General features: G+C 35.3%; 4 protein-coding genes across 6 annotated transcripts; 2 read left to right on the forward strand and 2 right to left on the reverse strand.

Moving 5' to 3' along the window:
• Positions 1-13742: 13742 nt before the first annotated feature.
• On the forward strand, positions 13743-16805 carry LOC131605085 (E2F transcription factor-like E2FE). 3 transcript variants are annotated; one of them, XM_058877493.1, is made up of 11 exons: positions 13743-14097; positions 14183-14250; positions 14328-14380; positions 14474-14551; positions 14632-14688; positions 14774-14945; positions 15419-15483; positions 15589-15661; positions 15758-15819; positions 15932-16267; positions 16448-16805. In XM_058877493.1, exons 1-11 carry the CDS (start codon positions 14015-14017, stop codon positions 16451-16453), a joined length of 1053 nt encoding a protein of 350 aa, XP_058733476.1. In that variant the 5' UTR covers positions 13743-14014; the 3' UTR covers positions 16454-16805. The 3 variants fall into 3 exon arrangements, with proteins under 3 accessions (XP_058733476.1, XP_058733473.1, XP_058733467.1); XM_058877490.1 differs by having other exon boundaries at positions 13744-14097; positions 15932-16330; XM_058877484.1 differs by having other exon boundaries at positions 13744-14097; positions 15932-16322.
• Positions 16806-21649: 4844 nt separating this feature from the next.
• On the forward strand, positions 21650-22138 carry LOC131623151 (uncharacterized). Its single transcript, XM_058894192.1, has one exon. The coding sequence runs from the start codon at positions 21650-21652 to the stop codon at positions 22136-22138; it is 489 nt and encodes a 162-aa protein (XP_058750175.1).
• A 16573-nt stretch (positions 22139-38711) lies between these two features.
• Positions 38712-43398, reverse strand: LOC131635908 (aminoaldehyde dehydrogenase 2, peroxisomal). The gene is made up of 14 exons (XM_058906548.1): positions 43126-43398; positions 42820-43043; positions 42571-42719; positions 41777-41869; positions 41579-41702; positions 41380-41445; positions 41135-41201; positions 40940-41016; positions 40634-40747; positions 40193-40270; positions 39950-40101; positions 39795-39855; positions 39602-39708; positions 38712-39018 (listed from the first exon to the last, which is right to left on the reverse strand). Exons 1-14 carry the CDS (start codon positions 43232-43234, stop codon positions 38928-38930), a joined length of 1512 nt encoding a protein of 503 aa, XP_058762531.1. The 5' UTR covers positions 43235-43398; the 3' UTR covers positions 38712-38927.
• A 26555-nt stretch (positions 43399-69953) lies between these two features.
• LOC131605100 (uncharacterized) lies at positions 69954-70593 on the reverse strand. The gene has a single exon (XM_058877497.1). The coding sequence runs from the start codon at positions 70425-70427 to the stop codon at positions 70179-70181; it is 249 nt and encodes an 82-aa protein (XP_058733480.1). The 5' UTR covers positions 70428-70593; the 3' UTR covers positions 69954-70178.
• Positions 70594-72089: the final 1496 nt, after the last annotated feature.

Here is a 72089-nt window from a genome sequence, read left to right on the forward strand (position 1 = left end):
TTGCCTAGGGGTTGGAAAGTCCCAAAATTCACCAAATTTGCTGGTGAGACTGGCGAGTCGACAGTCGAACATATTGCCAGGTTCCAGACAGAAGCTGGAGAAATAGCAAACAATGAAAATCTAAAGATGAAATATTTTCCAAGTTCTTTAACAAAAAATGTGTTTACTTGGTTCACGACCTTATCTCCATAATCTTTGTTCTCATGGAACCAATTAGAACGATTGTTACATGAACAATTTTATATGGGACAGTCGAAGATTAGTTTGAAAGACTTAGTTGGAGTTAGGTGAAAGGGTACAGAACCCGTCGATGATTATCTAAACCGTTTTAGGTTACTAAAAGCTAGATGTTTCACACAAATTCCTGAACATGAGTTAGTCGAAATGGCTGCAGGTGGGTTAGATTATTCAATAAGGAAGAAATTAGACACCCAACATTTGAGAGATATGGCACAACTGGCAGATAGAGTACGCCAGGTCGAAAGGCTAAAAGCTGAAAAAGCCAGAGTTAGTAAATACCATAAGAAAGAAAAAATAGCTTATGTTACTACAAATGAGTTCGACTCTAATAGTGATAGTGAATACGAAGAGGGAGAAGTCAACGTGGCTGAATTGAAGCCAAGACCACCATATATCTGTAAATTACTCAAACCCTCAAAAGATAAAAATCCGGTCGAAAGTAAGAATGAAAAATTTTCTAGTAAAACGTATTCATTTGATATAACAAAATGTGATGAAATATTTGATTTGTTGGTTGCTGATGGGCAAATCATAGTACCCCCAGGACTTAAAAATCCTCCTCTCGAACAAAAGAAAAAAAGGGGATTTTGTAAATTTCATAATTTCTTGGGTCATAAAACTTCTCAATGTGTCCTTTTCAGGGATTTGGTGCAGAAGGCTTTGAAAGAAGGAAGGCTACAGTTTGGAGAAAAGCCAAAGTCATCAATGCAAGTTGATACTGATCCTTTGCAAGTCGAAGAGGCTCGCTATATTGAGCTTGCTGATGTGATGATGGTCGAGACTACTGATGGTTTCGTTAGAAAGCAAAACGGTGCTACTGATGGCAAAGTTTTGAACATGGTCTATCCTGAACCAAAAGAAAGCCTTCTGAAATTTCTTGAGAGATGCCACAATAACAACTCTCAAGTTGGATTGTGTCCAAGGTGTGATGTTGTTTTCAATGTTGATGCTGCAAACAAAGTGAGGTTCGACCCTCGTCGAGGCAAGAATCGTCAATTCATGTATACATAAGAAAACAGTGGTCGAAGGGCTGGAGAATACAGGAAGATGTTTGAAAAACCAAGGACTTTCCGTCCCAAGACGGATGATCCTGAAGACAAATGGGTGAAACCCATTAACTTCAGAGGTAAACGTCCAGAATGGCAGATCCAAGGTGCTGGAACAAATGCTGAAGGCTCTTAGACTGATAGTGGATCTAAAAGAAAAGATTACATATCTCCAAACTACAAAGTAAAAAACCCCATGACTCGAACGCAGTGGAGGCGTTACCAAAGAAGCCATAAGAATAGACAGGAAGGTTCGAAAATGGTGCAGGCAGGATTTTCTCACTATCAGCCAAAACCTTTTCACAGGAAGTTGACTGAGGAGCAGGCTAAAATAGCAAATGAGAGACTAGCTGCAGGAATGATCCTGGGAAAGAAACTCATCAAAGAATTAGTTGATGATGATGCTCCGGCTCTCAATACAGGAAAAGAGCCTGAATATTCTCCACTGTCGGACGAAGAGGTCGACGACAACTTTGACATAGAGTCAGACGAGTTGTTGATTGACTGTGGAATTGTCTCTGTACTTCCAGCAGAGTTCGACAGAGTATCTGAGGTATCTGAGAACGAAGATGATTTTCTCCCTGACGAGAATGTGGAAGAAACGCCTGTCTGTTACTATGTAATGGGGAAAGGAGTGGTAGAAGAACAAAAAGCTGTGTTTGAGAGGCCAGGTCGAGGAATGATGTATCATTTGAAACCTTTATTCATAAGGGCGAAAGTGGATGGTGTTCAAATAAACAAAGTGTTTTTCGATGGTGGGGCTGCTGTAAACTTAATGCCTTATTCTTCGCTTCAGAAAGTGGGTAAGTCCGACAAAGATTTAAGGCCCCATAATATGGTGCTGTCTAATTATGAGGGCAAGACAAGTGGAATACTTGGAGTGATTCAAGTAAAATTGGTTGTTGGTTCGACTGTCAGGTCAACCATTTTTATGGTGATTGCATCTCAGGCAAATTTTAAACTGCTGTTGGGTCGAGAATGGATCCATGGCATAGGGACAGTTCCTTCGACCTTACATCAGCGTGTGGCCATTTGGAGACCAGATGGTATAGTGGAGAATATTGAAGCTGGCCAGAGTTATTACAAAACTGAAAGTGGTCGTAGACACTTCGACCAGCATCTGGCAAATGTAGCTCCTTGCTACAAAGCAGAAGAGGTGTATTCTTCTGATGAAAGTGTGTCTAAGTATCTGAACTTAGACCCAAATTATGGTTTCATTTGGAATAAGGAAGATCCCAATGAGCCATTGAATCAAGAAAGTCCTCCAGAGCAGAGGACAACAGTCAAAGATGATGACCACTGAGTCAGAATACCTGGCTCGAATAACGGCTTATTTGGCCGAAAACAAAGAAAGAACGGCTTTAGAAGCCGAATTAGAGAAAAATATGGCTATTGAGGCCATGATGGTAAAAAATGAAGACAATCCTGAAGTCGATCACCAAGTCGAACGACCTAATGGGATATATGATGACGAACCTTTAGGTTTCGAAATGGATCCACTAGGATCAGTAAAAAGAATGCAGGCTCAAGATCCTCTTGAGGAAATTGATTTGGGTGATGGGATCATTAAAAGGCCTACATATGTGAGCACGAAGCTTGCAAGTTGTTTAAAAACCAAGTTGATTCAACTCCTAAAAGAATACAAAGATTGTTTTGCTTGGGATTATCATGAAATGCCTGGTTTGGGTCGACATGTGGTGGATCATCGACTACCATTAAACCCAGGTAAGAAGCCTATCAAGCAGCTTCCTAGAAGATTTGCGCCAGAGGTTATGGAAAAAATCAAAGTAGAAATTGAAAGATTGCTGAGAAGCAAGTTTATTCGAACTGCGAGGTATGTCGAATGGTTGGCTAATATAGTGCCTGTAATAAAGAAAAATGGCAGCCTTCGTATATGCATAGATTTCAGAGATTTAAATAAGTCTACCCCAAAGATGAATATCCCATGCCAGTGGCTGAAATGTTAGTCGACTCCGCAGCCGGTTTTGAATATCTCAGTCTATTAGATGGATATTCGGGTTATAACCAAATTTTTATAGCTGACGAAGATGTACCTAAGACGGCGTTTCGATGCCCAGGTGCTTTAGGAACTTATGAATGGGTAGTAATGCCCTTTGGTTTAAAAAATGCTGGAGCTACATACCAACGAGCCATGAATTCCATGTTTCATGATTTTATTGACAAGTTTATGCAGGTTTATATCGATGATATTGTAATAAAATCTAACTCTGAAAATGGTCACTTAGACCATCTTCGACAGTCTTTTGAACGAATGAGAAAATATGGACTCAAAATGAATCCTTTAAAATGTGCTTTTGGTGTACATGCAGGGGATTTCCTGGGCTTCGTGGTTCACAAGAAAGGTATTAAAATAAACCAAAACAAGACGAAAGCAATCTTGGAGCTGAAGGCGCCAGAAACAAAGAAACAACTCCAGTCATTGTTGGGGAAGATTAATTTCTTGAGAAGATTTATCTCAAATCTAAGTGGCAAAACGAAGATATTTTCACCACTTGTGAAGCTCAAGAATCAAGATCAATTCAAATGGGAGCAAGAACATCAACAGGCATTCGACCAAATAAAAGCTTATTTAACTAAGCCTCCTATTTTGTTACCCCCCAATAGGACAAAATGTATGAAATTGTACATAGCTGCATCAGGCTCGACAATTGGAAGTATGTTAGCCCAAGAAGATGATAATGGCGTCGAAAGAGCTATATATTATCTAAGTCGAACCTTAGTAGATGCTGAAACTAGGTATAATGATATTGAAAAATTATGTTTATGCTTGTACTTCTCATGTAATAAACTTAAGCAATATATAAAGCCTGTTGATGTGTATGTGTCCTCTCATTTTGATGTTATTAAACATATGTTGTCTAAACCAATTTTGCATAGTCGAATTGGTAAATGGGCCTTAGCGTTAACTGAATTTTCTTTAACACATGTTCCTTTAAAAGCTATGAAAGGCCAAGTTGTGGCTGATTTTATAGTCGAACATGGGTTAGTCGAGTTCTCTGTAAATCTCGTCGAACAAACTAATTGGAAGTTGTTTTTTGACGGTTCTAGTCACAAAAATGGACCAGGCATTGGAGTCTTGATTATTTCTCCTAAAGGACTTCCAACAAAGTTCCATTATAAAATGAAAGAAGTATGCTCTAATAATGAGGTCGAATACGAAGCCTTGATAACTGGTTTGAAGGCCCTAATAGACCTAGGGGCAACACGAGTTGAAATTCGAGGTGATTCTGAGCTGGTAATTCGACAAATCAAGAAAGAGTATAAATGCATAAAAGAAAATCTAATAATGTATTATGCAATTGTGATACGCTTGTTAGAAAAATTCGAACATGTTGAGATCTTGCATGTACCAAGATCTAATAATTACATTGCTAATGAATTTGCACAGATTGCTTCTGGGTATAGAGTTTCTAAAAACAAGTTAGAAGATATGGTCGAGATCAAAAATAAAGAAACCCATGAAGTGTTAGACAAGTTAGGTCAATTGTCAACGTCAAAATTCGAGGGGGTAGGTGATAAAGTTGAAAGTTAAGATTTGTATGCCTTGGAAATTTTTGCCATCGACAATATGACTGATGCTGATTGGAGAAACCCATTGGTCCAGTACTTAAATAATCCAGTTGGAGGAACTGATCGAAAGATCAAATACAGAGCTCTAAACTATGTGATATTAGGAAATGATTTATACAAGAAAACAGCTGAAGGTGTATTGTTGAAATGCTTAAGTGAAGCTGAAGCATATTTGGCAGTGTCAGAGGTTCATAGTGGTGTTTGTGGAGCTCATCAGTCAGGCCATAAGATGAAATGGTTGTTGTTTAGACAAGGTTTATATTGGCCGACAATGCTAAAAGACTGTATTGAATATGCAAGAGGATTCCAAGAGTGCCAGAAATTTTCAGGCATTCAACATGTTCCAGCCAGTGAATTGCATGCCATTGTCAAACCTTGGCCTTTTAGAGGATGGGCTTTGGATTTAATAGGAGAAATCAAACCTGCATCTTCTAAACAACAAAGATTCATTTTAGTGGGAATAGATTATTTTACTAAATGGATAGAAGCAATTCCATTAGTTAATGCTGATCAAGAAGCAGTGATTAGTTTCATACAAAAACACATTATTTATAGATATGGGATTCCAGAAACTATTACTACTGATCAAGGATCAGTGTTTGTTGGTAGAAAGATGCAAGCTTTTGCAGCAGAGACAGGATTTAAATTGCTAACATCCACCCCATATTACGCTCAGGCTAATGGTCAGGTCGAAGCTGCTAATAAAGTGATTATAAATTTGATAAAAAAGCATGTGGGAAAAAAGCCAAGAAATTGGCATCAAACGCTCGACCAAATCCTTTGGGCCTGTCGGACGTCACCAAAGGAAGCAATAAATACTACCCCCTTTTGTTTGACTTTTGGGCATGATGCTGTATTGCCTGCAGAAATTCATCTACAGTCAACAAGAATTCAACGACAAAACAGTCTTTCGTCTGACGAATACTGGAGTATGATGTTAGGTGAACTAGTAGAATTAGACGAAGAACGACTAATAGCGTTGGATAGGTTAATAAGACAAAAGGAAAAAGTGGCGAAGACTTACAACAAGAAAGTCAAAGAGAAAACATTCATGGTAGGTAATTATGTATGGAAAGTTATTCTACCCATGGATCAAAGGAATAAGTTATTGGGTAAATGGTCTCCAAGTTGGGAAGGACCGTTTAAAATTTTGCAAGTGTTTTCAAACAATGCATATGAAATTGAAGAACTAAATTCAGATGGTCGAATCTTGAGGATAAATGGCAAATATTTGAAAAAATATAAACCTATACTTCAAGAAATTCACATAAGAGAATAAAAACTAAGAGATTATATTAAAATGGCTAAAAATTTGGCCAATCATTACAAAAGGTTCTTATAGAGCACGTTGGCGGTCATTACAAAATTATAGCCAGTCAGTCGAAAATGAAATTACAAAGCAGGGAAATTGTTCCTAAAATAGGCTAACTTGGTTGACTCAAAATCAATCTTAGAGTCAAGTCGAGACAGGTTTTGCTTAAGCTGTCGAATGTTACTTTCCAACTTGAGTGCATTTTCACCATGACCAAGTCCTTTCAAGACTTCTTGGTTAATAATTTCAAGCGAAGGGACCTCTTCAGTTTGAGCCAAACTGATTTTCTCTTGTTCAAGATTTTGAATCTTCTTGTTGAGGTCATCAATTTGAGCCTTGTAATCAGCGATCTTGTTGTCGATCTTTCCCTTCTTATCAGAAAACTTTAAAGTTTTCTCCTGAAATTCTTCAACCTTTTTAGTCGAAGCTGCACTGGCATCCCATTCCCTCTCCATTTCACGCTCTTTGTTCTTTGCCTGACGAGTAATGTTCTTCTTCGTCATAAGGTCCCTCCAGAGCTGGTCGAAGTACGCCTCAAAATCAAAGAAGAATTGAACAACAATTGGTGGAAGAGAAGCTTTGATCAGTAAATCTAAGATCTTACGAATTTCTCCACCAAGATGTTCAGAACTCTCAAGAACAGCGAGAAACTCAGGTTCGTTCAGATGGGCTTTCAGCTGGCATATAGCTTCGATAAGAGAAGCATCAATCTCAGCATCAGGATTGGTCGATTGAGCAGGAATCTCAAAAGAACTTGGTCGCAGCTTCTGAAGTCGAAAGAGAGCCTCCAAAGGATTAGTCTTCTTCAAGTCCAGAATTTCTTCCTGACTAAGAGAACTGTTGGAGTTAGTATCATCAGCAATAGAATGTTGCCTTGACTGAGAAGCTGTATTGGGTTCTGGTCGAGGAACATCTTCAATATTTTTTGTGGCAGGTGTTTGTTCGACGATGGGTTTGTCCTGAAGATCTGTTCGACTTCGACCTAGAGTGTTAGCCGAATCAGTATTGCTTCCAAAAGCGTCAGTCCTTTGAGGGCTAAAAGGGTTGGAGTCAAGAGTAGCTTCAGCAATTTTTTCAGCAACCTCGACAACTTTCTCCTGAGTGTGGTCGACAGTCGGTGCATTATATTCAAAAAAGTGTTAGAAAACATAGATATTGAAAGAGATATACTGGAGGAGAATGTTAAGTTACCTCAGGAAGAATTTGAGACGAAGAGATTGTCGGAGCTGTTTGAGGCTTGACAACCACTTTGGGAATGTTCTTTACAACCTTTCGTCTCTTTGGTGGAGTCGGAAGCGGGGGTCGTGAAAAAATCTCACTTTCTTGATTCGGTGGAGACGTAGTTTCTTCTGATTCAGTAGGAACTACCAACTAAAAAAATGCAACAATTAACGAAGGTTAAGGTGGACTTGATAAAACTACAGGTCAAATTAAGTACCTTTCTAACAGTTTTGTTTTTCTTGGTGGTGGTGCTGTTCGACGTACTTGGGCGCTTTCGACCCGACTTGGGAGCAGGAGCTTCGATTTGATTCGTAAGATCAGGTCCTGAAAGATCTAAAATTGATATTAGAATATTGCTATCAGTAGTAAAAGAAAACGAAAGCAGGTATAAATACTTACTTATGGTAAGTTGGTCCTCCAACTTGTCGAACGCAGTATTTAGTTTCTTGATGAAAGAATCTCCATCAAAAAGCTGGTGATATTCAGACCACCATTCACTGAATTCTTTGGTGGTGAAGTAGGAGTTCTGGAAGGTAAACGTTGGGTGTTCCAGAGATTGTTTGTTGTGAAAATTTAGACAGTCGAGATGTTGACGAGCTGTGAACGGTCGACCGGAGTAGCAAATGTCATTGTCATGAGAATATAGGCTTCTGGGTAGCATCTGGCTCAAACCAAATTGTCGAGAGACCAAATTTGGTTGATAACTTACAAACCCATAGCATTTGCCTATTGACTCAATGCGATGAGAGAGAAGCGTTGGGGTCAGAAAAGCAGCCCAAATAGCATTTAGTTGAGCTCGAAGGGTTGGAGTATTCCCAGGGAAAACAGCCTTAAACCAAGTCGGCCCAAAACATTTGTTGGAGAAAGAAGCCATGGAAGCAATGAATGTTTTGCATTCAGAAAATAACTTCACATACTTAATAAGGTTGGGTCTGTTGGATTCGTCTTGGGGGGTTTGGAAAGCAAGTTTGACACCTTCGACTCTCCTATCACACATGACCTCAAGAATAGATCGAGAGACAGTATAGCCAACCTGTGACTCGAAAGTGGCATTCAACCAGTGTTGCAAGAGCCAATAAGGTCCTGATAGAGAGAGTTGTTTTGGAGTTTCGTGCAGGCGTTTGATCCTTAGAGATGCTATGCCTAAAGTATGGTAAAGATAAGCAAGAAGAAGCTTACCTAAAGAGACCCTTCGACCTTCATGAATCTGAATAGCCAAAGGTATGTAAGCTTTAGCAATCTGAACTGATCCTGGACAAAACAGATAGTATGAGAGCCAGTAGGTGAGGAAGGCAACATGCTCTTCGTTAGAGACTTCTTCTGTCGACTTGTCATAATGATCTTGCATATACTTGGTAATGGTAGCGTTGGTGAAGTTGAAACTCATTTCTGTGGGAAGAGTTGGGTCGAAGATCTCACCCAATGGCGAAAGTCCTGTGATGGCAGCCACGTCGAAGAGAGTGGGAGTCATCATTCCATAAGGAAGGTGGAAGGTGTTAGTCGAACCTTCCCAGAAGAAGATCGAAGCAAGTAGCATTGGAGGACAAACCCTATGACCAGTTCTGGATAATTGTATGGCGTCGAAGATGCCCAATTCCTCCCATCTTTGTTGCTTTTTGGCTTGAACTTTGTTAAGCCAAGCCAAGTACTCTTTGTTGCTAGGAGCTGGAGTCGAACGAAACACCCTAAGCTAAGGGTCCATAAACTTCAAGTTGAGGGGACGTGGTTTGTCGAAAGCTACAGACATGGTGGTTTGGAAACAAGGAAAGAAACCAGTGGTTTGCTCTGGGTGGTAACGATGATCTGGTAATGGCCCTGAGAAAGCCATTAATTTATCAGTAATCTGAAAAGGGATTAACATCTGGTTTTGCCAAATAATGGCTTTGGCTTCAGTGAGGTTGGGTTGAGGAATAAAATCCAATCCTTGTTCTTCTTCTTCACGAGACATAATAAACCCTAAAGGGTTCACACCCGTAGCGTAAACGGTGGTGTTGGTGGTTGTAGCTGCCATTGTTGTGTATGAAAGGAGAAGAAGAAAATGGGTAAAGGTTAGAGAAGAAGAGTTGGTTCTTTCTGAAACATTTGAGAAGAGAAGTAAACGAGAAGAAAGAAAGAAAAAGGAGAAGAGAGCTGCAAATATATATATATAAGCTGATAGTGACGTCATCAGAAATCGTGCAAAAAGAAGTTGTGAAATCAAAGGTCATGTCAAAGAAACGCTTTGGAAACTGGTTTCAGAAAGTGGGGAGTAGTTATAGCCCACTACCTAAGAATTAGGTAATAATTAGTACCTAGGGATGTGCAAAGTAATCATGGCGTCAGAAGAGAACAAAAGTCGAAACCCAAGAAAGAACTGAAACGCCAGTTTTCTCTTTCCTAAAGTCAGTCGAAAGAAGTCGCTTGAGGGGCAATTTGTTACCCTAAGATTTCGACTTATTAAATAATGGTGAATAATCTCTAAAACAGGTGAGATTATTAAAGAATCTAAAGAGAAAAGTCTGACTAAAAGGTCTTGTTTAGTCAGAGCTGACGTTCGACTATCTACAAACCATCATTGACCAAGGTTCGACTAGAATTAGTCAATATGCATGTTCGACTAGAACAAACAGAAAAAACTTAGACGTTTTGTTTAAGTATAGCACTGAGGTCGGAAGGTATCAGAAGTTAAGAGGCAGTTTCAAGCAGTTTTCTGGCAGTTTTCACATGACGCGTGGAGGTCTCACAGTTGAAGATCTTGCATGTCGAAGACACGTGTTGACTGATAATCAGTCGACCGTTAGTAGTAGTTATTTTATTTTTACTATTTAAGCAAGTTTCCTAGGAACAGTTTAGGGTCCGCATTTTCTACAAAAACACAAGTAAACTCAAATCTCTGTGCAATAATGAGTGACGAGTGCAACTTTGGAATGTACGTATGCGTACCAGTTTAATTAATGCAATCATTTTACATTATATTTCATTTTCAGTGCACATTTACTGCTGTTTATTGCTTTTAATTCTTCTAAAGCCTTTAATTTCAGTGTTTACTTTTACTTTAAAGTTACTGCTGCATTTAATATAAACCAGATACACATAACAAACAAATTAAAGCAATTAGTCCTGGAGTATTCTAGTTGATTCCGCAAAAGTAACCTTTAAAAAGGAAACTAGCGTTTGTTTACCATTTTTCTGGGTAAACAGACCCATAATATTTAACCATTCAACATTAAAATCAAACCAGACTCTAACAAGATCACAATCTTAGAAGAAAAATAAAATGTATCATGTTACTTTTGATGGATTAAATATTTTAAGGTTCATTATGATGTGAATATGATGATATGATACCCATACTCGAGGGCCTCGTATCCGATAAAAAATGTCAAAATTCTTTAAATATTATTTTGTAGAATGCAAAACTATTATTATTATTATTATTATTATTATTATTATTATTATTATTATTAGTTATCAGTCATTTTGAGGGCTTGATAGAAATCCCATTCGATAGGGCCAACGCCTCGCCTGAGGGACTTATAGTCTCATTAGCCACACCATATATAATTTTTCCTGAGGGACTTAGATTTCCCAAGCTAATTAAACTCTCGCCTGGAGGACTTAGAGTTTTTTCGAGCGGGATCAAACATATAAATCTCGTCCAAGAGACGCGGCAAAAGTCTAGCCTAAAAGAATTATTCACAAGTCTTGTTTGAGGGATCGATAGAAGTCTTGCCCGAGAGGTCTAACACTCCGCTTGAGGTACTTATAATCTCATAAACAATGCTACCTATAACTTCGCATGAGACTTAGATTTCCCATACTAATTAAACTTTCACATGATGCGATTAGTGTTTCCTCAGGCGGGATCAGACATAGAAATCTCGCCAGAGAGGTGTGACTCAAGTCTAGCCCAAAAGACTCAGGGTCTGTTTGATTTGTTAAAAGAATGAGGTACTGGACATTACAATTTTTTGTACTTTGTTTGATGCAGAAATTAAACATGGTACTGGATAAAACATATGACAAGAGATTGGACAAAACCATGAATTGTCGTCCTTCGTTAAACCATGTGACAACTTTTTGTCTTAATCACAGATTATAAAAAAAATAAATCAAAATACCATTTTTTTAGTTTCTCTTTTTCATGATTTAATATTAAAATTCATAAATATTATATTAATATTTTATATACCAGTAAAGAATATTATAATAAAAATTATATTATTATTATCCAGTTCATCGACATATCAAATAAAGTAGATAAAAAAAATATTTATTTACCACTTTTCTTTTGTTCTTGTTATTTAATATTTTGATTCATGAATATCAATATTTTACACATCAATAAAATATTATAGTAAAAATGATATTATTATGTCTCGTAGCATAATCATATTAAATAAAATAGAGTAAAAAAAACGACCTCTTCATATTTTTTCTCCTTATTATTTAATATTATAAATCATAAATATTAATATTCTATATATCAAAAAATAATAGGACAATAAAAATTATATTATATTGTCATGTGCGTAAACATATGAAGCAAAATGAAAAAAAAATGTCGAGTGCATTAACAATCAAACATAAAACAATAAAAAATCATCTTGTACTATTTTGTAATTTATAGTACTGTCTTGTCTAGTACTTCTTATTTAGCAAATCAAACGCATCCTTAGTTACAGTCTTGTCTGAGGGCTTGATAGAAGTTTCGTCCGAGAGGTCCAACACCTCACCTGAGGAACTTATAGTCTCATTAACCAGACTACATATAATTTTTCCTGCGAGACTTAAATTTCCCAAGCTAATTAAACTCTTGCTTGAGGGACTTAGAGTTTCCTCGGGTATGATCAACCATAGAAATCTCGTCCAAGAGGCGTGATTGAAGTCTATCATAAAAGATTTAGTTGCAAGTCTTGTCAGAGGGTTTGATAGAAGTCACGCCAAAGAGGTCCAATGCCTCACATTAGGTACTTATAATCTCATTAGCCAGACCACATGTAACTTTGCTAAGGGACTTAGATTTCCCAGTCTAATTAAACTCTCTCGTGAGAGACTTCGAGTTTCCTCCTGCGGGATTAGACATAGAAATCGCTCCCAAGAGGCTTGAGTGAAGTCTAGCCTATGAGAATTAGTCACAAGTCTTGTGTGAAAGCTTAATAGAAGTCCAACTTGAGAGGTCTCACGTCTCCTCAGAGGGACTTATAGTCTCGTCATGTAGGCTACACGTAACTTCACATGAGGGACTTAAATTTCTCAAGCTAATCAAACTCTCGCCCAAGGGACTTAGAGTTTCCTTGACTAAGAACCAAGCAATGTAATTCACCTTACAAAATCTCGATCCTAATAAGCATATCACATCACACATATCATCAAACTTAGGGCCTCATAATGCTCCATCGTAAAACAATCTAAAAACACTTCATCACCTATCAAGGGCCTCGTGCTTGAGGGGTTATGTAGTTATATGTTTTAAATGACCTTGCTAGGACGATGACCATAAGCCATCCCCGAGAAATGCGACAATCATATGTTGTTCTCAGGAAGGTACCGCCTCAACCCTAATGTTTCTCTACCGGCTAGTTATGAGAAACGCGACGGTACCTTCCTGAGGACGATGTATGATTGTCGTCTTTCTTGGAGTTAGCAACTGACCCATACCCCCTTAAAAATAGAGATTCAACAATCCACCGTTAGAGGTTGACCTTTCTAAAAAAAAAGTGCTAGGTCTAAAATCCTTCATTTCCATTTATATTTTATTATAAATTTTAAAATTTTTTTTCGTGTTTAATAAATCAATTTAGTTTATAATACATGATTAAAGACAAATACAAATTAAAGGTGACGTCACACAAAATGAGGTGGTGTAAACATATTAATATTAATTTTTGTTGTCTTTTTGTACTATAAACTAAGGTACTTTCAGATTTCAACAACCTCAAACATTGAATGCAGTTTTTTCTTCATTGACCATTAGAAAAAAAAAACAAATTTTGTTGAGCATTCATGTATCTAAATTAAAAGTAATTTAATTTTATATTATTTTTTATTTTAATTTGTTAAATCAAAAGTCAAATTTATATATAAAATATGAACAAAAAATATATACCTACCTTTTTTTACTTATTTATTTTTGGATAGATACTAAACCCTTTTTTTAAAATAAATAAAAATAAAAAAAATAAAATTGATTTTAGTAAATATTATACTACTCCTCCACGTAAACCCGACTAACCCTAACTGACAATGAAGATAAATTTGAAAGCTTGCGTAGGCTGCGGCTGGCGCGTGGTGATAATAATGATACGTAAAACAGTAAATTAAAAATAACAAATTCCCGCTTAACCCAAAACTTTTCAATTAAAAAAAAAAAAAACCCTCCCTCCTTCCCTCCCTCCAAGACGCAATCCCAAAAACCCTTCCGAAACCAATTTTTGGATCCAATAAAACGCTCGCTTCATCCAATTTTCAAATTTCTACCCCGCCACACTATCCCTCTTTCCCCTATTCTTAAATCTTAACGGCTTTGTCGTCTTCTCTCAACAACAACTCTTCATCGTTCTCTCTCTCTCCTCAATTCATCCCTCTCTCTCTCTTCCCTCCAAATTTTTGAATTTCCAGATCCATGGCTTCTTCCTCAGATCCTCCTTCCTCCAGACACCACACCTACGACCGTAAACAAAAATCCCTCGGCCTCTTATGCACCAAGTAATTATCATTCTCACTCTTTCTCTCACTCATTCAATTCTTTTATTTTGTTAGTTTTTATATCGATTCAATTTCCCGATTGCAGTTTCTTGAGCTTGTACAATCGAGACAACGTTCATTTAGTCGGTCTCGACGACGCTGCCGCCAGATTAGGTCATAATCACTGTTCATTTCTTTTTTATTTTATTAATTTTAAATTAAAACTGAATCTAATAGTTCTTAATTTTCAGGTGTTGAGAGAAGACGGATCTATGATATTGTCAATGTTCTGGAGAGCATTGGGGTTTGTTTTCTTGGTTCTTTTTAACGTTGATGTTTTATGTTATTTCATGTTTTAATGTTTGTTTTTAATTTTATTTTTAATTTTTTTTGTTAGGTTCTTGCAAGAAAGGCCAAGAACCAATACACGTGGAAAGGGTTTGGGGCGATTCCTGTTGCTTTGCAGGAGCTCAAGGTAATTTCAATTTGATTTATGATTTAAATTTTGGGATTCGTTTTTTTTTTTTAATTTTAAATTTTGTTATGGGTTTGTAGGAAGAGGGTTTATGGAAGAATTTCAATTCACAAGAAGGTGGCAACGAGGATGTAAAGGTGAGTTCTTTTTTTAATAATTTTTTTGGGAACAATTTGTAAATGTTTTGAAGGTTTATTGGTGTTAATTAATTTTGTGATATAGATATCGGATGAAGATGATGAGGAAGAATCATATTCCCAACCCAATGGAAGTCAGAGTGAATCATTATCATTATCCCAAACCAATGGAAGTCAAACCAATGGAAGTCAGACCAATGGAAGTCAGAGTGACAGTCTCAACCCTAGTTCTTGTTTTCCCAGAGCTCTGAAAAATGGTATGTTTATTTCAAACATGTTTTAAGATTTATGAACCTGTTGTGTTTTTATTATTGTCGTTGTTCTGCTATGTATGATATTGTTTTGTCTTTGATGTTAACATCTTGAATTGATTCTTAACTTTAATAACAAATGTGTTTATTAACATCCTGAATTGATTCTTGAAACTGTAATGTTAACAAAAGTGTTTGTAAATGTCTCCAAGTTAACTCATCAAGAGTTGTTGTGCAAGCACAGATTGAGAGGCCTCCAATCTTAATCTAAGCACACATTAATATTCTATGAGTTATGAGTTTGTTAAAATGTTTTTCAAAAATATTATTATTTTCAAACGATAATTGTTTATAGATTTTTTTGCTTCATATTATTAGCCTGGATTAGTCAAGAACTGTGTTTTTAAAGCCTCAGCACACTGAAAATGAATGTACCTGCTGCAATTTGTTGCTCACTTTTCTACTCTGATGTTTTGTAGATAGAAGAGAAAAATCTTTGGCGCTGCTTACTCAGAATTTTGTCAAGCTTTTTGTCTGCTCCAATGTGAGAATTGTCAAGTTTCATGTTCATTTGATGTTGATTTGTCTTTATTATCCATGCAATATGTTAAACATGTTTATTAACAATAATAATCACTCTACTTTATAGCTGGAAATGATATCCCTTGATGATGCAGCGAGATTGTTGCTTGGAGATGCATACAATTCATCAACAATGCGAAGTATGTAAATAGAATGATTTAATTTGTTTGTTTTCTGTTAACAAAAGAATCAGTGTTGTACCTTTCACTAACACTCCCATTTGACTGTCCTTTCAGCAAAAGTTAGACGCCTTTATGATATTGCAAATGTCCTAACCTCCATGAATCTGATCGAGAAGGTGATATATATTCCTCGCTTTTTTCATTTTATATTTGTTCGTTCATTTGTTTATTGATCATTGCTACCGTACAAAGCTTTTACGCTAACTGTTATTTTACAAATTGATGCAGACACATACCACTGATACACGAAAACCAGCATTCAGGTGGCTAGGCTTGAAAGGGAAAACTTGGAACGAGGCATCGCTTTACAACTCACATCAAAACGAGTCTAAAAAACGAGCATTTGGAAATGATGTCACAAACATTAGCTTCACGAGGAACAGATCAGATTTGTTCATGGGTGGAGACTTCAGCCAGAGCTTTAAGAAGCAAAAGACAATGGAAAATGACAGCGGGCTTGGTCAGGAAGATAAAAAGCAGACTTCAGCAAACTATCAATTCGGTCCTTTTGCTCCGGCCTTCGTGTCCAAATCCGGAACTTCTGAGAACACTAAAGCGAAGCAGGTGCATGATTGGGAGAGTCTAGCAACTGAACATTCCCCTCAGTATCAAAATCAAGGCAATTAAGTACTTTAATCTTTTGCAAAACTATTAAAAATGATAATTTTCTTTTGAAACTTGTAATCTTAAAACAGTGGCTTGATTATTAAACTGATGTGTTGTTATGATTTGTTATGGATGCAGCTTTGAAAGAACTTTACTCCCACTATATGGAAGCATGGAAATCTTGGTACTCTGAAGTTGCTGGGAAGAGGTCAACACAAGTTTTGTAACTTATATATCCAACAAAATCAAATAAAATAGCTTTTCCAAAAGAGATTATCCATTGTAAGATGCATTCTAGATGTACCAACTTAGAGCTACAATTTAAGTTTTTTTTCTTCTTCCATGGCCTGATATCAGATTAGGCTATATTTGGAAATTCTATTACACCTGTTTAGTGTTTACCATAGAGTTTCAAACCCTTATGTTGTCTTCAGCTGTTAATTCAAGAAAGTCTTGAATAATTTATTTACAAGGAACTAGGTGGTTCTTTATTTCATTTTTCTCTCTTCAAATTGGTCATTTAATTCTATACACTAGATCATAATTGTATGGATCTAACATGTTCTTGGATGAATCTGATATTTAAATATTTTAGTGTTTGACATGTAAAAATTTCATAACCTGATTCAGTACTTAAAGAATCACATTAAAATTGGTTTGCAAAATCTGGCATTAAAAAAATTGTATCTTTAGTGGTCCATTTGATCCAATTTGATCTACATAAAATTCAAGGACCATCTTGCATTGTATAAATAAATTTAGTGACCAAAGTCATATTTGAAAACCATATTCAAGCGAGTTTGGTTTTAAATGAACAAATAAATTTCATCTTAATATAAATTGATGATTTTGTAATCGTATTACTAGAATTTCGTATTAATGATTTGATTCATGATTATCATTCAAACTTTTGATAAGCACACTGTATCCTTAGTGCATTTAATGGTGCAAGATGATAGTTATTGGAGCCAACTTTGGACTTAATCTAGCAATGTGAGTGTAATAGATGTGAAGTAGTTGCCATTACTAGAATTAAATATATGGGAGTTGTTGATGTATAATTCAATCTCTAATCACAATACTTACTTATATTTTGTATAATAGTAATAAATAAAATATTGTTACTTATAAATAAGTACAGTAACTTACAAAAATAAAAAACTAGAATATTTAAAAATTTCAACAAAATTGAATGGAATACAATTTTTTTTTTATGCACCGCGGTTCGGAGGTCATTTCTGGCATCAAATGATTTCAGTCTCCTCCTGATCTTAGTTGCGAGGATCGAACCGTGATCCTCCCTACTAAGTTCAATACCAATCACCACTGAACCAACTAACGATTGGTTAAATAGTAAAAGATTTAATGCTGTAATAACAATTGATATTAAAAAAATAAGTTCATTTACTTTTCTTTTCGTAAAAAAATTTTAAAATTTTAAAATTTTCAAAGAAATTGATTTGAATATTATTATTTTATGCAACATTAAATGTTGTAGCAATCTTTTAAAAAGAAAATTAAATTTCAAATTGACATGTCATCTCAAACATTCAAATAAAAATACAACATTGACGGAGTAAACCGTGATGGGGTGTGAAATTGTGCCACCACTCTTGATTTTTTTTCCATTCAACTTGACTAAACCTTCGATTCTGAAGCCTATCCTACAATTTTTTTCATCTCACCATCTAGTTCCTTAACAATCAATTAATTTGGTTTGTTCGTTCATGAGCTGATGAAACTGAAATTTTTGTTAGAAAAAAAGACTTTTGATCACTTCTCAAATCAAGCCAAAAAGTTTGAGTTTTTTCTTTTCACTATTTTTTTCATTCTTTGAGTTTTTGGAACTCCTTCTTCATTTTCTACTTGTTGAACTTTTCGAGTATTTATGAAATTCCCTTTGAGAATTAGTAGTCTTTCAAGAAAATTTATTTTTACTGAAAAATTATTACGAGTGGTTCTATGCCCATATTTGAGGGGGGGGGGGGGGAGGGGTTATTCTAGAACTGTTTGTGTTTTGTTTCTGTTTTGTTCAGGAATTAGAAGTAGATGCAGTTGATGGACTAATAATCTTGAACCAGTGGTGCTGATCTCAGATACGGTGGCATGGGATGAACCTGCAAGGTTAACACTCTAACGTCCAAGTTAGTTCAAGGTTCAAGATGAGTGTAATGAAAAGTAGAGATCAAAGAATGTATCTATCTTTATGTGTGAACTGATTTTTATACCTTGGGTTAAATGTAGTGGATTTGAGTTGACGTGAGCCTCGTCCATTTAGGCCTTTGGCTAACGCACAATAGTTTCCCCCAAGGCTTTTCCATGCATTGAGGAAGCCGATGAAACCTTTAGTGATTTCGGCCGATCTCCACAGATGCTATCTAGAAATAAAACATTTTAGGTCAATTGAAAAGTAATGAGGGACAAAAGCATTAAATGCTTTCTTATCACCAAAGCGTTTTACTATCTGCTCCTAGCACATCATCCTAGTTATGAAGGTCAGAGAATGATTCCCCTACTTAGGGTACTTCAGTATCTCCGATTCTTCTTGCTCCTTGATGGAATGATGTATTCATAACCCTTGGATTTTTGCCTTGTCTTTGATCTAGATTGTTGATTCTCGATTGCTTCCTTTATAAAAACGAGTTTTACCTTCAGAGTTCCTTTTCAAATATCTCTTATCTCTGGGCCTTTGTGAACGACTCTCTTGCTCCAGCTTTGAATCTTTCTTCGTGCTCCTCTTCCCTTTTACAAGTACATTAATGCCTCTTGTAACACCCCATACTACTTTCTGAATAACCGACTGACCCCACAAACTAACATGAGTCTTTTCAGCATGCTTTATCCTCACTCACACGTTTTTTGGGAAAATTCCCAAAAGGTCACCCATCCAAATACTAGTGAAAGTCAAGCACAGTTAACTATTGAGTTCTTATTTGTCAAACTACCAAAAAAACACTTAACTATGGAGTTCTTATTTGTCAGGCTACCGCAAAGAAGATTCATCTTGTTGGTATAGGTAGTACCAATCAATCCTTATAAGTCTTCCTCAACCATGCAGTCCCATACCTGCACAACCTCAAGATCCTTCTCATTCCGATATGAATTTGGGGACTACTCCTCGCCCTATTTGGCCTTATGAGTGTCTCATTATCATGCCTCGTACACCAATAACCACTCCCCATCATCGTTGCTCTCGGGTGTTACATGCCCATCAACTTCCACTTAGTTTGTCAGCGAACCACATCTTACTGGGAGAGATCTGCTCTGATACCATTTGTAACGCCCCAATCTTCTTTCAGGATTACCGACTAACCCCACAAACCAACACAAGTCTTTTCAGCATGCTTTGTCCTCACTCACACGCTTTATAGGAAATTTCCCAAACCATGCATACCCGTACATGCACAACCTCAGGATCCCTCTCATTCTAATGTGAATTCGGTGGCCACTCCTCGCCCTCTTTGGCCTTGGGAGTGTCTCATTGTCATGCCTCGTGCATCGACAACCACCCCTATCCGTCATTAGCCTTGGGTGTTACACATCACCATTCGTGGGAACAAGTTTGCTCTATTCAGTATTTCGGGGCAAACCCTTTTCTTCAGAGGCCTGTTGTTTCTAACCTATTTGATTTGTTTGTACTATAGATAATATTTTTGATTATTCTGATGGCAACGATAGTCGTAGAGGATTATTCCTAAGTAGCCTCAGAATATTTGGGAATGGAGAAGACAACTAGCCAAGGAAAGGAGAATAAGATGAGAAGCTGCTACTTCTTCAACACCTCACACTTTTGAAGAAGACATGGCAGGAGTGGATCCACCACCACCTCCTAAAGGTCCTTGCACTAATAGTTCAAGACGGAATGCTCAATTTTCTAGAATTGCTAACAATGCAAGACATTCCAAGATGAAGACATGCATACTTCAACTTTTGTATCCAAGTCCTTTTACTGGTCTTGATCATGAAGATCCTTACAATCATCTTACAAAGTTCTATGAGATTGCTGGTGCAATTGGAGCTCCCGAAGTGAAGGAAGAGTAAGTGTTCAAAAGATTTTTTCCTCATTCTTTGATTGGGAAGGCTAAGGATTGGTACCTTGACCAACCTACTCAAACAATGACGGATTGGAATGATTTATAGGAGAAGTTTCTTGAGAGATTTTTTTCCACAATCAAGGTTCATGGAAGCCAAGACGATTATATCAGTATTCTCACAAGGTGCAAATGAGTCTCTAAATATAGCCTGGGAGAGGTACAAATCAATGCTTAGGAAGTGTCCGAGTCACGGTTTCAATGAGATCACTCATACACATCTTTCACAATGATCTTCAACCTCAATCAAAACTCTTGTTGGATGCTACTGCGGGTGGTTCTTTGATGGGAAAGACTGCAGAGGAGGAAATTTAAATTATCGAGAAGACGACGCAGAATGATCACAAAGTTCAACATAATAGAGGGTATTCACAAAAGAAACCAGGACTTATTGAATTGGGACCAATGGTGCAATCTTAGCTCAAAATAATTTGCTTTTTCAATAAGTGGAAGAACTCACCAAGCAAATGGCTAGACTTCTTCAAAAATTAAAATAATTGCAAGAAATTCCGAATAAAACAAGCAAGTTGCCTCATGTGAGTTGTATAATGGAGAGCATCCTACCGGATATTGTCCACCTGTAAATGAAGAAGTAAATTACATGAGCAACCAAAATCAAGGAGGGTACCAACAAAGACAAGATCCTTATCAAAATCAAGGAGGATACCAACAAAGAGGAAAAAATCAATAATATGGCCAAGGGTGGAGACATGAGAATGCTAATAGACAAAATCCTTACCAAAACTCACCTCCTCAAGAAAAACCCTCTAAGTTAGAAGAAACTTTGACTAAATTCATGCAAGCATCAATGGCTAATCAAAAGAGCAATGACGCGGAAATAAGGAATTTGAAGACTCAAGTTGGTCAACTAGCCAAGCAATTGGCCGATCAATAAAGCGTACCATCATTTTTGACAAATACTCAAGCTAATTCTAAGGTGCACTGCAAAGCAATTTTGACTAAGAGTGGTAGAGTAGTTAAAAATGGGGTCGATAATGAGGTTGACAATGAGGAAGTTAGTATAGGAAAGGAGAAGGAGGTAGAAACAGAAGTAGAACCAAAGAAAAATGAGGGAATTATAGTTGAAAATGACAAAATTGAAAAAGAAGGGTTAAAGAAAGAAAAAAGTGAGGAAAAGAAAAAGAAAATAAAAGAAGGGAAAAAGAAAGTGGTCAGTCCTCCAGTTCAAAATTTACCATATCCTCATGCTCCTACAAGGAAAGACAATGAAAGGCATTATTCTCGTTTCATGGATATATTTCGTCAATTGCAAATCAATATTTCATTTTCCAAAGCTTTGGAGCAAATGCCTAAATGTGCGAAGTTCATGAATGACATCCTCACAAAGAAGAAAAGATATACGGATCAAGAAACCATCATCCTTGACGCAAATTGTAGTGCAATCATTCAACAGACTTTACCACAGAAAGAAAGTGATCCGGTAAGAGTTACTTTGCTAGTTACAATTGGTGATGTTCATGTTGGGAAAGGTTTGGTGTATTTGGGTTCTAGCATAAATTTGATTCCTTTATCCATGGTGAAAAGATTGGGAATTCTTGACATGAAAGCAACAAAAATGACATTGCAATTGGCCGACAAGTCTACAACCCATTCTCATGGAGTTGCAGAATATTTTATTGTAAAAGTGGATAAATTCTTGTTTCCGGTTGACTTTGTTGTTATTGACATGGAGGAAGATATTGATACCCCATTGATCCTTGTAAGACCTTTTATGTAGACCGCAAGGATGATGATTGACATTGATGATGGTCTAATGAAATTGAGGTTTAAAGACAAAGAGGTTTCTTTTAATCTATTTGAAGCAATGGAAAATTCAAATGATAAATGTGATTGCTTTAGAGTGGATGCAACCAATCAAGCAATTTGGGATGTTAAAAGTCAAGTTCATCTTTCAACACCTCTTGAGAAAACTTTAACTAATGCACTTCAAGTTCTTGATGTGAATGGAGAAAAGGAAATTAAAGAAGGTTTGAATGAACTTGAATCATTGGAGGAAGTTAGTCCTTTTGATGTAAAGGTAGAAGAGTTGAAAGATGAGAAAAAGGTGCAAGAATCCAAACTTGAGTTGAAGATGTTGCCTCCTCATTTGAAGTATGTATTTCTAGATAATGGTGTTAGAACAAGATTTGTTCTGATCAATTATCTTAGTTTTGATGATAACAATAATATGAATTTTGCTTAAGATAATATGGTACTCTAATCCAATGCAATTTCCTTTTCAGGAAATATATAAAGAGTATGCATAATTCAGCGCTCAGAAGCTTTGTCTCAAGGGTTCAGCATGCAACATCAGAACATGGTTTGGCAAGACATCAGAAGATGGTCGAAGCAGAATCAGAACATGGGTCTATGGAAGCATCAGAAGAACATGAGATCAGAAGCACTGAAGTTCTGATGGTATCACGCACAGAAGCACTTCAAGGTCAGAAGATCAGAAGATGCTTTGCACCAAGCTGTTTGACTCTGATGATATTCAAACGTTGTATTCACAAACATCAGATCAGAAGGAAGTACAAGTGGCAAGCTACGCTGACTGACAAAAGGAACGTTAAAAGCTATTAAAGGCAACGTCAGTAGACACAGCGTGAACAAGGCTCGAGGTAGTTGACAAAAGCGTATAACATTAAATGCGATGCTGTACGGAACACGCAAAGCATTAAATGCACTCAACAGTCATCTTCTCCAACGCCTATAAATATGAAGTTCTGATGAGAAGCAAGGTTAACGATTCTGAACAAAAACAACTCATATTAACTTGCTGAAACTCTGTTCTATTCAAAGCTCAGAATCTTCATCTTCATCAAAGCTCACTACATTGCTGTTGTAATATATTAGTGAGATTAAGCTTAAACGTTAAGAGAAATATCACAGTTTGTGATTATAGCTTTTAAGAAGCAATTGTAATACTCTTAGAATTGATTACATTAAGTTGTAAGGAACTAGAGTGATCGTGTGGATCAGAATACTCTAGGAAGTCTTAGAGGTTATCTAAGCAGGTTGTAACTAGAGTGATCGTGTGGATCAGAATACTCTAGAAAGTCTTAGAGGGTATCTAAGCAGTTGTTCCTGGAGTGATCAGTGTGTGATCAGAAGACTCTGGAAGACTTAGTTGCTGACTGAGTGGAGAACCATTGTAATCCGTGCGATTAGTGGATTAAATCCTCAGTTGAGGTAAATCATCTCTGCGGGGGTGGACTGGAGTAGTTTAGTTAACAACGAACCAGGATAAAAATAACTGTGCAATTTATTTTATCTGTCAAGTTTTTAAAGCTACACTTATTCAAACCCCCCCTTTCTAAGTGTTTTTCTATCCTTCAATTGGCATCAGAGCGCCGGTTCTAAGGTGCAAGCACTTAACCGTGTTTAGAAAAGATTCAGGAAGAGAAAAACGCTTCAGTAAAAGATGGCTGATGAAAATGCAAAGTCTACATCTACATCTGGCTCTGCTGAGCAACACAACGGTAACAATGGTTATACTAGACCGCCGGTATTTGATGGTGAAGACTTTGAATACTGGAAAGATAAACTGGAAAGTTACTTTCTTGGTCTTGATGGTGATCTATGGGATCTTCTGATGGATGGTTACAAACATCCAGTAAATGCCAGTGGCGTAAAGCTGACAAGGCAAGAAATGAGTGATGATCAGAAGAAGCTTTTCAGGAATCATCATAAATGCAGAACTGTTTTGCTGAATGCTATCTCTCATGCTGAGTATGAGAAGATATCTAACAGGGAAACGGCCTATGACATATATGAGTCCTTGAAAATGACTCATGAAGGAAATGCTCAAGTCAAGGAGACTAAATCTCTCTCCTTAATCCAGAAGTATGAAGCCTTCAAGATGGAGGATGATGAAGACATTGAAAAGATGTTTTCAAGATTTCAAACTCTTACTGCTGGATTGAGAGTTCTTGACAAGGGATACACCAAGGCTGATCACGTAAAGAAGATCATCAGAAGCTTACCCAGAAGATGGGGTCCTATGGTAACTGCATTTAAGATTGCGAAGAATCTAAATGAAGTCTCTTTGGAAGAGCTGATCAGTGCCCTGAGGAGTCATGAAATTGAACTGGATGCAAACGAGCCTCAAAAGAAAGGTAAGTCTATTGCATTAAAATCCAATATCAAGAAATGCACTAACGCTTTTCAGGCTAGAGAAGAAGATCCTGAAGAATCAGAATCTGAAGAAGAAAATGAACTGTCCTTGATCTCCAGAAGGCTAAATCAACTCTGGAAGAACAAGCAAAGGAAGTTCAGAGGCGTCAGAAGTTCAAAGAAATTTGAACGTGGAGAATCTTCTGATGACAGAAGATTTGACAAGAAGAAGGTCATGTGCTATGAATGCAATGAGCCTGGACACTTCAAGAATGAATGTCCAAAACTTCAGAAGGAAAATCCCAAGAAGAAGTTTCATAAGAAGAAAGGTCTTATGGCAACCTGGGATGAGTCAGAAGATGATTCAGACTCTGAAGATGAGCAGGCTAACTGTGCGCTGATGGCGACAGAAGATGACGGATCAGAATCTACATCAGAATCAGATTCTGAAGAGGTATTTTCTGAACTTACTAGAGATGAGTTAGTTTCCGGTCTAACAGAACTTCTGGAATTCAAGTCTCAGATTAGTCTCAAATACAAAAAGCTGAAAAAGCTATTTGAATTTGAAACAAAGAAGCTTGAGTTGGAGAATTCTGAATTAAAAGAAAAACTTTTAAAATTATCCAATAATGTTGGATCTCCTTCTGATTCAGAAAAATCCACTCCTAGTCTAAACCATATTCTGAAAGAATATGATTTAAGTTTCAGGAAGTTCTTATCTAGAAGTATTGGCAGAAGTCAGCTAGCTTCTATGATATATGCTGTGTCTGGAAACAAAAGAGTTGGCATTGGTTTTGAGGGTGAAACCCCATACAAACTTGAACCTGTTGATGAAATGAAATTCACATACAAGCCATTGTATGATCAATTCAAGTATGGCCACTCCCATGATATTAGGCACACTTCACATGCTCAAAGTTTTCACATAACACACACCAAAAAGCATGTGACACAACCTAGGAAATATCATGAAACTCACATTAAGAATTATCATGCTGTTCCTCCTTCTGCTTACAATGTTAAACCTAAGTTCAATCAGAACTTGAGGAGAACTAACAAGAAAGGACCCAAGAAGATGTGGGTACCAAAGAAAAAGACTATTTCTTTTGCAGATTCTCTTGGCAGCAAAGAAGATAAAAGTCAACATGTCATGTCACCTGGACTCAAGTTGGTCTCAACACTTGAAGGGAAAAAGGACTGTCTTCCAAGTTCTGGTACTTAAATCTGTTGAAGAAACTATGTTCGTAGGAAATCAGAAAAGAAAGTTTATTAGTCTTGGAACCATCTGTTTTGTTTGGTTCTAAAGCAATGATGTTTCGTTCTTGATTATTCTGAATGCTCTAAATGCTACAGAATATACAATATTGAAACATTGATTGTGGACGAATCAATAAATATCTGGTTTGATGATAAACTTGTTTCTGATGAAACAAAGCAGCTTAAGAATTTCTGCAGATACAGTTTTGTCTTATCAGAAGCTGCAGAACAAAGAAGTGAATCTCCAGAAGCTGTGTATATCAGAAGTAATGGATCAGAAGATCATTCAGATTTATATCAGCACACTTCAGAAGAAGTGTTTCCAGAAGAGAAACTTGATCAATTCAGAAGCAGTGATCGGAATCAGAAGGCGTAAAGCCTATTGAATATTTCACACCTGTCATCCATTATCTGATGATGAACACGTGTCTCTACGGTCAGTACGAAGCGTGCAGTTGAAAAGACGCCGACCTAGGTAACTGTATTAAATCATTTCATTTACCATGCTATCTCTCCTAATGTCATTTCTCATTTAATGCAAAATGATTTAAATTATTTTCAAATCTTTTAAATAGCCCGCTTCAACTTCATTCTTTTCTCCTTCTCTCTATTTTGTTGTACATTTTTTTTGCTGCATCTGTTTTTCTTTTTCAAACCCTAGTCTTTGTTCTAATCTTACGACATAATCATCATGAACTCTTCCTCTTGTTCATCTTCCTCAAAAGAAAGACTTACTTCTTCACAAATCCTTCTACGAAATTATGAATATGCTCCTTTGAAAACTTGCTTGATACCCACGAAGGACTTGGAGGTTTTATGTGAAACTGCTGTGGACTTAAACAATCTTAAAGCGAATGGCTTTAAGTGTGATGCAAGAATCCTTGAGCAAGGATGGTCCAAGTACCTTAATAGATTGGTTGGTCCAATTTATCCTGATCTTGTGAAGGATTTCTGGGTACATGCAACGGTTACCCCAACGGCCATCATTTCATTCGTGCTAGGGCATGAAGTGGTTATCTCTGAAAAACTGATCAGGAAGCTATACAATCTGAATGATGAAGAAGGTTGGTCTGGTTTTCGACATGCATCTGTTGATTGGTCGATAGTTGAAAAACAAATCTCTCAGTCTTCTGGGATTGACTCGAATAACACAGGCACCTTGAGGCCATTTTATAGAGTATGGGCTGAGATTATTCTGGGTTCTCTTCACCACAGAAAAAGGATGCTCTCCTCTTCTTACATCAGTCCAGATCACAAGCACACTCTTTTCTGCATTGGCAAAAAGACTGAGATCAACATTTCTCACATTCTGTTTGAGAATCTGAAGACTTCAATCCTTGAGTCAAGAGAAGAGGAAAGGGCGAAGTACCCTCATCTTTCAAGAACGACTATTCCGTTTGGAAGAATGATTTCAGACATTCTTACTGAAAGCAAAGTGCTGGACTCCATCAGAAAACTCAATGCATCCCATTTGCTTGGAGTAGTTCAAGGTCCCATTTTTAATGGTGTGGATTTGTTCAGATTAGAACTCATTCAAAATGTACCTTCTGTGTGCCCAAGCTTTCCTGACATTCTCTCAAGAAGAGTTGCTGTTGAAGGTTTTGCCTCCTTGTTTCAAGAAGAACTGCATCAGGTTGTCAAGTCTTACCTGGAAGATTGTGTTAGGAAGCAATCAGATATTGATCCTGCTTGGATCCGTGGCAGAGTACTTCCGTCCAAGGCTGACCTTTTGAAGAAGGATCAGAAGGAACAAAAGGCTAGGATTAAAAGAAAAGCCCGAGAAGATGAGGCTAAGAAAGCCAAGAAGTTGAGAGTCACCTTTGATCCTGACAAGGTGGACTCTGAAGAACGAAGGGAGAAAAGGATTAGAGATTCCTTTCGCAGAACCAGATCTTCTTCTTCTGTGCAAATCTCCAGGCAGGTTTTTACTCCACCTCCCTCTGTCCCTAAACCATCCTTCCAATCACCTCCATCTGAACCAAAAATAAACTTCACCTTACCAATTCTTTCTCCATCAACCTCCTCCTCTCCCATTCTAAATCCCACTCCTCTAAATATTCTTGCCCCAACTCCTTCTGATAAGACTTTCTCACCAATTCCCTTTACAAATAATCCATCCTCATCAATCATTCTCTCAGCTATTCCCTCCTCCTCATCCACCGCACCTCCACCTTCTGTATCCAATCCCTTACCTACCAGAAAATCAAAACCTTTTTGTCCTCTCTACCCGAACTACAAATTCACCCTCAATCCGCCTGAACCTGAACTTTCTACCTACCTGGAACTTTTCAGATATGAAGTAATCAATGGCTTAGACCTTCTGAAGGAAGCCTTCCTAAAAGGTCTGAATGATGTTTCTACAAGAAATATCTGGAAAAGATTTCGCAAGGTGTTTCAAGAAGAAGCAGTGGGAGTACAGAAAAGACTTGTGGCTGCTGCCCCACGACCTCGTGGAATTCTAAGGAATTATGAAGACTTCTGGTTTGCTAGTCTCAAAGGAAGACATCTGTTGGAAGAGAAGCACTTCTTGGATGAGATGGAACAATTAAGACTGGCTGCTGAAATGGAAGCAAATCCATGCAGGGATATTGTTATCTTTATTCCTGATTATCCTGTTCTGCTCGGAGACTTCAAGACTCTCTTTGACTATCTGAGGGAAAACCCTTCTGAGAAAGACCCAAGCTTGGTCATTCCAGAAGTTGTTAACCCACCAGAAATTGAAGGTCCTTCTGCTCCCAGGAATCTAGCTGCCATTCTTCAGGCACTTGAGAATGGAGACTCGGAAATTCCTGCTGCAGAATATGGAGATGCTTCTATGCAAGAAGCAGATGCTGAAGATCATGTTGCTGAATCAGATCCTGTTGAGGAAATCCCTGCAAATGATCTATCCATGGAAGCTACAGATCAAGTTGCTATTCCTGTGGTTGAAAGCGGTGAAGCTTCTTCTGATGAATCTTCTCGTCTTGCAAGGACTCTGGAAGAAATTCAGAAGAGACAGGATGAGCAAAGCTCACTCAATGCTGAGTATAGAGCTTTCATGGTGAGGCAAGATGGACACAACAATGAGGTTCAAGAGATGCTGGCCAAGATCTTGTCAAGGCTAGGGCCATCTTAGATTGAGTCTGTGTTGTTTCTTTTTCGTTGCATCTGTTTTTGTGCATCTGATCTTACTTATCTTCATGTACTTCTGTACCTGCTGTTTGAACTTCAATGAAATCATCTTCTTCCTCCGTGTGTTTCGTTTTGTTTGTCTCTGAATCTTTTCTGTTTTTTGATGATATGACAAAAAGGGGGAGAAATATGTGATAAATGATTTGATTTAATCAGTTGCTTTTACTAACAAGAACTGCAAGTTCTATATGGTTTAAGTGTTTTGCAGGTATAAAGAAGTGAAGAGAATCTTCAAAGCAAACACAAGAAGCAAAACCATAAGAAGTGTTATTCTGTAAAAAGAATAAGCTCATGGAAACTGAAGCAAGCTAAGTGCTGTCAAGTTTCAGAAATCAGAAGCAAGAAAGAAGAATGAATCAGAAGCACTGATAATAGAATTTGATCCATATTTGTCTATTTGCTCTGACAAAATTCTATTTGCTCTGATACATTATTTTAGCCTATATGGCTCTGATACATATCATGTGTTCTAATATACATTTTATGTTCTGACTCGTTCATGCTGACTTTTGTCGTTTAGTTTTTGTTCTGTAACATTTCAGGATGTAGAGATGCTCTGATGATGCTCTGGTACATTCAACAATGTTCTGATACAAATCTAGCATGAAGTGATGTTGGTAGAAATTCAAAGCTCTGAAGCTATCCGAGGGAAGCAGAAATCAGAAGCTGTGAATGTTCTAAAGATCGTGAAAACTCAAGTTCTGAAGCTGTCCTAAATGGAAGCAGAAATCAGAAGCTGTGAATGTTCTGAAGATCAAAGAAATTCAAGTTCTGAAGCTGTCCTAGATGGAAGCAGGAATCAGAAGCTGTGAGTGTTCTAGGGATCTAAAGAAATTCTAGTTCTGAAGCTGTCCAATGGAAGCAGAAGTCAGAAGCTATGAATTCTCTGAAGACAGAAGCTTATGTGATCGTCTCTACCGAAATAATCAGGGAAGTCTTTTATTAAAGTTCTTCGAGTATTTATTTCAGGGGGAGATTATTTATCTCAGGGGGAGATTGTTAATCTCAGGGGGAGACATATTCACATGCTTATGCTATAGCTGTGTAATTTGTCTTTTGCCGTCTGCTCTTTCTGATCGCAAATTCATATCATTTATATATGTTTTTGTCATCATCAAAAAGGGGGAGATTGTTAGAACAAGATTTGTTCTGATCAATTATCTTAGTTTTGATGATAACAATAATATGAATTTTGCTTAAGATAATATGGTACTCTAATCCAATGCAATTTCCTTTTCAGGAAATATATAAAGAGTATGCATAATTCAGCGCTCAGAAGCTTTGTCTCAAGGGTTCAGCATGCAACATCAGAACATGGTCTGGCAAGACATCAGAAGATGGTCGAAGCAGAATCAGAACATGGGTCTATGGAAGCATCAGAAGAACATGAGATCAGAAGCACTGAAGTTCTGATGGTATCACGCACAGAAGCACTTCAAGGTCAGAAGATCAGAAGATGCTTTGCACCAAGCTGTTTGACTCTGATGATATTCAAACGTTGTATTCACAAACATCAGATCAGAAGGAAGTACAAGTGGCAAGCTACGCTGACTGACAAAAGGAACGTTAAAAGCTATTAAAGGCAACGTCAGTAGACACAGCGTGAACAAGGCTCGAGGTAGTTGACAAAAGCGTATAACATTAAATGCGATGCTGTATGGAACACGCAAAGCATTAAATGCACTCAACGGTCATCTTCTCCAACGCCTATAAATATGAAGTTCTGATGAGAAGCAAGGTTAACGATTCTGAACAAAAACAACTCATATTAACTTGCTGAAACTCTGTTCTATTCAAAGCTCAGAATCTTCATCTTCATCAAAGCTCACTACATTGCTGTTGTAATATATTAGTGAGATTAAGCTTAAACGTTAAGAGAAATATCACAGTTTGTGATTATAGCTTTTAAGAAGCAATTGTAATACTCTTAGAATTGATTACATTAAGTTGTAAGAAACTAGAGTGATCGTGTGGATCAGAATACTCTAGGAAGTCTTAGAGGTTATCTAAGCAGGTTGTAACTAGAGTGATCGTGTGGATCAGAATACTCTAGAAAGTCTTAGAGGGTATCTAAGCAGTTGTTCCTGGAGTGATCAGTGTGTGATCAGAAGACTCTGGAAGACTTAGTTGCTGACTAAGTGGAGAACCATTGTAATCCGTGCGATTAGTGGATTAAATCCTCAGTTGAGGTAAATCATCTCTGCGGGGGTGGACTGGAGTAGTTTAGTTAACAACGAACCAAGATAAAAATAACTGTGCAATTTATTTTATCTGTCAAGTTTTTAAAGCTACACTTATTCAAACCCCCCCTTTCTAAGTGTTTTTCTATCCTTCAAATGGTTGTAACAAACCGGTGATTATTAGTAATACTTTGTCGGAGAAATAGGAACATGGTTTAATTCAACTTTTAAAGAAAAATAAAAAAGCAATAGGTTGGATCTTATAAAATTTGAAAGGCATTAGCTCGACCTATTGTATGCACAAAATTATGATGGAGGAGGAATTCAAGCCCGTTGCACAACCTCAACGCCGCTTAAATTCAACCATGAAAGAAGTTGTGAGAAAAGAGATTGTGAAACTATTAGAAGCAGGGATGATCTATCCTATTTCTGATAGTGTTTGGGTGAGTCCTATTCAAGTTGTTCCAAATAAAGGAGGTATGACGGTAATCCGGAATGAGAAGAATGAATTAATTCCCACAAGAATCGTTACCGGATGGAGAATAAGTATTAACTACCGTAGGCTTAATCAAGCTACAAGTAAGGATCATTTTCCATTACCGTTCATGGACCAAATGTTAGAGAGATTGTCGGGAAAAAACTTCTATTATTTTTTGGATTGTTATTCGGGTTGCAATCAAATTGTAGTTAACCCGGAGGACCATGAGAAGACCTCTTTCACATTCCCTTTTGGTATTTTTTCATATCGGAGAATGCCTTTTGGTTTGTGTAATGCACCGACAACTTTTCAGCGGTGTATGCAAGCGATCTTTTTTGACTTGATCCCGAAAATTATTGAAGTTTTTATGGACGATTTCTCCGTGTTTGGAGGTTCCTTTGATTTGTGTTTGAAAAATTTGGATACCGTGCTTGAAAGGTGTGTGGAGACCAACTTGGTGCTCAATTGGGAGAAATGCAACTTTATGGTTACAAAAGGAATTGTGCTCGGCCACAAAGTCTCTTTGAAGGCCTATAAGTTGATCAAGCAAAAATTAAGGTTATTGAGAAGCTACCACCACCAACAAATGTGAAGGGAATCCGGATTTTCCTTGGTCATGCGGGTTTCTACCGGATATTCATCCAGGACTTCTCGAAGATTGCAAGGCCATTGAGCAACTTGCTCAACAAAGCTAAGTCTTTTCTTTTTGATGATGAATGTTTAATTGCTTTTAATACTTTAAAAGAAAATTTGGTTACCACACCCATAATCATCGCACCCAATTTGACACTTGATTTTGAACTAATGTATGACGCGAGTGATTATATTGTTGGTGCGGCACTTGGTCAAAGGAAGACAATTTTTTTTCATGTCATACACTATGCAAGCAAATTCTTAAATGAAGCTCAAGTGAATTATGCAACAACTGAAAAAGAGCTTATTGCAATAGTGTATTCTCTTGAGAAATTTTGGTCTTACCTCATTGGTTCTAAAGTTTTAGTGTACACTGACCATGCGACGATTAAGTATCTTCTCACCAAACCGGATTCAAAACAAAGACTAATTCAGAGAATTCTTGTTTCAATAATTTAGTTTGGAAATTCGTGATAAAAAGGGGTCCAAAAATTTGGTGCCGGATCACTTATCATGCTAAGTCAATGTGGAAGTTACAAATCATGAGAGTTAAATAAGAGAAGAATTTCCGGATGAAAAATTGTTTATGGTGCAAGTTAGACCTTGGTTCGCGGATTTTGCTAATCATAAAGCGACCGAATGGATACTTGAAGATCTAACTTGGAACCAAAAACAGAAATTCTTGTCGAATGCCAATTACTATGTGTGGGATGACCTTACCTTTTTAAGATAGGTACTGATAATCTCTTGAGAAGGTGTGCCACAATTGAGGAGTCTAAAAGCATTCTTTGGCATTGTCACAATTCTCCGTATGAAGGTCATTACAATGGTTTGCGTACGACAACAAAAGTCCTTCAATCGAGATTTTATTGGTCGTCTTTGTTTAAAGATGCGCACTTGCATGCGAAGAATTGTGATAGTTGCCAAAAGAGTTGGCGGAATAGGGAAAAGAGATGAGATGCCCTTACATAGCATGTTGGAAATAGAAGTGTTTGATTGTTGGGGCATAGATTTTGTAGGACCATGTCCTTCATCCTTTTCAAATGTATCAAAGTGGTTGGAAGCAACCGCTTCACAAAAGGCCGATGGCAAAATGGTGATTAATTTTCTAAAGAAAAATATTTTTTCCTGTTTTGGTACGCCTAGAGTGTTAGTGAGTGAGGGAGGTTCACACTTTTACAATACACAACTTGAAAAAGTTTTGGAACATTAAGATGTAAAGCATAGAGTGGCAACCGCATACCACCCACAAGCGAATGGTCAGGCAAAGGCGTCTAATAGAGAGGTGAAGAGAATATTAGAAAAACTATTTCAAGTTCGAGAAAGGATTGGTCTCTTAAGTTGGATGAAGCTTTGTGGGCGTATCGTATCGCTTACAAAGCCCTAATCGGTTTAACATCGTTCCAAATGGTGTACGGTAAAACTTGTCATCTTCCGGTAGAAATGGAGCACAAATCTTTGTGGGCTTTAAAATATCTAAATTTTGATTCTAACTTGTGTACGGTAAAACTTGTCATCTTCCTGTAGAAATGGAGCACAAATCTTTGTGGGCTTTAAAATATCTAAATTTTGATTCTAACTTTTCTGGAGAAAAAAGAAAACTTCAATTGCAGGAATTGGATGAAATGCACCATTGCGCATCATTCCAACACATTGTACAAAGAGAAAGTGAAATTCTATCATGACAAGAAAGTCTGGAGCAAGGAATTCAAAGTTGGTCAAATGGTGCTTCTCTTCAATTCCCGGTTAAAGCTTTTTTCGGGAAAACTAAAGTAAAAATGGCCGGGACTATTTTTAATCAAAGAAGTGAAGCATTATGGAGCAATTGTGCTAGAGTACCCAAAATCAAAGAAAGTGTGGACAGTCAGTGGTCAAATATTGAAAGTTTATCTTGGTGGAGAATTTAATCAAGAGACTTGTGTCGTTTCTCTTGGTGATCCTTGAAATCACCATAGACCGTCGAGCTAAAACGACGTTAAATAAAGTGCTTGTTGGGAGGCACCCCAACATTGTAAGTATTTACGATTTTATAGTGTTCATTATGTTTGGGTTTTGTCGGGATTAAATCAAAAGCAGTTTAGCAAAATTTTTCTACTACCGCTAAGCGCGGTGGAGCTCGCTAAACGAACTACAAAGAAACCAGAAAAAGAGAGGGCCCAATGGGACCTGACCTGGTCCCAGAGGCCCAATAGTAATCTCCAATAGGGGGCTTAGCGAAAATATGCCCCATTTCTTCATTTCTCCACAATTTCCACAAAGATCCTCTTCCTTTTTGCTCCCACAAACCCTAACCTCCATTTGAATTTTTGTGAAGCTTTTATTGTGCTCTTCCTAAATTTCTTTTGTTCATCATCTCTGAAACTTTAAGCAAGGTTTGTTTTCAATTTTTCTAATTTCTGTTTCTTTAGATTTTAGGGTTATACATTTGTGCATGTATATAATTGTTGGTCTCTTGTTTATGAGTAGATTTCTTGTGAATATATGTTGTGAAGTTTAGAATTTATGAAAAAAAAATTAGTTAGGGTTCATAATTGTTAGTTTGAATTTTAGGGTTTGGTGTTAAGTTTAGTTTTTGTAGACTATCCATCATCCTCTAATGCTATGATATCATGTAAAGTGTTGTTGTTGTGTTGAATGAAGTGGGTTTTCAAACCCTTAAGGAAACTCTGCATCATGTGTTTTGTTTCTGGAAAAACCAGAAAATCGTGAGCGCGCTAAGCGTGCCTATCTGGCTTAGCGCAGTTCACTAATATGTGATTTTTTCTGGTTCCAGTTCCGTCTTTCTGCATCCAGCACATCTTTGGCATGAGTAATTGGTTATTTGCATATTTTTTCACATAATGCCGATGCCTTTTGGATATATTTTTGTTTTTTTGTAGATGTCGTCAAGATCCGAGCGAGGCAAGAGATCATGTCAAGCTCTAGGCTTTAGCTCTGGTGCAGGTCTTAGTACATCTCTTCTTTCGTTCGACAATGCCAGATTTTTGGGGCACCCTCAAGAGGCCCAATTTAGAGAATTGATTGACCGCCACATTTGGCAAGAGAATATTTTTAGCTTGAAACCTCAAGGATCATATAGGGGTTTTGTTGATATGATGGAAATCCGTGGGTGGGGCAGATTGTTGGAACCTCAGACTCAGATCAACTTTGACATTGTGCGTGAGTTCTACGCCAATGTTGTGCCAGTCGAGGGGGTGAAGTATCCTTTTTCCACATACGTAAGAAGGAGAGCAGTTTCATTCTCTAGGGATGCCATTAACTCCTATCTTGGTAACCCACTTGACCTTCGCCCGAGTGAGAAATGTGATTATGCAAAGAAGATGCGAAGAGGGGATTTGAACTTAGAAGAGGTTAGTAGCACTCTTGCATTCCAGGATCGAGGTTTCAAGCTTAACCCCTCAGGTTTTCCCACAAAAATGGGAAGATGTGACATGAATACTAAGGTGCAACTTTTCATGACATTGTTGCTTTACAACCTTAGGCCTCGAAGTCACGCCTCTTCTCTTCCCGTGGAAACGGACTACTTGCTTTACTTTATCATGACGGAGGGGCAAGTTGACATTGCACAGATTATCTCTCATGAGTTAAAATTTGTTGCCTCTAGTGGCCACACTCTTGGTACCAAATCCCCAGCCCCCTTGACCTATCCAGGTTTAATCGTGGGTTTATGTCGCAGAGCAGGTGCGGAGATCCCTCCTATGGTTCACTTAACTATTCGGAGTGTTGTTGATAACGAGTATGTGGGTCGGTATTGTGTTCCTAGACTTGCAGGTGCAGTAGCGCCTCAATTTGAGGCCATGGCTCCTCCGGCTGGTCCAGCTTGCTATAACGCGCAGATGGCGTGCATGTATAATTGAGATTGATTCGATGCTAATCGGAGATCCTGATCTTTTATTCATGATTCTTTGCAGATGTTATACCGCCATCAGTGTGCTTCAGAGGAGGTCCTTACTTTTCCAATTCATCAGGAGTACGACGCTTATTGCAACTGGCCTGAGGACAGACCATTCTTTAGGGAGGGGGCAACACCTATGGATTAGGACGATGTGGAGCATGCTGATGACAATGATGGTGAGGATGATGATTGATAGTTTGTTTTAATGTTCAGTTATTTTATGTTTAATGTTGTGACTTTTTTTTTTTTTTTATGTTATGAAGAATTAATGTTACTTTTATGTCATCCTTTTTAGAATGAGATTGTAGCATTTTGATGGCCTTTTAGGTCATTTAGACTCATTTTGGATTAGAGGTGTTCATGGTTCATGAACTGCACTGAACTGAACCATATAAATGGTTCAGTTCAGTTTTTAATAACCACATTAATAACAATTCAGTTAATTGTTAAAGCAGTTTTAATTCAGTTATAAATTGGTTTAAACCAGTATGTATATATAAACTAGTTTAAAACCAGTTTGTAATTATAAATCAGTTTTATACTAGAAATTGTTTTAAAATTAGTTTATTTTAAAATTTTAATTTTACAAAAATCTTTTATATATATATATATATATATATATATATATATATATATATATATATATATATATATATATATATATATATATATATATATATATATATATATATATATATATATATATATATATATGGAAATGCTATAACACACCGATTCATTTGTATTAAAGTGTGCATTAGCATAATGCACCTTCATAATTTAACAATAAAACATTTTCTCTCTTAATTATGATTAATTGAATTTCATTTAAAATTATATTTTCATATCTAAAACTAGGTTTCTCTCTTACTTTAGTCAATTAATTTATATAACTGTTTAGTATTTTAACGGCCAGCTGAAAAAACCAAAGTCCTTTAACGTTGTTATATTCCATACTAATCATATTTTTCTTTTTCTACAAAAACAAATTTGTAAGTAAATTTATACATATTCTTTAGTACCAGTAGTAATTGAAATTAACATTTAAAATTAACATTGTGAATCAAATCGATTACTATTTTTTTAGTAATCAAATTTTTTTAATGAAACAATTTTATTTAGTTATATTTTTTAGTGTTCAATCTTTTTTCTATTTAATTTTAATAAATTTTGTTGGGTATTTTATGAACATTATGAACATGTAATATCTTTATTTGTAGTGTATTTTAACCATCAAAAAATATTTTTTACAAAAACAATTTTATAATGAAAAAAATAAATTCTTTGTATATTTTTTTGACAAACACTTGTTAAAGAAATTTTATAAAGTTGTTTCAGTTAAACAATTGAATATTATTTTGTTTGAGTTGTAATTCAAAAAATAAAATTATCAAAGTTTTTTCTTTTGGTTATAATTATTATTATTGGTACTAAACAATATGCACTAATTTAATTAAAAAATGTTTTTTAAAACAGTCACGTTAAAGGACTTTGTTCTTTAAGCACCAAATTGATAGTTAAAGTGCCAAATAGCTACATTAATTAATTGAAATGAAAAATAAAGAGAAATTTAGTTTTTGTTATTCACACTATTTTTTTTTTACTTTCAGACTTTCTTTTACAAAATTTTTTATTTTGTTTTGAACTTTTTTTAATTTAAAAAAAAAAATTATTTTCAGAATTTTTTATTTTTAAATTTTTTATTTTTTTTTGGAAAAAATATGATTTTTTATTTTTAGAATTTTATGAAAAATTAATTTATATAATTAAACCAGTTTATAAAAGAAAACTGGTTTTGAACCGGTTTTAAACTGAATCTGAATTGTTTAAATTAAACGGTGCAGTTCATTAACCATTTAAGTGATTCAGTTTTTTTATGGTGCAATTCACTTCAGTTTCAGTATACAATTTAATTAACCATATTTTTGAACACCCCTATTTTGGATTATAGTTGTGCCATCCTTTTTAGGGCGAGGATTTTGAGTTTTAGTGGTATTTGAGCACCTCTCATGGTGTTGTAGACTTGTCATTTTTTGTTCTTCTGGTTTTTAAACAGAGCGGTTTACATCCATAGTTGGCCTAGATGCAGGTCCTGCTGGCGGTTGAACCAACCAGTCCGATCAAACTTTTATCACCTTATTTTTTAGAACCAGTTTGGATATAACCAAACAAAACTAGTTGTGGAAAAAAGAGAGTATGTTGGTTCTAAAATCCAACTGTAACAAGTGGTTTATATAGAAACTGATTGGTTATAGCTTATACAAATAAATAACCTATTCACGAGCAATCCTATTATACAAATCCTAAACGGACTAGTAAGCCACATTATTTTTAGTCAAAGTCGCCATAAAATCTGTGATCCTTGTATTTATGTGTCTGTCAAGAAATATGCAGGGTAAAATGATACTTAAACTTCATAGTTCATACTCACAGTTCCTCACAAAACTAGTCAACTCAATGACCTACTTGTACAACTCCAAATATATTTTAATCGAACCGGTGTAATCTCATGATTACTTACGAACTGTTCCTAATTTGGTCCCCTATAAACGTGACATGGATAGTAGGAATGATACCAGAGTTGGAGAGAAGCCTATCATGAATGATAGACGGCAAAATATTGACGCATAATGGTTAGGCCAGCAATAAAATAGAGTCGAATAAAAACACTACAAGCATAAACTTGAGTACAACCAGTTACACTGTTTTACAAGACTTTATATGCCTTCTCATTTCAAGATCGGCCATAATTTGGTATTACCCAACCCTTATTCTCGTGTCAGTTTTTAGACACCTATCACAGTTTTGCAGGAGGCTGGTACCAGCCCCATGGTTCGTCAGAGATATACTGAGTCACTTGCTTCACACTCAAGTAATTGTCAAGTCCCCTGAAAAAAATCCAATAAAAAAATCAGACTCGAGCTCAAATAAGATTAGGTTTAGCGAACTTGTTTATATCACACACCATATCTGACAATAATAGAGGTTAAGGTATGTAGTCTCTATAGCAATTGCGTAACAATTAATTGTGTCACCAATCCTTTCTGACACTCTTAGACCAAGGAAACATGCAATTTGGATGCCACTGGGGAAGGGGGTCCTAGCATTGGATTTTATTTCATTATACACAAAGGGTCTATTTATTAATATAACTAATTTAGACGTGGCTATGCACATGAATGCCTACTATAATTACTTGAATTTTACAGTGCAAGGGATGCAACATTGCCATGATCTTTTCATAGTTTTATTGACTTTTAGATTGAATTTAGTTGTACAAGATTTGATGATCAATAAACTGTCAACAGGGAATGGTACTAGTGCATTCAAAAATCCATTGACTTCACCTTTTAACTGTTTTTTTTTTTAATATTAAGAAGTTGTCATCACTTCTTCATCCAGAGAAAAATAAATGGAAAGAGTCATTTATGAAAATTTTCATGTTTGCTAAACAAGAAAATAGAGTCATACCATTCTCCTAGTTCACGGCCAAAACCACTACGTTTGATGCCTCCCCATGGAGCTTGAGTGAAGCATGGCTGAGAGCAATTGACCCATACGATTCCGGCCTTAAAAGCCTGCATCAGAGCAAGATAAAATGATTAATTGAAACGAAAACTCAATTATTTAGTTGTTTTCTGTGATAACCTATGATCAGTCCCACCTTAGTAACACGCTCACATCTTTCTAGATCATTTGATATTACAGCAGCACCTAAGCCATAGCTGTAGAAGACCAAAGTATTAGATACCAATCCAAAAAAGAAGAAAAAACTGTATACAGATGAAGTTAATGGCAGTTCGCAGAAAATCAACTCACACAGTGTCATTTGCTAGGTGAATAGCTTCTTCCTCAGTGCTAAACGTTTTCACACAGAGGACAGGTCCAAATACTTCTTCTCTCCAAATTTGCAAGGAAGTAGTCACATCAGTTATGATGGTTGGTTCAATAAAGAATCCTTTCTTTAGATGCTGTCATTGCATTTGAAAACACACAATCAAAAATCATGGCAATTGCAGATATACCGAACTGAACACTCTTGCACAGAAAGCATAATCATACCTCTGGTCGAGACCCACCAGTCAAAATGGTTGCACCCTCGCTCTTAGCATTGGCAACAAACTTCAATATTTTTTCATACTGAACCATATAATGTGAATATTAGATATAGCATAATCATGTAATACAAGAGAAATAACTTAGTATTACTAAAATGTTTTCATTGAATATGAAGAATCAATTTGAATATGCAAAAGCATACCCGTCTTTTACTTTACAGAGTTTAGAAGATACGTTAAGTAAATATATGTGACGGATCAATTTGAACATGCAAAAGCATACCCGTCTTTTTCCTTAAATATTCATCGATACATTTACTTTGAATAATAATAAGCAACTTGGACATGCAAAAGCATACCCATCCTTTACTTTACAGATTTCACAAAACATGTCAAGTAAACATATAGCGTGTACATTGTACAGAAATAAGAAGTGAAAATATACCTGTCCTTCACTAACAACAGGTCCTAGCCTGCAACCTTCTTCCAAGGGATCTGAAATTTTGATGTTTTTGATCCATTTCACCATCCTATTCAAAAATTCTGTTGCTATACTTTCCTGAAATAATAGAAGTATCTTAGCTTTATCAGTTTTGTAGATGAATGACGACAAAATCCCTACAACCAAATCTGTACGACAAAATTCTAGCACAATTGAAGTTAGTATGATAAGTCCCATATAAGCAGACAACAGAAAAATGTAATGAAAGTTACAATTACTTGTGGAGTGGGATCTATCTGTTATACTTACATGTACAATAAGGCGGGAAGTTGCACTGCATATCTGACCATTTGTCCAGAAGCAGCCAAAGAGGGCCCATTCAGCAGCTTTTAATCACGGAAAATGGAGATAAGTACATTAAGTAATACTAGGTAATAGATAAAATTTTCTCACTCACAATGCGAGAAAAATAACATAATAAGTTGTATTGGAGAAGGAACTTACCCTTATCAAGGTCAACATCCTCAAAAACAATTAATGGGCTTTTTCCACCAAGCTCCAGTGAAACAGGCTGCCAGAAAACCACAAATTTGGTATTACGGCTGAAACTCATGAAAATAGAAAATAAAAATATGAATAGGAAAAAAAGTCTCCAAACTCTTATTGAGTGTGAGTCAGCTTGTCATTTCATTAAAACAAAAGGAAATATGAACTGTACATAATTTGCAAAGAACACTTCTTAAAAATACCTTGACCAGCTGAGCTGCAGCTGTCATGATTTTGCTCCCAGTTGCAGAGCTTCCAGTAAAAGCAACCTGTTAGAAATGTCCAATGTTGGACATGGGATCATAATAGCTTTAGAACATGATAGCAAAATTAATGTGAGACACATAATACGATACGATCCTGTATAAGTCCAAATCTATTAAAATCTAAAGACAATTGAACCTTGTCAACATCGGGATGCGTTGCCAAAGGAGCACCAGCTTCAGGTCCTAATCCAGTTAGAATATTCAACACACCTGGCGGAAGACCCACTTCTTTGCATATTTCGCCCAACTCCAAGCAGGTTCTAAAATTGTAAGTAAAACACATTAGAAAAAACAAAACAAAGAACTAAGTTTGTAAGAGTCTATGAGAACATACAAAGATGCCAATTCAGATGGCTTCAGTATCGCAGCACAGCCCGCAGCAAGTGCAGGAGCAACCTTCCATGTCGCCATCAACATAGGATAATTCCTAAAAAAACATTTGATTAAGAATTAACAATACTCAAATAACAATCAACAACACTATTACATTAAGCAAATGAAAGATGTACATAGTGTCACAGAGGACCTAGTATCAGTGAGAAAAAGTTTGCATTGCCATATCGAATTTGGCAATTTCTTAATACACGATTGTGAGCACAAAATAAGTAGGTCAGTTCTTCCAACCAAATCTCAGACCATCGAGTTCTTAATCAAACTGCCAAGATTTGACTGGATTGACTAGATGGAAGTTGAATCAGTTTCTTAACACAATAAGGTTTTAAAAAACGGTCAATTACCACAAATACGGCCGCGACAAAACGGTATCGAAAGGTACCAATATCTATACCGTTATTCACTGTTTTTGTGATAAAGAACAAATTATGGTTAACGCGACAACCGCAATCAGCGTCGCAACACCTGTTCCGACCGAATTCGCAAAAGTCTTTCCGCAACCGCAAAGTGACCATTAAGTAAAACACAAAATCAGAGGAGTCCGCCCCTTCCATCCAAACCTCAGACCATTGAAGTCTAGTTGCAGCTTGATCCAATCACCGAGGTCAGACGGAATTGGCCGAATAGAAGTTGAAATAGTAACTAAATTACTACAAATTAAGGTTAAACAAGAATTTTAACTATACATATGCATTTTGGCAAATGAAGAAAAAGAAGCAAGTAATATAATACTACCATGGAGTTATCAATCCAACAACTCCAATAGGTTCCCTAAGAACATGACTCTTGAATGTATCCATCGGAAGAGACACCGGCGCCTTTTGTCTAGCATCCAATTTTTCAGCAAGATCCGCATAGTACTCAAAGCAACCAGCAACATCATCCTACATACATACACACACACACAAATAACTAACAATCTTCATTTCGCAAATTCGAAACGGTTAACAGTTAACAGTAAAGTTAGTTAGTTATAGCACTCACGATGTCCCACGCGGCTTCATCGAGTGGTTTTCCACTATCAATAGACTCAAGCTTCGCTAACACAGGCTTTTTCTCAGTAACCTTAGCGGCGATAGCGCGTAGATACCCTGCACGAACAGCGCCAGAAGCGGTAGCCCAATCAGCGCCTTTGTTACGGTTGAGAGCAGTTTTAGCGGCAGCGACGGCGGCGTCGACGTCTTCCTTAGTAGCGGCTGGGATATCGCCTGAAGTAAACAAGAATTGAGATTATTGAAGTAATCTAACGGCGTTAATAAAAGAAGACGGAAAAAGTAGTTGGGGAAAGACCGATGATGTTTTGGGTGGCGGGATTGATGACGGGAATCCGTTTGTTAAGAACGGGAGCTTTCCAGTCGCCGTTAATGAATAACTGACGAGTCGGGATCGGAAAATCCATGATATTACTTTTTCTCTCTCTAATCTATTATTGGTTGATGGAGATAGATGGATCTGATCACAGTGAAAGTTGCTCAAATTGTTCACTCAACTGAGCTAAAATAGTGTATGCTTTTCTACGGTGTTTTTCGCTTTCTTTTTTTTAGCTGTTTGGATCTTTATTTATTATTTATGCTGCTGTATTTGGTTTTAAGTTATTTTTTACCATTTCTGGTGGGTGGTGTCAACTGAAATAAATTTTTTCATTTGGTAGAGTACTGTAATTGAAACCGATGGTTTGTTTGGTGTTCAAGTTCCAATGCCCAATCGGATCAGATCTAGTCTAGATGTGTTTGGTGTTTGGTGTTTGCAGTGAATTAATTTTGATAGAGTAACTAGTAAAGGACCCGTGCGTCCGCACGGGTCACGTAAAGTCGGTATAAATATTAAATAAATATAATATGGTTATGGTTAAAGAATTATATTAAAATATATATTAATTAAGCGAAATAATTTCTTCAATGATGATTATCATATCAATATTAATTTAATTTATCAATTTGTAGTTGTTTTCAATGATGATATTTATGTTGGATAAAAATTAAAATAATATTAGAGATAATTAATTATTATTGTTGATTTCAATTTTAACTCTAAAAAAATATAGTTCTTGATAAAAAGTAAAAAAATAAATAAAAATTGAGATAATGTAGTTATTATGTACTATCATTATCAATAATTTTTATGGGCTCCCACCCCTAGTATGTCTACCCGTCTTTTTTTCCGCAGACGCACATTATCAACAATTTTTATGGACTCCCACCCCTAGTATGTCTACCCGCCTTTTTATGAGCATGATTCAAATTGCAAATTCAAATTATCAAAATAAAAAATTGCAAAAAAAAAATTATAACATCTATATAAGTCAAGAAACAAAAAATAATGAAATGACATATTATAATTTAATGCAACACATTTAAATCTCATTATTTAACTTTAAATATATATTTAATTTGATTTACCAAAGAAAAATTTGTACAAAAGATGTATATTATTAATATTAATGTTACTTATCACATATATGTCGTTAAATTCTTATAATTGTGTTAGCTACTCATACCGAATCAAAAATACTAATGTAATGAAATAAAAACAGCAAAAATATTTAATTCAAATTGCATATCCAATAACAAAAATAGAACATTTATTAAATAAAAAATAACGTATAATTTTATTTATAATCTTGACAGAAAAAGATTTATATACCAACTCTTTCTTTATATTTGATATATTTAATGAAATGAATATAAATTAGAATTAATGTCAAATATTTTTTTTATAGATATTAAAGAAATGAATATAAATTAGAAGTAATGTCAACTATTTTCAATAGGAAAGATACAATAATGCGTATTGAAAGGTGTTATATGCATTTAATTTTTAATTTTTAATTCTATACAAAATCTTTTTTGTATGTTTATTTACAATTATTTTATATTGATTCCTCTATTTGAATTTGAATTATGTCAAGGTACTATATATTTGTTGATATTGTATGGAAGGTAGAGAGTTATATGAATTTCATTTTTTTATGATTAATTAACCGTAATGATTACTTTTAGATATTGGAATTGATTGGAAAACTTGTAGCATGCAAAAGAAATAATGATTGTTTTTAGATATTGTCAAATATTAAAGACAACTGAAAAAAGACAACTGAAGGCATGAAAATCGGATTAAAATATTTGTTTAAACTTGGACATGAAATTAATTTTGGTAGACATCGATTTTCTTATTATGATAGTAGTTATTATAATAGTAGATCAATTATTTCTTAAAAAATATTAATAATTGCAAATGTTAAAAAAGAAGACTAATTATTATCACCTAAAACTACATATTCCTAATGACATTTTCTTCAAACTTCTAATTAAAAAAGACTATTAATTATTACTACCTACAACTAAAACCTACTACAACTAAAATCTACCTCTATTGGATCCTTTATTGCGATAAAATAAAATAAAACTATTTAATATTTTATTAAATAAATTAGGATTGAAAAAAAAAAAGTTAATCGTGTGAATTTTTTTAGCCATAAATAACTTTTAGAGATATTATTATTATTATATATTAATTTTAAAAATATTATTATTTCTATGATTAATAATTTGGGGCTGTTAACTCAACATAATATTTTTATTAGGTTGATTAATGTATAATTGTCATTAATAAACTCTTAATGTTGATTATTATGAAAATTTAATGAAAAATGAGACTGTTCTCCCATCGAACCATCTCCATTTTTTTTTTGTTAATGTCCTTGATGTAGTCAAATTTTCTACTCTTTGTTACTGAAAAAAATACATTAATAAATAAAAGGCAAGTAAACCAAACGCAGAGGTTGGTGTGAATCATAAATCTACTATAAATCGAAACAAAAATTTGATGAATGAATAGAGTGGGAATTCAAAAGGTTAATTTTCTGTTTCCAATATGTTAATTTCTTTAACCGAGAAAAACTGTTGGAAGTATAATAGGGTTTGGGAAAAGACTTTAGGTCAAATATGATTATATATATATGATTAATATTTGAAGTAATAATGCATTTAAGACTTGTTAGCTACAATTAACATTGAGAATCAAAATAATTAAATTGGAAAAAGAAACAAAGCATGATTGAATTATTTGAAACATAAATATTTGGCACGTAAAGAGTCACATAATAAAAATGGTAATAATTTAATTGGAACATAAATATTTGGCACTCTCCATTGAACTTCAGTGAATCATATATTTAATTTATTGGAATTTAAGATGGTCCTCCGAACCATGAAGACACTTTATTTTTGGTGAAATTTTTATATGAGAGAATCGTAGTCAAACTCTCTCGGGAAATCTTATCCTTCCTTTTGAAATTTTACGTGAGAAAATTGCAATCCCAATTTTAAACTCTCCCGTGAAATTCATATACCCATTTTTTTTCAATTAAATATATTAAAAGTTTTTTTTAAAGAATTAAATATGAGGATGTACACTACTTATATATAATATTTTTTATAAATAGTAAATAAATATATAATAGTTGATATCTTGGCCTTTTGTTTTAAATATAAAAAAGAAATAAATTTGTGTCTTTCATAAAAAAATTTGTTTATTCATCAATCATAATTTTCTCATGTTTTTTAATAAAAACAAATATATGTATCAACTTTTAGAATAAATGTTAACATCTTATCATAAATAGATGCTAACATTTTTTCATGTCAATTTTATTTTTATTTGTATCATGTAATAATAATATATATCATTTTTTATCAGGTATATGATATTTTTGCTTAAAAAATTTATAAAAGAAATCATACTTAATTGATTGAAACAATTTTTATAGAAGCAAATTATTGTTGCCTATAAAATTGACACTCTAAATCAAAAACAAATTTGAAAATCAAAATAAAATTGAATTAATTAATTTAACGTTTTATTAATAAGTATTTATATGAATTACATATATAAGAAAATTAAAAAAAATGGATTATACCATATTATATTTTGGTAATGTAAGAATATTCCAATTATTTTAAGATAATTTAGATCAAATATTAAATAAATATTTTTTATCTATTAGTTTGAAATCAAAATTAATCATCAGAAATTCTTATTAGAAGGAGTTAAGTATTTTTTTTCTTGTATTAAGTCATAATATTAAATATAATTATTTTCTTTTAATTTATGATATTTTTTTAAGATAAATTTATAAAAAAACATACTTAATTTATTAAATCCATTTTTATAGGACCAAAATGATCTTGTGATTTTTGTGTATTCACCTATTGTTATTGTCCATGTAAAATATTCATTTATAAAAAATTATTGCCTTCCGATTTCTTATTATCATTGAATAAATATTTTTCTTATTATCATTCAATTAATATTTTCATATTCTCATTCAATTATTGTCTTTTTTTTCATATTCTCATTCATATTTCATATTCTCATTCAATACCAAAAGACAATTGCAATTTTTGGAAAAAAACAAATAATTAAGAATGTTAATTATATAGCTGTAAAAAGATTATGTGGAATAATGTCATTATTGGTATAGACCCTAAGAATTGTTTAGAGATTAATGAGATAATTAGGATATGAAAAATGACCTTAAATCGGCTATTGATTTTCTTATATAGATAGTAGATAATTTGATGGTCTTATATATTAAAAATTAATATATATAATAACACGCTAAATTTTTAAAGCAATATTTAGAAGATAATACTCATTCTATATTCATATAAATAATATAACAAAATATTTTATTATACTCATTCTATATTCATATAATATAACAAAATATTTAATAAAAATAAAAAATAAATAAAATATATCTCTCTGGAATGCTCTGTAATTAAACTTTTCCACTTTCTATTTCTCATATATTTTTTTTCTTTTTCAAAACTTTTCCACTTTCTATTTCTCATATATTTTTTTTCTTTTTCAAAAAAAATAAAGTAAGAGTAATGTAGAAAAATGAAAAGTTAAGAGTTTAGAAAAATAAAGTGGGAAAATTAAAACCTTTCACTTTATTTATTAAAAAAACTAAATCTTAATAATTAAAACTAACGACTCTTAATTAACAATAATAATTAATAAAAATAATCTTAATTATTTTTATATTGAATTTTTCAAATCAAGTAAGAAATAACATTTTACCATTTAATTAAAAATTAAAGAAAAATAAATAAAAGAAGTAACCATGAGGAAGGAAAGAGAATGCAGTGATGTAAATTTTGTGTGCAGCAACGTAAAAATAACTTTTTATCTCCAAAAACACTTATAAAAAGTGCTTATTTCTATCCAAAATCATTTTTTCTTTCTCTGATTTATGTCTTCTCTATTGTAATAAAATCAAGTAAACACCATACTCTCTTTCTTATCTCATTAAATCAACTCCACTTCTTTGTGGTCGTTAATATCCTTGATACAGTCAAATCTTCCACTCTTTGTCACTGCAAAAAAAATACATTAATGAATTAAAGGTAAGGAAACTGAATGCAGATGATGGTGCAAATCACAAATCTATTATAAAGCAAAACTTTTGTCTTCACGTATCTGAATTTAAAATCCTGAAACAAACAAAAATTATATTAGAGAATCAGAAATTAAAATTGAAAATCAAATTCGTAGATATGCAGAATAGTAAGATCTGAAGTTAAGCAGAGCAACTGAATGATGGCAGAGCAGTTAATGAGGAGCAAAGGAAGAGAATAAAAAATTGAGAATGCGAAGAATGAAGAAGGTGGAAATAAATAATAGAGAATGAAAGAAGAAAAGGTGATGCAAAGAGATAGATGGAGGGACTCATACAATGGTTCAACAATTCCCAATACACTAAACCGTAAAAGCAATAAAAATACTGTTGTGTATGGAATAAAGCAAATGGGTTTAGGGTTGAACTTGTGGATGAGAGATGCATTATGTAGTTATTATAGGATTCAAGAGGCAAACGAAATTGAATGAGAGGAATGGAAAAGGTATGCAAATTTGAAATTATGCAGACTTCACTTGGCTCTATGTCTGCATGACCCAATGAAAATGCACCGATTCAATAAAAAAAACGTGTTCCAATAAAGAAGTTTTGTATTAAATTGGATGTTGGAATATAATCATGATTAAATGTAAAATGACGCTCAGTAAAACCATGTTTAATTGATTGTGATTAGGGTAACTAAGGGAATTTGGTGGTAATTGATTTTTATATATTAAAATAGACTTACTACTACTAATTATGTAAAATTGATTATGAATAAAAGTAAATTAAATGTAAAATAGCTTATTTTTATATAAATTATTTTTAAATTTTTTTGGTACATGAAAAAAATTATTTTTCGGTACATGAAAAAATTTATTTTAAATATTTAGATTCAAAAGTTACAGACAATATAATTCATATCAACCTCTATTTACCTAAATCCATCTCAAATTTAATAAAAATAATCGGTTTAATTGAATTTGAATTAGTATTTGTCTTTTTTTTTTTTTTCAATTTCAAAATATGAGAACGAATGGATAATAAATACTTTAATTGGCATTTAATTTTTTAATCTAAATAACCACTTTAATCCCAAAGTAATTATCATTCCCCCATTATTTCTGATCCACCAATTTTTCAAATAATTTTTTTTAACCCATACGAAGAGCTTAAAATGAGTTGCGCCTACATACAAGAATCAAAAAGGGTGCCAATAGAAATAAAATCTGCATAGAAAGTTATAGTGGGACGCCAATTAAAATATAGCCCTCTCTAAAATTTGTAAGGGGCCATCAATTAAAATATAGCCCTCTCTAAAATTTGTAAGGGGCGTCTCTTAAATTTATGAGGGGGCGCCAATAGAAGTAAAGTTCCTCATTGTTGAATTCTTTATTTATTTTTTAATGTATAATATAATAATAATATATAATATAATATCGTAATGTCTAATGTTATTTTTAGGATGGAACTTTTTGTACAAATATGGGTATTCATTCTACCAATTTCTTCACACCTCTTCTCATTTTTTCTTCTTCTTCTTATAATCGTTTATTCATTCGGTCCATCCTATATATTAAAAGAAATACGAATATATTTTTTATTCTAGAACCAAATCTCTAATGAAGATGTTGTTTCGGAACCTCCAAAGTTTAGAGCAACTAGAAAGGAATTTGAATCATTGGTCAGACGAGGAGATTAATGATGGAAAAAGAATTAGAAGTATTGAGAGGTTGTTTCGTACATGTCAATAACAATAATGCTATGCAGCGTATGTGAGTGCAAGTTAAATATGACAACAATATTAGAGATATGATGTCTCCACTAGATGATAATGTTTTAATTGTTGTAATCTCTTCGTTATTTTGCAGTGTTAATTGTTTTTTTTTAATTTATAGTTCATGTTGTTGTTTTTGACACATATTTTGTAACCAAAACTTGTTGTCCATATTAAATTCGAAGGTTACAAATTTTTTAACAACATCTATAAATCCTATCTAGAACTTGTTTCAACATTGGGACAACGTTTTCGTGTGTGACCAGGAAGAGGACATATTCCACACAATCTTTCCATTTTCTCAGTTGTATCCATTTCAGTTCTAATTCATGTGCTTGTGGGGTGACATTTTTTGTTCCTTCTCATATTTTCGTTTTGGTAAATTGTGTCCCCTTGATATGTAGGCCAATAGTCTTCACTAGCTACCACTAGGAAGTTATTATTGTAGATACCGAATAAGTTTACGACCTTGTAAACGTCTGATAGTTGCAAGAATGGGTTTCGACGAATACTGGAACATGCCGCAATGACATGTGAATAAGGCATACAAAAGGTTGGCCCTAATTGTGATCCTTTGTCTCTTTAACACTGAAGTTGTAATCGTGACGGTCAAATCCTCTGACACAACGTGAGGCCTCTTTAATAGTTTCCTCCTTCATAAATTTCATGTAGTTTTCACTGAATAATTGCCATGCTTCTAACACTACGTTCCATTTTTTTACCTTTGGTAATGAATAGTGATCCCAACCTATAATAGGTTTCTCTCACTAACGTAGTGATGTGTATGTTTCTAGTGCCCTTAAAGACGTTGTTCATGGATTCCACAAGGTTTGTTGTCATGTGGCCCATCGACGTCCTTCATTAAATGCCATTGTCCACTTCTCCACCGAATATTATCCACCCACCTTAATGCCTCCACATTTTACAATCTTATCTCCTCATGGCAGTGCTTGAATGATGGTTAGTTTAAAGTATACCCCACATTCCTAACTTTTTTTTAAAGATTTCTGTCTTTGATTTCTCGCATGAAGTTCTGTGTAATGTGTCTTATGTAGTAGACATGCATAAAAGGAGGATTTTGCCAACCATTAGAAAGATTATTGTAAGCGCTATCTATAGATGCGTCTTTGTCTGAAATCAAGCATATGTTGGATTGCAGAGCGACACGTGTTATGAGATTCCTTAGAAAAAAACTCCAACCTCAACCAGTCTCACTTTTAAGTTTTAACTAGAGCAAAGGCAATTGAAAATATATTATTGTTTCCGTCTTGTGCAAGTGCCATTAGCAATGTTCCCTTGTATTTCCCATACAACCATGTTCCATCGATTTGAATAACAGATTTGCAGAATTCCAACCCTTTGGTACACAGTTGAAATGCCTAGAAGAGACGAGGGAATATTCTAAACCCATTAACACAAGTTCCATCATGCGTATATGATGGCAGTGTCTCTATAACTATAACTGTTCCAGGAACATATTTTGAAGTGCTATCAAATATTGTGGAAGTTCATTGTAAATTTTTTCCCAATTACCATACACCTGTTCAACTATGTTAGGCTTTAGAATCCATGCTTTCATATATGATGGAGTATAGTTGAACCATGTAACGATATGTGAGATTATTGTGCTCACCTTCACAGACGGGTACATACCTAGGAGATGCAAAATATATTGACATATTAATTGAGAGCTTAGTTTATCATGTTCATGTCGAAAAATGGTGGTAGTGCAACTGTGAGGTGTAGCCATCAAACTTAACTCCTAACAATCACTTATCTTTGGTAAGACGTTGCTAGCTGAAAAATGCAAAGCTCGTTATGACTAAGTATCACATATTGTTGCATTTTTGCAATCTATAATATTATCAACTGAATTTTCCATGTGAATTTTTTTATAGCTTGTACGCATTCTGCTTTTGTATGGTACTGGTTTCCCACTTTTAACATACCGTCCAATTATTGAGAAGGATTGTTTAATAGATACGAGGACGACTCATCTCTATTCAAACTCAGTTTAGTTATGTGCTAAGGAGGACAATGAACATAGCTTAAATGTAGTGCTTTTTAGTCTACATGTTCTACTAGACTGTGTGTAGTATAGTGTCTATTCCCAAATAAATTCACCACATAATCAACTTGCGTCTCACTTTCTTCTTCCTCCTCGTCAACAACATCAACTTCATATTGTTCCAATATTTGAGACTGATCGAATACTTGGGATTGGTCTAATATTTGAGATTCACCAAAAATTCGGGATTGTTGAGATTGACTGAGTAATATATACAACTGAATATAGTTGAACCCAAAATGTCCATGGCTTTCAAACATGCTTTGAACATCTTTATCGTCTCGTACCTTGTGCTGGAAATATTTGACCTGACTATTGTAAAAGAAAACAAGATTTTTATATATAATTCGTGAGAAACTAGGTATTTTCTTTGATCATCTTCTTCAAGAGAGGGAAAAAGCACATAGAACGGGTTGACAACCTTACAGTCGATAAAAACCGATATTTGGAGGAGATCCAAGGTGCTTCTAATTCATTTCATTCGATGGAGGATGCCCCAGAACCTTTTGAGTACCCAACACTCTGGTCGAAAAGTTGAAATTTCTTTCATGGAAAGTGACTAAGAATAATGAGGCTTTAGCTTTTGTCCAAGAGGCTTTATCCAAGGCAAAGGTCATTCTAGAGGAAGGAAACCAATATTCAAACCTTATCTAGTTAAAGATAGAAGAATTGGATAAATCTATGAAGAATTCAGAGGACAAAATTTGTGCGATGCGTGAAGAGAAACTTTATTTCTCTAAGAAGTTGGCTAAGTTGCTACAAGAAGATTTCTTCATTGCTGAAGATTCCTATGAGAGTGCATTGAATCAAATGGAGTATTTTTTATCCCACTATATCGGTTACCTAAGATCGAGTTCGTCTCAATCAGGCTATTAAGAATGAGAAGTTAATTTCTTTGGAGGACTAGTGGTATTTTTTTGTTGTGACCGGCGTGCTTGTACCTGACATATGTGCAACTTTGTCATTTTTTCATGTAATGTATATATACTCTAATTCGTTATTTACTCATATTATACCTGATTTGTGTTATTGTCTATGATCTCACATTTATTTCTCTAGGACTCAACTTTCCTTTGAGTTTCTACTCTAAAATTATTGGATGTCTTTAAGGAACGTACCTAGCCAAGGGTTGATACCGCTAGGAGAAAAAAATGTTCAAGGTCGACGTATTGGAGAATTCAGAGCAATCTATGGAATGGCTAGCTGCCAAGAGGGGAATGGGGTAGTTATTTGTCATTTTTAGGCTTGCTTTCTTTGAGTGTGTGTGTGTGTGTGTGTGCGTGTTTGCATTATGGTGGATTTTTATTTCTTTAGTCATAGGTCTAGGGTGTATGTGACATCACCCTTGAGTCTTTGTGATGGGTATTTGATCTTTTTGGTCGTACCCGATACTTGTTATTACCTTTCATAATCACAAAGAAAAAGATGATTTATTGAAAATTTTATTTCTTTAATCAAATGGTTATAATACATTATGATCATTTTGTGTTTTTACAAACAGAAAAGAACGCGTATTTAACATAACCAATTGACATAGCGACTATTTGTGGAACCCGATATTTGTGTCTGTTGTTCCCGACTTTTCCCGAATCAACCACATCTGCTTGTCCGACTGAGACAACTTGCTTTACTCACAGGATTTTAGATGGCTATGTCTTTTAAGTTTCCCGTTTAAAGAGACCACATTAATCTTATTGGCTTTATCTTCCCATTTTTTTCTAGTCCTACCATAAGGCCTTGTAGACCTTTTCACTCTAGAAAGGTCGGCATTAACAGCTCGTCATGCACATTGTGGTACTTCAACTTAAGGTGGACTGGGGAAGCCACCACATCCAATGTTGCTGCAAAAGAAAGACCTAGGATGCATTCGTAAAAACTACTACAAGAAACAACCAAGAATTATGTATCAATGGCCGGGTATCTCTTCCTTCCTCTAATGTAACCATCAACTCTATATACTACCACGGGTGGGTTATGGTGCCATTGAAATCTTATAAATCAGACCTTTCATAAGGCCAAATATTTTCCTTCTTCAACACCATTTTCTCGAAGAGATTCAAGTACATAATGTTGCAGGAGTTGTCACAGATGATAAATATCATAGAGATGTTTAATTTAGAGATTGTGGCTGTTATGATCAAAGAAAATATCTTTTTAGGGATACCCCCAACGTTTTTCCTACCTTGTAATTCAAGGATAAGCTCTCTAGGCTCTTTGTGGATGTGCTCCCCTCTTTCTTGTTGACGACCATAAACTCATCAATCTTCCTCTTTACCGTACTCTTGGACATATTGTTTATCCTTAGGTAACCTCCCGTGATTGAAGCAATGTACTAGAGCTCCCCCTTATGCAATTCGTCCTCTCATTTACTCACTTGTTTGCCCTTTTCCTCAGTCACAACTTCAACAAATTTCTTAGGGGATGGATTCCTTCTGGGAGGGTCTTCTCAACCTCTTTTTTTCCGTCTTTGGTATACTTGGATAGTCACCCCTTATTGAGTAACCCTTCAATTAAATCTTTCACCTGGATGAAATCATTGGTATTGTGGCAAGGACTTTTGGGGAAACGACAATATTTATACTTATAAATCGATGCAGACTCTCTGACCGGATATGAACTCCTTATCTCGAACTCCTTAAAATTCATGCTGGCGCACTCCTTTAAGATCCTTTTGTAACACCCAAGGTCAAAGATTGGAAGAAGTGGTCGCCAAATTCACATCAGAATGAGAGGGATCCCGAGGTCGTGCAAGTATAAGACTACATGATTGAAGGAAGGCATATAAGGATTAATTGGTAGTTCCTATACCAACAATATGCATCTTCTTTTCAGTATCTTAACAGATAAGAACTCCATAGTTAAGCGTTCTTGACTTGGAGTAGTATTTGGATGAGTGACCTTTTGGGAAGTTGCTTGGAAAGCATGTGAGTGAGGACAAAACATGTTGAAAATATCCGTGTTGGTTTGTGGGGTCAGTCGGTAATCTTGAAAGTATTTTGAGGCATTATAATATGGTATCCGAGCAGACCTCTCCCAGTGCGATATGGTTCATGGATGAACCAAGCGGAAATTGGTGGGCATGTAACACTCAAGGCCAAAGAGGGCGAGGAGTGGTCGCCGAATTCACATCGAAATGAAAAGGATCCTGAACCTCTGCAGGTATGGGACTACATAGTTGAAGGAAAGCTTATAAGGATTGATTGATACTACCTATACCAACAAGATGCATCATCTTTTTGATGGCCTAACAGATAAGAACTCCACAGTTAAGCGTGCTTGACTTGAAGTAGTATTTGGATGGGTGACCTTCTAGGAAGTTTCCTGAAAAGCGTGTGAGTGATGACAAAGCATTCTGAAAAGACCTGTGGTAAGTCAGTAATCCTAAAAGCAGTCTGGGGTGTTACACCTTTCCTCTGAAGTGTTCAAGGGAGTATATGCATCAAACCTTAGGCAATGTGGGATTCTGCTATCCAAGACACGAGCGGACATGAAGTTTTTCTTTTGCGGCTAAAAGAAAGTTGCCCTATGTTATTATTAGACTTTCATTTCCTTGATCCTTATGGGTGGTCCGGAACAAGTAACAAACATATACTTACCATTTAACTAACAGACAACCTTTGTTGCCACACGTTATTTATGCTGCACTTTCGCACAACTTTCTGATGCGATGAATTCGCTGTAAGAGAATGAGAAGTGAAGTTTGAATGGAAAAAGATTTGAATACTTGAGAATGACACACTCTCTTCTTTAAATAGGAGAAGTGATTAGCAACCGAACATGTGTGATGTGGTGTGCTACGCGGTTAATCGTCAGATCAATCTGGACGGCTGGAATAACGCTTCAAAAGGAGATTTGTCTGATCCCAAAGAAAAAAAAGGTCCACCTACTCTTCGCTGGATTTCCCTATGCTGTTATTGGACTTTGGAATCCTTGGACATCATAGACGGTCATAACAAGTAACAAACTTATCACTACCTTATAACCAACTATAAAATCTTTCTTGCCACACTCTATTTAGGCTGCACTCTCACATAGCTTATCATTGCTTTCCTTGTGCAATAAGTATCTTCCTTGTCTTGATATAATATCTTCTTTATCTTTGCTTTGATTTGATTGTGTGGTTTCTCTACACAATTGTTTAGTTGTTAGTTGCTCCCTTATTTTAGTCTTGTTAGTTTAAACAAGTTTTCGAATCCATAATACAACCAATAACCGAAGGAAATAGTGCAAGATAAATTCAGTTTCTGTCTCGATTGACACATGTATTTGTTGACTTTTCAATTTAAGAACTTAATAGGGCGTTATTATATTGGTTCAATCACATAGGAGCATGACAAACAGGGTAAAAAACTTCGAAGATACAAAACCAGTCCACAAAACATAATATTTTCAACTCAAAGATGGATGTACAACAAAGGTAAACATAAAAAACGTGAAAACTACAGTTATAGAAGCAATACAAGCCAAGAATAAATGAATCCAAAAAAAAAAACATGTACACAAACAAGTTATATTTCAAAATTTCAAAGTAGCCTAATGTTTGTTGGTGGCTTTAGAATACTTGGTCTTGATCCAGTTGAGACCAACAGAGGTACCATCTTTTAACTTCTTCACGCCATTGGAAGCAACTACTTTGGTCTTACCTAAACCTTCCCCAACCTTTTCCTTATATTTTGTTGTGCTGTTCTTGTTTTTCGAACCAGCCATGACAGGATCAGGACCATTGTCCCATTGGTCTGCCCATGATGTTCCATACGAGTTGTACACGTTCCCATTATTCATATCTTCTCTAGCTCTTAATTTCTTTGTTCTTTTCTGAGATCTAAAAAAAAAGAAGAACCGCTTTGTATATAGAATTGAATTGAAAGATTATCAATAATAATGCAATGCAAGTATGAATATGATGATGAAAGGTAGGCTTGTTTGTAATTATACTAGTCGTTGATAAATAAAAAATCAATTATATCTAAATGCATGAGCTAAGTAGTTACGTGAAGAATGGCCTCCATTTATATTATAATTAAAAAGTTAACAAATGGTAAATCCTAATCATAAAATATAAATGTCACGCCATCATGTTCAATAAAGACGTGTAGATGGAACCTTCTCTTCTATTGAGTTTTATATTTGAGAAGTTTATTTGACCAATTTTTTTAATAGAAAATTAAACATATGGGTATACACTCTAAATTATGTGTTCAAATCGGCTTTCATAGACTAGAAGCTTCGAAGTTCATATGGATAATTTTTTATTTAATTTATAGTTAAGTTGAAAACAAGAAGTTAAAGATCAGCACTCAAAATAAGAAGTCAAATTGACTTTCCTAGAATAGAGACCTCGAGGCATAGACCTAGATAAGTATCCGGTCATCATCAATATGTTAAGTCCTTCCAACGTTAAAGAAGTTCAACAACTATCAGGGATGTTAGCTTTCCTAGCACGTTTTATTTTGTGTGCAGGAAACAAGTCTTTTCATTTCTTTTGCACTTTGAAGAAAAATGAGAAGTTCAAGTGGATGAGCGAGTGCGAGGAGGCATTCGCAAACTTAAAGGCCTTCCTAGCGCCGTCGCCCATTTTGACACACCCAATAGTTGGTTCGCCCTTCTACCTTTATCTGTCTGTTACTGACTAGCCGATAAGTTATGTGCTTGCCCAAGAGATGAACAAAGTTGAGTGACTTATCTAATTTGTAAGCAAGGTATTTAAGGATGATGAGGCCAGATATCAAAAGATTGAGAGGCTTGCTCTGGTAGCTGTGATAACTGCAAGAAATTACAGGCCTTACTTTCAAGGGCATCCGGTAATGGTAAAAACTACCACATTCAACAAGTCCTGAAGAAGTCGAATCTAGCAGGAAGGATGATATCTTAGACAGTTGAATTGTCTGAGTACAATATCTAGTATGTACTTAGAGGGAGTATCAAGTCACATGTAGTAGCTTATTTTCTGAAAAGTTTCAGCTCACAAGTTCGCAAGGAGAACCACTACACATGGATATTATCCGTAGACAATGCCTCAAACTAGAAGGGAAGTGGTGTCAGGATATTGTTAGAAGGGCTAGACTACTTGTTGATCGAGCAATCTTTGAAGTTTAAATTCAAGGCTAGCAACAATCAAGCCGAGTATGAAACCAGCACCGCCAACATGGTTCTCACCCTTAAGACGAGCGCTTTGAATCTGAAGGCTAAAAGCGACTCCTAATTGGTGGCAAATCAAGTCGTTGGGGAATATCAAGTCAAGGAACCCACCTTATCAAATATTTCAAAAAGGTACATGATTTATCTCAATGTTTTGAAGTTGTTTATATAACGTATGTGCTAAGGGGACATAACTATAATGTTAACTTTTTCTCCAAGTTTGCAAGTACAAAAGAACAAGACATAAACGCACCACAAGCTTTGAGGCAGGTAAAACTCACACTCTTGAAGTCCCCTAGACCACCGGTTGGATGACACCAATAATACGCTATCTAAAACAAGAAGAATTATCGTTGGACGAGTTAAAAGCAAAGAAAATTCTAAAACGTGCAGCAAAGTAAACCATGATGTTAGAGAAACTTTATAAAACGGGAATGACTTCCCCCATGATGAGATGTCTAAGAGAACATGAAATCGTCCTAGTTCCATATGGTTACACAAGGGGGCTAGCAGAAATCACATTGGTGGGCGAGTCCTAACCCACAAATTACTAAGGGAGGGTTATTATTTGCCCACTCTAATGAAGAATAGTGTAACATTTGTAAAGAAATGCAACAAATGTGTCATACCCCAAAATTTGCCCACCACATTTTTATACTCAAGCTCATTTGAGTATCAGAAGCTCTAGATTTGACTGACTGCACACTCTCCTAAACAACAACCCTCAAATTAGGGTTTTGATCTTTTCAAAGTAAAATCAAGTTCTGACAATTCAAGTGGACCTCATAATCTCCCATATGCCTCAAAGGATCCTCATGCCGAGTTTCAGACTCTGATTTAAAAGACTGCTCATTCAATGACTCAAATAATCAATAATCGACTAGTTAACCTAAAGATCAAACTATGGTCAAACCACAGTCAAAACTTCTGATTTTTTGAACAACATACTCATTATGAAGTATCATTCACCATTTGATCAAGAATTGATCATGGTTCATAAAGGAAAGACCAGAAATTAACAATTCCAAAAGTTTCTAAATTAGGGTTTTCTAGGAGAAAGTCAACTGAACTTTGACCAGCCATAACTTTCACATGGAACATCAAAAATTTCCCATCCAAAGCTCATTTTGAAGGAAATTGAATTCCCTACAAAATTGTCTCTCATATGCCAAGTCTAAAAATGCTTCATTTGAGAGATATGACTCAAAACATTATAGGTCCTTTTGAAAATCAACCAAAAGTCATCTTTTTCAAAAGAACATACAAGGAGCATGGAAAACTATTTTGACACGAGACCAAAGACATTGGTTAGAGGACTCTCCAAAGTTTCTAAAAAGTCTAAGAACTTGAAAAAATATGGGAAAATGAGGAAATGGCAAGGTGCACAAGTTCACCTACTTTCAAGAGGAGTACAAAGAGAAGTATGGTCCAAAATGATTTTTCTTCTAAATGAGCTTGATTTCTTTTGGTTCTAACATCATCTTAAGCCCATCCACGACCATGGGATATATCTCTTATGTTTTTATTGTTTTTATTTATTATTTTATAGATTTTATTCATTAAAATCATAATTTAATTAAATAAAATCATAATTTAATAAAAGAATATTCTATGATCCATTCTCCAATCATTGGATCAATCCAAATCTCATCCAAAGGCCAAGAAGGAATGAATAATATGCATGAAATAGAATTAGACTCAAAAATAGAAAGATTTGGTGAAGGAATCAATTCAAATTTTCTTTAATCAAACAATTGATTGTTTCTCCAAATATCAACCCTAATTCTTTCAATATATATTCTATTCATTCAACAAGAAGAGGGGACGAAAATAGGAGCCAAGTTTAGGATTCCTAAAGAAGAAAACTTCCAAGAACTAGGAGAGACTTGCATCCAAATATCTAGCCACATTCAAAGCATTCCAGCGATTGCATCTTCTTCTTAAGGTGATCCAGAATCGTTTCCAATCAGAACACACACATAAAGCACGCGGGAAGGCACCATACCATTCATTCACGGTTTTGTGTTATTCTTGAATTCAAATCTTTAAATTCCTGGCGTTTAAATTTATTTCATGCATTCTTATTTGTTCATGGTGTTATTCATCATTGTTTGAAACGTTTACTAATGAGTTTTGAGGCATAGGTGACGTTTCACCATTGTTGGGGCAAGAAGGAGCTTCCCCTTCGTTTTCATAGCTCCGGCCAGTTTTAGAGCAAAATAATACCACCATTAGTTTCAGAACGTCTTATTTAGGAGATTTGGGCGTGTAGTTTTCTTGTTTAATGTTGATGGTGCAGGTTTCGAAATTGAAGATATGATGAAGAAGAACCTGCGGAAAAATCCGCAGGTAAAATCACAGCTATTTCCACAACAAAAATCGCAGGTATCATGAAGAAGAAGATGAATAGGAGAGGTTGAAGCTTTGACCGCACGCGTGCTCATTCGTTAATGGCCAGTCAACCATTCACATACTCTCTCCGTTTACTATTGGTCCGTTCGCTACATGCGGGGCCCGGTTTGACTCGTTGTTTGATTTTGTCCACTAACGCGTTTTCTTTATATATTATGTTTTATTTTGATTTGTTATCAATTGACTAACGTGGTACAGTTGGCAAGATAGTTTTAAGTGTTTGGGCAAGCGGAGGTCGTGGGATCGATCCCTGTCCCAGACATATAATTTTTTCCAGATTTGTTTGCTGACAGATCCTGTATGCGTAGTCTAGAAGAGATGCGATGCACCTTCATGCTTCTATCATCGGATTGTGGCCAGATCAAATCAAACGTCCCAGCGTGCGTGGGCACACCATAGTCCTTCAAGAGCTCACAACACCAGATCCTGCACGCCCAGCTATGTTTTTTTTATATTATTTCTCCTTTTTTAGTTTGTTTTGATTGCTTTAATTATTTCTTTTCCTAATTTTCTTTTTTTCTTTTTTAGAATGTTTAGGTTAGTTAGTTAGATAAATTAGGTTTAATAATTTGGTTTAATTTAATTAAATATTTTTCTTTGTTTTGTTTTTAGTAATTAGATTAATTATTTGATTAATTAGTTAATAAATTAATAACTTTATATTAATTTAGAATTAGGGCTAACTGATTTATGATTTAATTTTATAATTTAAAATTGAATTAGATTAATTAGGCTAATTAACTTAATGATTTAGTTGTAATTTTAGGTTTGTTGTCATTAGCCTCATAAACCTTGTTTAGGTCACAACAAGTTTTCTTGGTAAAAACCTCTAAGGTTTAGATCAGGGTTTTAGGGTTTCTAACTTTTCTTATTTTTTCTGCCTTGTGCTTCTTCGTTATAACTTTTTGGCCTTACTTTGCAGGATTACGAGTTTTTGACCCTTTCAGGTTTTCAGGGCTAACCAAGATCTTTCAGCCACGCGCCTCACACGACAAAGAGCTAAGTTTTCTAATTTCTTTATTTAAATAACATTTTTATTTTACTTTGCCTATAAATTAGGGTTTACTTTCAAATATTGATGAATTCCTCCTACACTAAATTTTATTTATTTTTCTGTTAATTCTCAAATGTTCAGAGTCAATCGAAGGTTTGAGAAGATCAAGGCTCAGGATAAAGATAATTAAATTAATTATTTATATTTCTTATTTTCTGTTTTAATTCCCCCATCCCCGCAGGTGTTTATTGTAATAGCGTAGGAATTTATTTTCTGCCTTTAAATTTCTGCAAATTTAAACTGCGTGGTTAGTAATCTTAGGGAGTGCAAGCCTTTAACAGAATTAGGATAACTAATTATAAGATAAATATCTGAATTAACCACCTGATTGTGCCCCACACGCACCTTTAGAGTAATCCCTCTGGTTGCCTTGTTGCCTTATTACTGTTGCCTTGTTGCCTTAATTTTGTTGCCTAAGAATAGTCAAGTCCCTCGATTCCGAGGATACCTAAAGCAATGTCGCCTGTTGCCTTCAAAGTTATTGAAACTCCCTTGAGGTTTCCTTATGAAGAATAATTGTCCCGATTGCTAAGGTATCCTCGCATGATGCCTAAAAAAGATAAAATGACTATTATATCCTTCCCTTAGACTACCTGCCCTCTTTATGGCAAGGGACAGTCTTATGGCGAACGATAACTCGACGACCCTTCAACATCCAACTGAAAGACTTCCTGCCCTCTTATGGTATGGATAGACCCTTTCGCCCGAAAAGCTAAAAGAACAAATTTCGAAACTTAGGGTAGTTGCTACTAATTGCTTGCTCTAAATTCAAAAATCTTTTCCCACTCTTTTCAAAATCAAATTAAAAAAGACTACGCTTATTTACAAGCTAAAGTTCTTCCTCAAAATATTTTTCAAACGCACTTCAAACACTTCAAATAATTCAAAAGTGAGCTAAGCAATTAAGAGCCCATGGATAACCATGGATGCAAAGGGTGCCTTACACCTTCCCTTTGTATAACTTACCCCCCGAACTCAAAATCTTTTTTAAAAAAGTCTTTTTCTGTTCTTTTAGCCTTTCTATTAAATTGGATAAAATAAAAGTCGGTGGCGACTCATGCTATCCGCAACATTTCAAATAAAGTCAGTTCACCGTATTATAAAATGTCAAAAGCATGCTAATCTCCATCATGCACCAATTGGAACCCTCCACTTTATCACCTCAACTCGGTCACTCTACCAATGGGACATGGACAATTTGGGTCCTTTTTTCACTAGTGCCTGGCAAACTAAATTTTTTCGATCGTTAAGGTAGACTACTACATAAAATGAATAGAAGCTAAAGTTGTCTCCAAGATCATAGCAGAAAGAGTTTGTCGCTTCTATTGCAAGAAGGCGACCTCGTACTTAGATAGGTTGTCGTAACCACTCATTAGGGAAAGCTACAACTCAACTAAGATGATCTATACCACACATGTTAGAAACTACCTCATGGAGTCTACAAGCTCGAAGAGCTAAACAAATGACTCATCCCAAAGACATGTAACTTAGTTATTATGAGATATAATTGCAATAACATTTTTATTATATGTTTTAAGTCAAAAGGCGATTGGTCAACCAATGTTGGAACCTTTAATAACTAGTTGTTAACATATTCACATCAGGTTAATTCATTTCTGAGTCAATCTAAGTGATAGATTTCCATTAGAAGATCCTTTCCTCGTTCAAGAGGCAATCTAAATGTTGAATTTCCATTGGAAGATACCTCCTGCCCTCAAGAGGAAATCTAAATAATGGATCTTCATTGGAAGATCCTTTTCGCCCTCACGAGGAAATATAAATGCTAGATTTCCATTAGAAAATATTTTTCACCCTTAAGGGCAATAAATAATAGAATTCCATGAGAAAATCTCCATAGAACATGAAGCAATGACTCAATTTGAAGTTTCGCCAAAGGAACCCAACTTAAAGTCTCGTATGAGGGACTCACTTTAAAGTTTCTCCAGAAGGACTCAACTTTAAGTCTAACCAAATGGACTTAATTTAAAGTCTCGCTAGAGGGGCTCAACTAAAGTCTCACATGAGGGACTCAAATTAAAGTTTCTCCAAAGGGACTTAACTTAAAGTCTTTCAAGCACGACCTAACGTAAAGTCTCGCTTGAGGGACTCAGCTTAAAGTCTCACCAAAGAGACTCAACTTAAATTCTCGCCCGCGGGACTTAACTTAAAGTCTCGTCAGAAGGACCTAACTTAAAGTATCTCCTATTGTTGCACCCCAAAATTTGCCGTCCTAATTTTATTTCTAACTGACTTAAAGTTTGCATTCATATCTCTCCATGCGTCATTAGTTAATAAATCAGGTAGAGGATCCAAGATCTTGTTGACTTGGAAATATATTGCTTTGGGATTTCTTATCTACATCCAAGGGCTATTCAAGGTGTTTGCCTCACTCTCGCTAAAAGCTAAGGTTTTGAATCAGGAATATCATAGGCATTTTCTTTGACAAGTTCATCAATGCAAGGTTTTATTTATCTTCAAGAAGTTCTCAATACATTCTTTTTGTTATCATTAAGTCAAGGGCTCATGATTTGAACTGCTAAAAAATGTGAGCCTAATTAGAAGATCCATGTTCAAGATGCCATCATTATTTCAAGTGTTCATTATTCAGTATGCAAGTTAACATGGACCTGAGAATTGGAAATACAATTCCATTGAGAAATGAGGATTAAAAGTCACTACTATGGAGGATATATTCAAGATGGCAAAATTTCAAGAATGAATCCATTACAAATTACAAGAAGTGAAGTTACATTGAAGAGTACACAAAAAAGGGAAAGAGCTACAATTGTATTTGAGTCAACGGTTGACTTTCCAAGCAACTATTGACCTTTGACCAATCTGACTTTTAATTTAAATTACATCATAAGACTCTATTAACCGCGCCAAGCCTCCATGGTATTTTCTTCTTCATATCAAGCAATGCAAATTGACCTCATTTTGAATGTGTGATCCAAAGGTGCTTTGATGCATATAAGAAGATAATCGTGCCCCACGCAAAATCACATGGACTTGCAGCCAGCCCTATGAAATCATTACAAACAAATCCACAAGCCCATGCATATTATTTACAATCACATTATATTTCACAATTTTTAAACCATGTTTATTACATAATCCGATTCCATCATTCAAACCCCTCTCTAAAATTACATTTGTCACATTAGTACAAAGAATTATACACAAGGGAAAATACTTCAAAGTCCTTTTCACATTGCACATCACAAAGAAAACCATGACAGCATGACTGCAAGTAAACCCCTATGCTACCAAACAAATGCAAACCCCTTCCCTAAACTGACCAACTAATAGCTAAGTGTTTTTGAACCAAACGCAGTCAACCTTGCATCCCTCATTCTTCAAAGTCCCCAAATCTGAGTCATTCAAACCAAACCTGCCGCAGAAAACCGAAGCAGCCCCGCACAGCCATGTACCTCTTCCCAACCTGTATTAAACTAAAGGGAATAACTGAATCAGTGCCCTGCATAAGTCACCACCAAAGTCAGCTTCTAAATTCAAGGGATATTCAATGTTAAACCATGCTCAAAACAACTATCATGAGTTCATTAAGACACCGAAACAGTCATGCTAATGGTGTGATGTCCAAAAATTAAGTGTACATGTATATTGATCATCAAGTCAGCTCAAAGGGGTCAGACATTGTGAAACAGTTCGGCGAAGGCATTGTCAACTCGCTGCGGAATCTCAATTCAAAATCACTTCAACCAGCTACCAATTCTAAGTTGGTAAAACCAGAGCTATGCAATGATAACAAAAACGGATTTGAAAAGAAGCTAATGCTGGCCCTGTGGATTCATTAGATATTGCTGCGGCTAAACAATAATTTATTCAGTATTCTATTATCAAGCCATCTAATTCAGTTGTTGGCAATTCAAATTTGGGTGATTCCTCATTAATCTCTAACTACCTTTCAGCTCGGCATATAGTTTTATAACAGAATTTCTAACTGAAGCTTCACAACCTATTACATTCCATAACTAACTTCCAAAAGAAGACAGTCCCATTTCAACTCTTAAATTCCTAACATATAACCGAAATAACAGAAACTCTAACCAACTCTAACTGATTTCTCTAACCAATCCTAACCAATTCATAACAACTTCTAAAGCCTATAACCAATTCTCAACAGAATTCTAACCTATAGCAGAAACAGAATTAACAGAAAATCAGAGAGAACTCACCTCTATATATCATCAGCATCTTCACCATTTTCCCTCTTCCACCACTTCACTTCATCCACCATTCTCCACTCTTCACCACCAGTCCCCAATTCCATCTGCTTCACTTCACTCTCCCCATTTTCTTCGACTCTCTCTTCACTTCATCACCATCTTCACCTCATCTTCAATTCTCCACTTCAGACCATCACCATTCATCTTCACATCATCTTCACCATCTCATACTTCAATCTTCACATCTCCACACACCAGAGCCTTCATCTCTCCATCATTCTTCTCTGCTTCTACACATCAACTCTGCTCCATCACCATAACCATCATAACTTCACCTTCTTCCAATCATCATCTTCATCCTTCAATTCAACAGAAAAACACTAACAGAAAAAATCCAGAAAAATCTCCATATTCTTGAATCTTCACCATTGTTAATCCACAATTCATCATCCTTAAAACCACTTCATTATCTTCCATTTCAATCGACCATCATAACCTCTCAAAGCATCCATCGATGACGCTGCAAATCCATCTTCTCCATCGATAAAAAAAAAGCGGCAATACGACGTTCATCATCACCAATCATCAATCCTCCAAATTCGCCAGAAGAGTCTTCTTTCATCTCCACCGTGAACAACAACGTCGTCTTCGCGTTACTCTTCACAAGCTTCGAACACTGAACATCACGTTTCGCAGCATCATTGAGTCATCGTCTTCATCTTGGTCTGTCCTTCATCCTCATCGCGCTTCTCTTCATTGCGAATCGAACGAACAACGCGTTCGTACCATACACGCGGCGACTCCCATCGGTCTTTGCATACAAGGGAGTAAATCAAGAAGAAGAAGATTGAACACGATTGAAAAGCCAAGGCGGAGAAGCTTCGGAGTTAGGTCGGAGGGCCGTCGCCGCCGATTGAGTTCATCGAAGGAGAAGAAGAGGAACGAAGAGGTTACCCTAATTCCTCTTTTCGTTCTTAACGTTTATTTAATTTAAGTTCCTTTTTTGATTTCTTTGGTAACAAAAACCTCATGGATCACACAAAAATGCACGGGCCTGATCACTAATCCACACCCCCTTTTGGCCCGTCACCATCTTTTTTTTACAGAAATATGAACAAAAATATGAAAGTAATCTCTGGGCCTATAACAAAATTACTGTCTACACTCCCCCTGGCCCATGCACTGTTTTTGCTGAATCAATGCTGTAACAAAAACAAATTCTGATGGGCCATTCCTTGGGCCTGCGCCCAGAGTTACTATCTGCACCATAATTTCAACATGCACCCCCTGAATTCACACTCTTTTTCATTTTAGAATTTAGATTTTCTTTACATTTTAATAATAAAATGCTAATTTTCTTCCTTGTACTTTTAGACCTTAATACATATTTTTGACATAGAAAAAAAAGAATAAAAATATTAGTTTTTAGGCTATTTTGTTTTAGTCTTTTACTTGATTTGTAATTCAATTTCTCCCATAAAATCAATATAAAAAATAGTAGTATTTTTGATTCATTTTGTACTATATTTTTTTGACTTGTTACTATATGCTTGTATGCCAATTTTTGCACCATTGTGTTACTCAATTTCACTTCATTTGTGCCTTTAATTTTCATGTTTCTTTTATTCCTAACCTTAGGTAGAAACCATGATAACATTAGGTAGAAATTCCCTTCATACCTAGGCTAGTTTCTTTTCCTTTTCAACTTTAAATCATCTAATAAATACTTGAATTAAATCCCGTAAAAGATACAAAGAAAACACTTAAAACACTAATAATCAAAGTGAAAATCCTTAAAAAGGGAATGGAAGCTTGAACATCCCTTGCTTAAGGAAATGTTCGAGTGCTTGGATCTCCCTTGCTTAAGGGTCCCATTCAGGCGTAAGTTCCCAAATTCTAAAAAACACAAACCAAAGAGCAACTCGAGTCTCCCTTGCTTAAGGGTTCCACTCGAAACGCTCAAAATCATTCTTTCTCTTGCCTTCAGGGCATTCTTTCTCCTAATCGGACACGTTATTTCCGCTCCATTCCCAGCTTAAGACTCCAGAGGTCGAGCAGCGGAGTGCGAATGTAACTTCGTCCACTAAAAAACACAAAAACAAACAAAAACTATGGAGCCGAACTACGGCGCTCTGATTCCTGAAAAGGATACGTAGGCATCAAGTCGCGGGGCTTGAACGAGCACAATTATTTAAAAACCTTATTTTCCCCGTGTTTCTTTTCATTCATTTGCATATATTCCATTAGCATTAAACTATAGATTTACACACCCTTTAGATAGCAACAAACATAGGTGGATACCATCGAGTACGATGGGCGTGAGGGGTGCTAGTACCTTCCCCTCGCGTAACCGACTTTCGTACCCTATCTTTGGTCGAAAGACCTTTTCTTATCATTCCTTTAGGTTTTCTGATATTCCTTTCCCGCTTTGGGATAAATATATTGGTGGCGACTTTGTTGTTCATTTTCGCGAGCGTGCGACACCTATGGGACTCAAATTAAAGTCTCGCAAGGGAAAATCAACTTGAAGTCTTGCTAGAGGGACTGAACTTGAAGTCTCGTCCTCTCTTAGAAATTTGTAGAGTGGTATACTGAATCATTTCATCTTTTACAAATGTCTCATGCTTAAGGGATTGTGTATTTCTATATTTTCAAAGACTAAGCAGGAGGCGACATAATACTTCTAGAGCAAATGGATAACACCCATTGCCTAAATCAGGGCTCTAACTTTCTTTTTCTTCCAATGTTTGCCCATTTATCGTAACGAGTGCCCTTCATCTGAAACGATTTCCCTTTGAATAGGTCAGTGATTTACTTGCGAGAACATGAGAGAGACACATCAATATTGAGTAACGGCTTGAGAGACAGTCAAAGATGGGTTATGCGTTTCCCAAAATAATAAGGGAATAACCACTCATTCCTCATGTTCTTGAGAGTTAGGATTGCTGTTATTTAGAGCCTCTAATCCAGGCCTAAATGGCTCTTATAAATACCTCAACCGTAAGGTTGATGGAGGATATTCAATTTCACCTGAAATAGTAGTATACAAAGATTTTCACCTTTTCTGTGTGAGTTTGCTCTAACACCACAATAATCCTAAAAATCTCGGACGCCCATGCTACTCAAGGAGTTGTCACGTCTAGTACTTTTTACAAGTACCGTTCAACTTATAGGTATTTAACAAACGAACACCATTCTAAAAAAAAACGTATATGACGTCTGTTTACGTTGGACAACTTGTTTTCTTGAGTTTTATGAGTCTACACGTTGATTTATGGTCTGTTGATTGTTACCTTGTTGGTTGAACCATTTGATATGATGGAGTGTTGTTGTAAAAAATGAATATGTATAGTTTCTAAGTTGCTATGAATATGTTTGAGTAGCCAACTTGACATAGATATGTATAATTTTGTAACTATGTTTAATTTTTGTTTGGGTACACAATGTGTGTCATTTTGAGTTTGATATAAATATGTGTAGTTTTTGTTTTAGACTTATACCTATTAAATATATGGTACAAAATGTGAAAATTAGGTTCTGATTTACTAAATACAAATTATGACCAAAATTATATATCTGTAAAATAAATAAAAATTATATATTTAAAAAATACAAGGAATTTCACATCGATTAGCATCACAACAACTGATGTGAAAAGTGACCCCTACTCCTTTATCCCTCCGCTTAACCATTCTAACAGAGGAAAAAAATGAGGGATTTTCCTCTATTAATACACCACCCGATGGAAGAAGTGAGAGATTTTCCCTCGGGTCACACCGCAACCGATGTGAAAAGTGAGAAATTTCTCCTCGATAACATTTCAATCGAGAGAAAAATGACACACTATTTAATTTTTTGTCTTAGCCAATGAGCTAGAGTACAAAGTGACTCACTGTTTTTAACACCATATGTTACCTCAAACTCCCGACCGAAGTAAACATTTTTCTCAATTGAGATAAAAACTCTTTTTCAAGTCAACGAGATGTAATTGTTGATTTTTATTAAATGTTGAGCAATTTTAAAATTAAGATGAAAATTCAATTTAAGACAACAAGTTGACAACCATAAAAATGTACCACAAAAACTTAACAGGGCGTTTTCGTATTGGTTCAATCACATACTAGCATGATAAACCAGTTCACAAAACATGATATTTTAGACTGAAAGATGGATGTACAACAAACCTAAATATAAAAAATGTCAAAATTAAACTACAGTTATAAAAGTAATACACACCAAGAATAAATGAATCCAAAAAGACATGTACACAAACAAGTTATATTTCAAATATTCGATGTATGCTAATGTTTGTTGGTGGCTTTAGAATACTTGGTCTTGATCCAGTTGAGACCAACCGAGGTACCATCTTTTATCTTCTTCACACCACTGGAAGCAACTACTTTGGTCTTACCTAAACCTTCCCCAACTTTTTCCTTATATTTTGTTGTGCTGTTCTTGTTTTTAGAACCAGCCATAACAGGATCAGGACCATTATCCCACTGGTCTGCCCATGATGTTCCATACGAGTTGTACACGTTCCCACTATTCATAGCTTCTCTGGTTTTCTTTGTTCTTCTGAGTTCCACCAATAAAATCGCTTTGTATAAGGAATTAAATTGAAAGATTACCAATCAAATAATGCAATGCATATAAATGGTAGGCTTGTTTGTATTTATACTAGTCGTTGATAAATAAAAAATCAATTATATTCAAATGCATGAGCTAAGTAGTTACGATGGCAGGTGAGTTTTGGCACGTGAAGAATGGCTTTCACTTATATATAAAAATAATAGATTACTTTATATTTCAGAAGTTTATTTGACCAGTTTTATTAATAGAAAGCACATGAGAGTTTTGGACCAGCTCAACTAATTTATCCACCGTGTTTACGCTCTAAATTATGTGTTCAAAGTGGCTTTCCTAGAATAGAAGATTCGAGGTTCATGTGGATATTTTATTTAATTTATAGTCAAATTGAAAGAAAAGAAAAAAAAGTCAAAGAACAGCACCCAAAAATTTATAGACTAATGTGTCCTATTCCTCAATGGTTTCTCCAATAAAATGGACCGGTCAATCCGTAGAAGATCATTGATGATTCAAACATGATATTCGAAATTTAATATTTAGAAAGTACTTTTCAAATATTTAGATTCTAGAATTTGAATATGGTAAACTCACTAAACAAAATATATTGATAATAGACACTTCATTAAATTAAATTAAATTCAGACATACATGAACAAGAATAAAAATTATACAACAATATAAATTAAAAACATAAATTAAGAAAACTATATTATAGAAGAGATAAACTATTTACTTCATTGAATTCAATCTTACACGTACACACCACTATTTTCTCAAATGTTCTATGACAAATCGAGTTTGAACGGACAACACAAACATATTTAATTTGATTGATCTCTTTACAATATTGATCAAATATTGAGAATATGATTTTTATATCATCGTCGTTTTGAAATTGTATGAGTAAGTGAACAAACATAGTCATCATTATTGATTTGACGGAAGATAATACTCAACACTAGTAGCGGAGTTAGAAAAATTATGCAGTCTGGACAAAAAATTTAAAGACTACAAATTCAACATTGTATATAATATAAAGAGCGCAAATTCATATTGTCAACAAAACTTAAAGACCAAAAAATTCACATTGTCAACAAAATTATTGTTTAAAATAAAAGAGATGAAACATAACCTTACAATAGCGTGTTAAATAAAATCAGGAGGCAAATGTCCTTTCCGAGACTTTTTTGCGGTGAATGTTAGAATAATATCAACATCATCAAGTGACTTGAATATCTCCTGCTCGGTGTTACATATCATCAAGTCATTGAACCACACATCGTTAATCTTATTGCACAATTTAAACTTGATAATCATCATTGCTGAAAAAGCTCTTTCAACGGATGTTGTCGACACCGACAATATAAAAGGTAACTCAATAAGTTTGTAAACCAATGAAAATAACAAATGTTTCTCAGTTTGAGCCATCTTCAGAGCCAAACTTTGAACATCTTCACAAGTGGAAAAGGAAGCGTGTCTTTTCACTTGAAGAACATAAGTGTCAAGTTGATCCCATATAATCTTGTGTTGATAAGGTTCATATTCTATAATCCAAACATGAAATTGAAGTGTCTGCGTATGTTATGATTCTATATTCTGAATGTGTAAAATACTCAATTAGTTTA

This window comes from Vicia villosa, linkage group LG1 (genome assembly GCF_029867415.1).
Source record: "Vicia villosa cultivar HV-30 ecotype Madison, WI linkage group LG1, Vvil1.0, whole genome shotgun sequence".
NCBI lineage: Eukaryota > Viridiplantae > Streptophyta > Magnoliopsida > Fabales > Fabaceae > Vicia > Vicia villosa.

Bases quoted from the DNA above. Each gene is read 5' to 3' on its own strand.
- LOC131605085 (XM_058877484.1), top strand. From the start codon at position 14,015: ATGGCTTCTTCCTCAGATCCTCCTTCCTCCAGACACCACACCTACGAC. The intron at 14,381-14,473 runs GTTTGTTTTCTT...TTTTTTTGTTAG, and splicing joins ATGTTCTGGAGAGCATTGGG to GTTCTTGCAAGAAAGGCCAA. The intron at 14,946-15,418 runs GTATGTTTATTT...GATGTTTTGTAG, and splicing joins TCCCAGAGCTCTGAAAAATG to ATAGAAGAGAAAAATCTTTG.
- LOC131623151 (XM_058894192.1), top strand. From the start codon at position 21,650: ATGGATATATTTCGTCAATTGCAAATCAATATTTCATTTTCCAAAGCT.
- LOC131635908 (XM_058906548.1), bottom strand. From the start codon at position 43,234: ATGGATTTTCCGATCCCGACTCGTCAGTTATTCATTAACGGCGACTGG. The intron at 41,870-42,570 runs GTAGTATTATAT...ATGTTTTTTTAG, and splicing joins GTTGGATTGATAACTCCATG to GAATTATCCTATGTTGATGG. The intron at 40,748-40,939 runs GTAAGTATAACA...CTATTATTTCAG, and splicing joins CTTCCCGCCTTATTGTACAT to GAAAGTATAGCAACAGAATT.
- LOC131605100 (XM_058877497.1), bottom strand. From the start codon at position 70,427: ATGAATAGTGGGAACGTGTACAACTCGTATGGAACATCATGGGCAGAC.